This window comes from Manacus vitellinus, unplaced genomic scaffold, assembly GCF_001715985.3.
Source record: "Manacus vitellinus isolate BGI_N305 unplaced genomic scaffold, ASM171598v3 scaffold_7_pilon, whole genome shotgun sequence".
NCBI classification, from domain to species: domain Eukaryota; kingdom Metazoa; phylum Chordata; class Aves; order Passeriformes; family Pipridae; genus Manacus; species Manacus vitellinus.
In genome coordinates this window covers 22,662,474-22,732,385 of record NW_021940813.1, presented here as the reverse complement: position 1 = coordinate 22,732,385, position 69,912 = coordinate 22,662,474, and the positions used below count along the sequence as shown (strand labels likewise).

The 69,912-nt window shown below is 41.4% G+C and overlaps 5 protein-coding genes and 1 pseudogene across 8 annotated transcripts in view; 1 reads left to right on the top strand and 5 right to left on the bottom strand.

Moving 5' to 3' along the window:
* Positions 1-8,047, top strand: part of PCID2 (PCI domain containing 2) — a 13,072-nt gene extending 5,025 nt beyond the window's left edge. Inside the window, exons 7-14 of the mRNA XM_018084248.2 lie at positions 1,409-1,512; positions 2,250-2,325; positions 2,447-2,588; positions 3,670-3,770; positions 5,840-5,913; positions 6,078-6,203; positions 6,366-6,489; positions 7,455-8,047. Of these exons, the coding sequence (XP_017939737.1) occupies positions 1,409-1,512; positions 2,250-2,325; positions 2,447-2,588; positions 3,670-3,770; positions 5,840-5,913; positions 6,078-6,203; positions 6,366-6,489; positions 7,455-7,544 (837 nt within the window). The 3' untranslated portion in view covers positions 7,545-8,047. The remainder of the gene's footprint in view (positions 1-1,408; positions 1,513-2,249; positions 2,326-2,446; positions 2,589-3,669; positions 3,771-5,839; positions 5,914-6,077; positions 6,204-6,365; positions 6,490-7,454) is intronic.
* Positions 8,048-8,282: 235 nt separating this feature from the next.
* PROZ (protein Z, vitamin K dependent plasma glycoprotein) lies at positions 8,283-19,691 on the bottom strand. The gene is made up of 8 exons (XM_008926230.4): positions 19,534-19,691; positions 17,756-17,919; positions 16,042-16,066; positions 13,039-13,152; positions 11,525-11,656; positions 10,194-10,279; positions 9,991-10,114; positions 8,283-9,475 (listed from the first exon to the last, which is right to left on the bottom strand). Exons 1-8 carry the CDS (start codon positions 19,598-19,600, stop codon positions 8,964-8,966), a joined length of 1,224 nt encoding a protein of 407 aa, XP_008924478.2. The 5' UTR covers positions 19,601-19,691; the 3' UTR covers positions 8,283-8,963.
* Positions 19,692-23,541: 3,850 nt separating this feature from the next.
* On the bottom strand, positions 23,542-28,965 carry LOC108641575 (annotated as a pseudogene).
* A 3,231-nt stretch (positions 28,966-32,196) lies between these two features.
* F10 (coagulation factor X) lies at positions 32,197-43,390 on the bottom strand. Its single transcript, XM_018084280.2, has 8 exons — positions 43,258-43,390; positions 41,025-41,185; positions 39,622-39,646; positions 37,010-37,123; positions 36,110-36,250; positions 35,260-35,510; positions 34,322-34,439; positions 32,197-33,525 (listed from the first exon to the last, which is right to left on the bottom strand). The coding sequence occupies exons 1-8, from the start codon at positions 43,325-43,327 to the stop codon at positions 32,984-32,986; spliced, it is 1,422 nt and encodes a 473-aa protein (XP_017939769.1). The 5' UTR covers positions 43,328-43,390; the 3' UTR covers positions 32,197-32,983.
* An 861-nt stretch (positions 43,391-44,251) lies between these two features.
* Positions 44,252-53,894, bottom strand: F7 (coagulation factor VII). The gene is made up of 8 exons (XM_018084281.2): positions 53,756-53,894; positions 51,389-51,549; positions 50,805-50,829; positions 50,600-50,713; positions 49,516-49,656; positions 47,064-47,170; positions 46,428-46,548; positions 44,252-46,235 (listed from the first exon to the last, which is right to left on the bottom strand). The coding sequence occupies exons 1-8, from the start codon at positions 53,823-53,825 to the stop codon at positions 45,697-45,699; spliced, it is 1,278 nt and encodes a 425-aa protein (XP_017939770.1). The 5' UTR covers positions 53,826-53,894; the 3' UTR covers positions 44,252-45,696.
* Positions 53,895-61,499: 7,605 nt separating this feature from the next.
* Positions 61,500-69,912, bottom strand: part of MCF2L (MCF.2 cell line derived transforming sequence like) — a 150,301-nt gene continuing 141,888 nt past the window's right edge. For 2 of the 4 annotated variants that reach the window (XM_018084156.2, XM_018084158.2), the window contains exons 27-33: positions 69,652-69,738; positions 68,758-68,817; positions 68,333-68,407; positions 64,897-65,024; positions 64,163-64,275; positions 63,929-64,032; positions 61,500-63,810 (exon numbers count right to left, since the gene is read on the bottom strand). In XM_018084156.2, the coding sequence (XP_017939645.1) occupies positions 63,716-63,810; positions 63,929-64,032; positions 64,163-64,275; positions 64,897-65,024; positions 68,333-68,407; positions 68,758-68,817; positions 69,652-69,738 (662 nt within the window). In that variant the 3' untranslated portion in view covers positions 61,500-63,715. The remainder of the gene's footprint in view (positions 63,811-63,928; positions 64,033-64,162; positions 64,276-64,896; positions 65,025-68,332; positions 68,408-68,757; positions 68,818-69,651; positions 69,739-69,912) is intronic. The other 2 variants (XM_008926229.3, XM_018084160.2) reach the window with 1 other exon arrangement.

Genomic DNA, 69,912 nt, shown 5'->3' with positions numbered 1-69,912 from the left:
TCTCTCATTTGCAGCTTGAACTAGAGGGGTTCTGAGGACCTGCATGCAACTCCTAGCAATTGCTTAGAACTCATGAAGGGATTGAATATTTTCTTTATTGAGTAGCATATGTCACAACTCACTGTTTCCACGTGTTATCCTTGGGATTTGGTGGAAATCTTTATAAGGGTGCAGGTATCACAGATAGCTGAGCTAATCTAACCATTCACCACATCTGAAGAGGGGAGTTTCTGCTCCTTTCCCCTTTTCTAGCTGTGTGCACTGCTTTTGATACTCATTGGAGCCCTTTCTGAGCTATACAACTGCTGACATGCAAATAATCCCCAAATTTACATTATTTTTCTTGTGCTGGTGAATTGAAGTAGCTTGGGTAGAGATCTATTGAGAACTGCTAGGCCAAGGTAAGTGGCAGAGTTGTGATTTGCTCCTAGTCACTTTACCTGAAGAGGTGAAGCTAAAGTTCAAGTTAGGTTAGAGTTTTTGTGATAATATCCACTCAGCACTCTTGTGCTCTTGTCACTCTTACCCACGAAACCACGCATGTGGCATGCTTGCACAGAGAATATTTTTTGTGTGTGTGACTGCTCTGTAACAAGTCTCAGTTCTCAGTCTGAATGAGACAAATCCATATATCTGAGATGCATGAGAAAGGGGAATGTTGAACCAGTCATACTGGAAGTATTTGGACTCTGTCTTCTAACTGTAGTATATTCAAAGGATGTGAATGCAGAGAAGACTTCTGTAGCAGAGGATGCATTTCCATTTCGTTATGTTTCAGCTAGTGAGAGTGCAAGCACCATAGTAAAACTTTTAAAAAAGTAATAAATACCTACTTGCTATGTTTTTTCTGTTGAAGTTCTGCATTAGTCAGTGCACGGATCTTTCCCATGTGTTGACAACTGAATTCTCTTTTTTTTCTCTTGCTGCTGTAACATAGGTTTTATGTTTCTTCTGGAAGTCTCAGGTCTCAGCATTGTGCATTACTACTGGAAAATTTTGCATATGGTTTAGAAATAAAGTCTAGTCTTCATGGCTGTGGAGAGAAACTGAATAAGGAATTCTAAAACTCAAACTCCGTAATTTTTTTCCAGACTCTTGGTCTTTGTAAACTTGAGTTGAAGTTTTAATGCTCCACTTCAGGTATTGAACCTGAATTTAGGTTTCTGAGATTTACGTATTTTCAAAGGACTGTCCTCCTGTGTATTAGATTTGGTACATGTTCAGGAGCCTCTCCAAGTGTTTCCTTTTATTCCGTGAGCCTGATTGCCTTCTAGATTTGGGAGATAGCAGGCATGACAAATCTATTGCTATAATACTTTATAAAATGCTGTATTAAGGAACTAAATTGTTTGCAACCCAGCAAACCAGGATGTAGAATTACATATTGTTTCTTGCTGTGTAATTCTAGGCAGATCAACAGCTTGTGAAGAAAGGGAAAAGCAAGGTTGGTGACATGTTGGAAAAAGCAGCAGAACTACTGATGAGCTGTTTTCGAGTCTGTGCCAGTGACACGTAAGTGAAAGACCCTCTATAGAACTTGCACTACGAAATTGTTAAGAGCTTTATGAACTTTACTTTAGCTTTTCCCACTTACTAAGGCCATGTATGGGTAAGAATAAAGACTTCTGAGTCTTGTTTCCTGTAATTTTTAGTCTGTTCTCTCTGACTATTGACTAGAAATAGAGAGCCCTCGCTTCAGGCTGCATTCCCAGCAGATGTCGTTGGGAGGGACTGATTATGTCCCTGTTTCTCAGAAAAGGTGATTAGTGCTTTTGTGCCCTGTTCAATTGTGAAATTTGCTCCATTAGGCTTAGATGGAAAAGCCTAATGAAAGATGAAAACTTTGGTCTCCAGTCTTTGCAGTTTTAACACTTCTGAAGTGGAAAAATGCTTTTTTTCCCAATCTTTCATCTCAAATATTATAAGTCACTGCTGTACTAGTGTATGTGTTACCTGCAGACTAGAGTGAGAGCCCTCATGCAGATGGATAGTACTTTGCATGACACCTTTTCATGGCATTGAGAAAAAATGTAGCAGAGGTATTTATATGGAAACACATGTTCTGTTTTGACAATGCTGGTATGCCTATAAAGAGTTTAAGGAATTTGGCAGTGACTTTTATTTTCAGACACCTATGTTTACCCTAAAAATCCATAAAATATCTATTAAGTGAATTTACTATAAAGACAAAATAGTTATTTTCTTAAAGGGTTCCGTACTAGTAGATTTTTTCTTTTTGCTTTTGACAGACGAGCGGGCATTGAAGACTCCAAAAAGTGGGGCATGTTGTTTCTTGTTAATCAGCTGTTTAAAATTTATTTTAAGGTAGGGTTCAAGTCTGGTAAGCTGTTTTCTGTATTTCATATTCTAAGTCAAACCCACCCTTTTTTATATGATGCTGTTTATCTACACTCTCTAAGTAAAATGCAATTTTTTTTTTTAACAGATCAACAAACTCCATCTATGTAAGCCCTTAATTAGAGCAATTGACAGCTCAAATCTGAAGGATGAATATAGTATGGCACAGCGAGTTACGTACAAATATTATGTTGGACGCAAAGCCATGTTTGACAGTGACTTTAAGCAAGGTACTGTGTGCCAGAAAGACACATTGAAAGTCTTTCTGCTTGGTGTGAAATCTGATGTTGTATGTGACTCAAAACATGAGTTGAAGATGCAGTTGTGTTCGCATGGATTAAAGGAAAGTCATGCTGAAAGGCCCACAGACAGACTCAGAACAGAGATGAGATTATGTGACACTTCTAATTGTAGTATATGTCCAGTTTTAAAATATTTGCATGAGGTTCAGTGAGGTTCCCTGTAGTCTTATGTGTTATGTGTGTGCATTACAAAATGTATGACCATCCAGAAGAATAGGTTTGTAAAAGGTTTCACAAAGGAGACTTTGCAGCTCTTTTGTCCTCTTCATGTTGCTGTGTGCCATGTAGGAAATCTTCAGCAAACTGTAATGTAGATATTAATTGCTCGGTGCATTGATTTTGGAAGATGTAGAAACTGCTTTTCATAGATTTCTAGTAGATTTCACTAATAGAAATGCTTCTAGAGGTAAGGTGTACAACTTCATCATTAACTGAAGCCCCTGACCAAAATCTATTCTGGAGCTGGTTTTGTTACTCTTAACACTGTCTTCTGCCTGTCAGGCTTGTCATTTTTATCTGTTATTGGAAATTGCTGAGAGATTTTCATGTTGTTATGCTGTGTGGTCTTGCTGGCACATTTCTGCAGCTCAGCAGATGTGTGCATTGCATGCAGCTTTCATCCACTGAAGAACCTAATCTGAATTTAGAAAATAGAGTGCTGTATCATCAGCGCTTCTTGAGATTCTCTGCTCCTGTAATAGGAGCACAATAATATTACAGAAATGAGCTGAAAATTCCAATATTGCTTGTAACTGTTATGTCTGATATCCAGACCTTGGCAAGTTTTCTTTGACTTTATGAAGGAGAACTTACTTTTCTGGTAATACTCTGTATTTTGTGTGAATCTCCAATTTTTTTTCATGTATTTTGATTGGTGTGATTATTTTTTATGTAATTTCAGATGTCATGTTCAAGCTAGAGGTGGAAATTGAGCACAGAATTTGAGTTACAGTTTTAATCTGTTTTTGTTGTTGACTCATGTTACTGGTGCTTGCATTTGTGTCTGCAGCTGAAGAGTATCTGTCATTTGCCTTTGAGCACTGTCACCGATCAAGCCAGAAGAATAAAAGAATGATTTTGATCTACCTGCTGCCAGTAAAAATGTTGTTGGTGAGTAGATGTTATTTAAGGGGAGGAGGGGGACACACACACAGATAGTAAACCTGATGCTCAGTATTGTTCTTGGTTTTCCCTTACTGGAATTCAGAGGCTGTGTTTTACCCCTGTAAGAGCCAGCACATGCACACTTTGTTGTTTGAGGACAAAAAAGTTGAGCTGTCATTTATAGCAAAACAGGAAAGGGGAAATGGAGGGGTGGAAACACAGCCAAACAAACAAACAAATCCCTCCCCGGCCCACCTTAACAAAACCAACCTGTTCCTCCTTTCCCCCTACCTTCCTCCCACCCCTCCTGAAGGTGCAGTCTGATGATACTTCTGTAAGAAAGATATCTTTGAGTTCTTTGGAGAAGCACTTAACAGTGTAACTTCTGTCAGGTAGCAGTGTGCATCTCTGGTGATCAGCTGCACAGACGAGCCAGGGAATGTGTGAATTCACTAGGATAAATTGATCTTCTTTCACCTAGTGGAAGAAAGGAGGATGTGCAAACAGATGGCTGAGGACTGTTGAGAGCCACAGCCACAGCCTGTCTTTGAGTTTTCTATTTGCACTTTGTATATTTGCCCATGTCAGAAGGGTCATGAGGTAGAGCATTTTGGTTTTGGAAAAATCACTGAAGATTGGTTAGTATCTGATAATTTTGTATTTCTGTTAAAAGAATGAAACACATCTGTTTCTTGTTCCTGTCCTTTCCCATGTGCTGTGTTAATATTTGTCTATCCCTGAATTAGTGCAATTATGCTAACAATTAATTCAGTGTAACTGAGGGGACAAGAATTAGACTTTAGAGTTTCCTCTTCCCAACCCTGTTACGAAAGTTACCCATGGATAATGTTATCACCTGCCTCTGTTGAGTTGCCACAATCTATTTGTGACCACTCTCCCTTTTCCATTCAATGCTCCCTGTCCAGTCCCTTGCTGTGTCCAGTGGGTAAAGGGGAAGCATAATGGGTATGATAATTGGCTTCTCTTTTCTGTTTTTTATTTATTGACTTTGTTATTGGTTACTTTCAGATCAATCAATGGTAGGGTTGATAAAGGAAAACTAACAGTCCTCCTAAAAACTGTCACAGTCCTGACTGGGTGCCTTAAACTGGTGGGTTTGGTAGTGTCTAGAATTACTGTGGCTTTTCTGGAGCAGTTCTAATGTACAAGAGCCACTAAAGAAACTAGATAAAAGTCACTGGTTTTACAGTTACTTTTTTTAAATCAGAGCCTAAACATTAACACTAACCTTAAACTGTGCTAAAATAGTTTGGATGTTGTTTTTTTTTTAATTCCTAGCAGCTCTCAAGTAAACATGCAGCCGAGTTCTGCTCTCAGCTAATCCTCCATCCAGGAAAGGAGTTACCAACAGCATAGCATGATGTAACTAAATTTAAAGTCTGACCAAGTCAATGTGCAATCTGATCTTTGTTGTGCATGGGGAAAAACCAAAGTTTCCTTTTGATAGTGTAGATGGTTCAGTCTTACCTGATTCAGCAATGAGAATTAATTTTGTTTCTTTAAATTTAACATTTCCTCTCTCTCTCTTTTTTTTTTTTTTGGAAGGGGGAAAGGAGGTTGGTGGTGGTGCTTGTTTTTTGAGGGGACATTTTTATTTCCACATGGAGGCAGAGAGAATAAAATCTCTGCTACAGACTGAGCTGGCATTTGACAGTGCTACAGCACTGTTTGTATTCCCTTAGGAATGCTTGGTATTTCCACAGTTCTTCTGTTTGCAGATTAGATCATACAGTCATGACATAAAATTTGAATCTGCATAGGCCTCATGGCATGGGATCTTGATTTTACAAATTTGATAGCTGTTTCCTAACAGTAAGTATGAAGGCTCCCTAAATCATGGGAAATCAGTAGTTATTGTGAGTTGAGTTACAAAGTGTTTGACAGGGACAAAGAGATTGTCTTACAAATACTTTTATTTGCTTCTTATTCTGTAGCAAAAAAAAGTGGCTAAACATTTGTCTTTTTCTCTTCACAAATTTCTTGTAGCTTATTAGATTCTATTTAAAATGCATTTGACTTTACCCTGGAAAACTTGGAAACCGTTTATTTTTCAGGGCCATATGCCAACAGTTCAGCTCTTAAAAAAGTATGACCTTATGCAGTTTGCTGAAGTAACAAAGTCTGTGAGGTATGATGCCTGTTTTGTTGCTTTGTGTTCACAAAGTATTAAGTAAAAGGTATTTATTTGGGATCATTGAGGAAGGCAGGGGATGCATATTCCTACCAAGTCAGAGAATTTCTTTTCTCATTTGGGTGAGACCTTCTTATTTTTTAATTTATTCATCCTTGCAGTGAAGGCAATCTTCTTCTACTGAATGATGCTCTGACAAAGCATGAGACCTTCTTTATTCGATGTGGAATCTTTCTTATCCTTGAGAAGCTGAAAATCATCACATACAGAAATCTCTTTAAGAAAGTGTAAGCATAACAAAACCTGTATTTGGTTATATATGCTCCTTAGTTCCCTCTGAGAGACCTGATTTCCTCTTGAATTGAATTTATTGTAGAAAGGCTATTTTTCTAAGAACCAGAATTTTTAAGTATTTCTCAATAACACATTTGTTCTGTTGTGTCTTTCAGATATTTACTACTCAAAACCCATCAGCTATCTCTAGATGCCTTTCTGATTGCCCTGAAGTTCATGCAAGTAGAGGATGTTGATATTGATGAAGTCCAGTGCATTTTAGCTAACCTTATATACATGGTATGTGCTGACCACTTGTTGTGTGGTCCTTCCAGACATGAGGCAGTAAAAAATATTGGACAGAGAATAAAAGTTTATTACAAAAACCACATCAGTAATCCCACATTTTCTTGTGTAAAACAGTTGATTCACTTGTGCTCAAAGTCAAATGTTTTCATTTACCCTGAGGACTTCCTCTAGTTCCTGCCTTTTTTTTTGCAGGAATCAGTTAAAATTGAATTTTACATTACAAATCTGGTACTGCCATTTTTTCTATATATGCATAAATATTGATTTAAAAATACAAACATTTTAACTGGGACCAAAAAGGATTTGTTCTGCATTTGAAGTAGGAGACTCTTGACCTTCTAACATTAGAAAAAAATAAAGTCAGATTTCTTTGGGTTTGTTCCACATTTTGTCTTTTACTCTAAGGGGATTTCAACTACTCATGAACAGATAAAGGCTTGAAATGTAAAGATTTCTATTAAATCAGAGGTTTTGGAGCAGCACTGTGATTTCAGCAAGAAAATGAAACAGATTATGTGATGTGGTGTAGGTCACTGGAAGATTTCTTTCAGTGTTGCAGCACAATGTTTGAAAAGGAAGTACTATGTAATTTACTTTATTAGGTGTGGAATACTAATTGATTAAAATCCTCATTTTAAAGTGAACAAAGAGTAAATTTAGAAACACTTCTGTAAAGCTGTGTCTCTTCAAGATAATGTAAGCAGACCAATAGGGGGCCCTGGCAAGAGGCCCTCAAACTGAGAGGGTAGGTAGTACCCAAACACAGGGATGGTTCCAACTTTCTGCTTACTCTCCGAGTTGACATAAATTGGACCCTTATAGATATTAAGTTCAGTAGTGCAGCAGTGATTGAGCATACACACACTGCTGTGGTTAGGTTATAGGTATTTGCCTAGGTTACAGGCCTTGTGTTACCAGCTGCCCGTACTAATGCTCCCTTTTTCTCCTTCTGCCAGGGTCACATTAAAGGCTACATATCCCACCAGCATCAGAAGCTTGTGGTCAGTAAGCAGAACCCATTTCCTCCACTGTCAACGGTGTGTTGAGTATTGCATCTTATCCATGCAAGTGCTTCCCAGGTACTCGGCTTGTCCAGTGGAACTGCTCCTAATCACCCCAAGGACACTGTAAATTGCCTGGTTCATGTCCAGAACTGGAATACCAGGAACTGTTTGTGGCTCCTTTCCCAGAAGGACCAAGACTGCCAGTGTTACAAAGTGCGTTGGAATGAAATGCTGACTTTTAAATAATAATTTCCACAGGCTTTCTAGATAATTCCAAGTATTTCCTGAAGAAATAAAGCAAAGCATTCCAAATTACTCACAAATTACTTAAAAGTTTTTATAAAGTACTTTGTGTTACTATTTTTGCATTTATCTTTCAGAGAGAAGTGTCAGCCTTTGTTACTCGTGTTCATCCATTCTTCAGAATGGAAATAATGTTTTCTTACATGGTTTCCATTTTTTTTAAGTCTCTTTGATTATCTTGCTGGTATTAAATATTCTCTTCAAGCTTTCTCTAGAAACTAGAGAAGTGCTTGACACCAAAAGCTTTACTGTGTCAGTAATACTTACAGGTTCAAGTAAATGTGGGCAATTTGTCTGTAGGTGCCCACAGATGGGTTTGGTTTTTTTTTAGTTCTGGTGATATTTGTTTTATTTCTATAATGGTGAACAAAAGATGATGTAGCCAACTTACCCATAGTCTGTTTTATTTTGCTTCTGGGGAAAACACTACCACCGTATCCAGTATTTTAAGTGTTATTACCTTGGGGGGTTGGCTGGTTTGCTTATTTGGGTTTGGTACAATGTAACTTTGTCCAAACTGATGAGATGGTAGTTTGGGGGTTTTAAAATTATTTTAAAAGGAAATTAAACTTTTTCTTTTCCTATCTTTTACAGTTGGGTTTTATTTTATCCTCTGACATGAACATCGTTCATAAGGGAAAACACAGGTACCATGTATGAGGGGAAGCACTTTTAAACATGATGAAAGTGTCAAGACCTTACACAGTCATTAACACAGACATGTAAAGGAAGTTCCCCTGGTCTTTGTAAGTTTTACTTGTATGAATCTTGAAATAAGAGTATGAATTTGCTGAAGTAAACCTCAGGGTACCAAGAATTGAAAAGACTCATTTCCTTCTAGCGCTATTTAAAATCCCAGAAAAACATCAAAGTGTTTGGAGTTTTAGGATGAACAGTTCTAAGAAATTTAAAGTTAAATCAGTTTTTCATAAAATAACTAGGTTTACTGCATCATGACTTCCACAGTACTGTGTGTCAGCAGAAGAAGGAAAGACAAACAGGCTTTTCTGTGTAACTTGGAGTTAAATACGTGCCATCATTGCAACTTCCATTGCTGTGAATTGTGATACAGTCAAATGGGTGTACTGGCTGCATCCATATGTTTCCTTGCCATGATTGGTAGGCGTTTGGTGCTTGAGAGTTGGTTGTGTTTGTGTCTTATTTCATTTTTTGTTTAACCCATATCATATACCTTGCGGTGTTGGTGAATAGAAGTGTTTCCCAGTCAGTGTCTTCTAGTGGCCAAGATCCCAGGATACCAGTCAGAAACCAAGTGCCCTTATACTCGGTAGCTAAAAAGCTTCCTCCAGCCAGTCGTTTGTCTACGGCCTTCTGGAGGTGCCCACAAAACTGCCTGTTTGTGAGGCTGATGTTGAGTATTTGTTTGCAGTCCTCAGCAGGAAGGTACAAAACCTGCAGCTCATCAACTTTAAGTTCATCACCTTCTATGCTCCAGCCACTAACTGTACCAGCCAATTTTGGAATTAAAACGTGTTCTGCGAAGTCTCTTTCAGGGGCACATACAGGAAGCTGGTAGTTGTTGCACTCAACATGCCCTTGAAGCTGTAGCACTGCAATGTTGTTCTCACCAGTGTCTTCATCATACCGGATGTGTATGTGCTTCTCACTAACTTGCATTATCTTCTCAGTTCCACTTGTTCCATTAGGCCCTGTGAAGCAATGGCATTTCAACTGCTCTTAGGAATAGTTTATCAGAGACCTGTAAGCTGCATGCAAGACTGCCTGGTCGTGCTGAGGAACACGTGCGGCAGAGAAACTCAGAACTGCTGCAGTAAAGGGAAAGTAGGAATAATACCTTGATGGCTTTTTAATGCTGCGTAGAAGCATGCATAATTTCAGCAATAAGGACAAAAACCCAACACTGAAGTGAATTTTGGCATGAAACAAAAGCCACCTCTAAATCCACCATGTTTAGCTTATCGCTATATGCTGAGTTCTGCATTATGTCCAAGAGGCGGTTGTCTCTGCTTGGCTTGTAAAGGAGGTATGGGGCAGCTGTAGTTCTAGCTCAGATACTTGACTGAGGTGCTTAAATGAAATGACAGCATATTTGTTTCCTTTTACAATATTTTTATGCAGCAGCAAGTTTAGTAAGCTTTTTTTAAATTTAGCTTGTCAATACTAAAATGTGCTGCAACAAGAGAAGATGTGTTGGGTCACTTACCAGCACCAACCCTGATTTCAAAATGGTTGTGCAGAAGAGCACACTCTGCTGTGGTCAATATGAAGTTACTTTTTAGCAGCACTCCTCCACAGAAGCCTTTCCCTTCTGAGTTTAGCAGTAGCACCTAAGAAAATGCAAAAAGGCAATAGATAGCACTGTCCATGTGAGATTGAGTGATGGGTTTCATGAATTGCTAGAAATACCTGCCAGGGAAATCGCTCGTCATGTTTCTTCCTGGTTTCACTTATCAGATTATCACTGTCTTGAAGTCTGCCACATGCACATTCATCTAGCAAATGAATTAAAAAAAATTCAAAATCTCGTACTGTACCATTTCAAGATAGCTAATACCTGCAAATGCCTTATTGCTTCCACCTTGACTTTTGGATTTTGTTTTTGAACAAAGGAAAAGGAGAATGACAGATTTCTCAGCTGATGAGAATTGGAATAATTTGCTTGGCATTTGTAGTCATAACAGTTTAGCAAGGGGCTGAACATTTTGGGTCATTGTAGTGACTGGATTTCACTGTGTCTGTAACTAAGGAAATGACGCTTCCTCTCCAGCCAAGCATCAGCACAGTTTGCTTTTTCAGTTTTATATCCTGTATTCGAATTGTGCCAAATACCTGATAGCTGTGGCCCAGTCCAGATAAGGTAAATCCGAGGTTTTCTTTGTTAAAGCTGTCACTCTAGGAATGTGCATGCCTTTCTGTTATGGTTCAAACAACACGAGTGCTCTACAACTGGATCACCCAGTTATGTGCATTTGTCACTTTCAGTTCACCTTGTGGTTTGCTTTTGGGTCACACAGACTGGATTGTGTTCTGGTGAAGCTAAACCAGAAGACACCCTCCAGGAGCACACATAGCATACTCTCGTAGCTAATCGGTGCTTAGTCCACAGGATTGAACTAAAGCTAGTTTGATGTAAAGCCCACCTGAAGTGTGCACTGAGTGTGAGCATCAGGCTTTCATCACCAAAAGAGTGGCTCTACAGCTGAACTCCTATTTGGCTGCCCCACTTGCTAATACAGACATGGGTCTAAATATACTTCTGTGTTTTTAGTAGGCCTACTTCATAAGGGGATGATATTGAATGAGATACCTAGTATGAGACTGAAAAGGTGAAAAGGGCTACTGCTTTAAACTAATTAATATGGCAGCAAATGTTACCCTTCATTTATCAGATCATCAGATGCCTGATGGGAATCAATTGAACCTCATTCCCAAACAAACCGGTGTTCAGTGGACTTACTCTTTACGAAACCTAGGAGTGGAAAACCTGGTCTGGTGAGTGATATGTAAGATGATGCCAGTTCTCTCTGCAGACTCATATTTAAATGTTTAGATCAAATATCACTTCTTTTACTGTTACTTTGGCATCTTAGGTGGTCCCTAGATTTCTCCTTTTTCTACCCACTAATATTGTCATTGCTTGAGTCTCAGAGCAGGTTGATCACATCTGGGTATCAGGTGGTGGCCTGCCCATCCCAGCCCTGAACAGGTTCCTCCTGTACTTCCATGCTCACACCTACCTAATGCGATGCACTGTTTTGTGTCCTGCCCAAGCTCATAGCCATCAGCACAGGAACAGCGGTAGGAATTAATTCCTGGGTAGCAGAAGTGGTGACATCCTTCCTTTGCTTCATGGTGACATTCATTTTTAGCTAAACAGAACAAGTGGAGGAAAAACATTGGGAACAGTTCACCCGGAGTATTCTTTCATAGCCTGAGTCCTCTTTACATTTTATTTTTATTCACTTTGTGTGGAGACAGGTAGGGACTCCAGCTTGGTAGTATTTCCCAACACATTATTTTTCCCTTGTTAAGCAGAAATTTGAGAGAGCGAGTGCGACATCCACAGACTCATTGCAAACTGTGTTCCCCCAGCATCTCACTGAACTGATTCTCTGCACTTCTTGAGTTCTGGGGAGCATTAGCCCTGGACCTTCCATGTCAACCCGTGGAAGGATGCCATGGTTTTTTTAAACAAAACACAGTATCTGCAGGGAGAGGAACTGTTGCACATGCTAAGAAGGCAACTATCGCCTGAGGAAGAAGGCAGCCAAGGTTTCTGTTTTTCAGAAAGAACAAATGCATAGCTCTTATTTTGCACACTCGTTCTAAGAAACTTTAAATTATCAGCTGCCAAAGATAAGAAAAAAAGAAAGGAAGTATAAACTTAGAAACATGTTCAGTCAACTTTCCATAGCTGAACAAACACTTGAAGCTCTAGCACAAAGCAATAGGTGTTTGATCTAGCTCATATGTGGAGAAGTAGCAAAAAACCTTATATAACATGGCTCCTTAAGGCTCACACTGAACAGATCCAGTTCCCAGCACTGGTCCAAACTGTGTCACCTTCTGTCCTCTCCCAGAAGCTGGTCACAGTCACACCCCTTATACAGAAAATGACCCTGCCTTGCTGCAGCCAGGGCGTCTCCCACCCCAGGGGACCTCTGAACCAGCAGAAATACTGATGTAAGGGCTGGAAAGTAGAACCTGGCAGATGTAAAAGTGTAGGATATGGCCCAGGGTGTTTCATGTGCCAGAAAGCATCTGTTTTGCTTTATGCCTTTCAGTTCCACTGGAAACGGTTTGTCTTCTGGAGTCCCTCTGTCCCAAGGGACCAGCTTGTGGGTGTGAGTGGCCTCAGAGGCACTGGGCTGCCTGGGCAGCCAGCCACTCCAGCACTGCAGCCCTGGTTCTTCAGGCCACTTGCCACCTGGGACCACAGCAGGGCAAGCAGCCATGTAGCACAGGTGGCAGTGGCAGGGCTGCCTTTACAGCCCACCCATGAGGTGGTTTTGCTTCAGCCCTTTTGCTGCATCTCCAGAGAAGGGAGACTCGGGGCAGGGACAGACTGCATAGCCTTGGGATGCTGTAATGTTTTGTAGTTGGGCAGCACATATCACTCCTGCTTTACCAAGAACTGTGTTTTAACCAAAAACATGATGTTTTTGTATAATGGGACACCTGTGTATGGTTTCATGGGAACCCCCTCTGAAAGGAGAAGATAAGGCTTCTCTAGAAGGGGGCGATGCCTTACCGAAAGCACAGTTCTCTCCCTCGTAGCCCTCAGCACAAGTGCAGGTGTAGCCACGAATGCTGTCCTCACACACGCCATTGTTCTGGCAGGGGCTCGAGGAGCACCTCCTGCCCTCTGAAGAAATGGATAGGGTTGAATCACCACCACCACTGACCCCGAATTACATAGCCCCCTTCCCAACACACGAGCTTCTCATTCTACTGGAATGATTAAACTGTAAGCACCCAGCAAAATAAAAAGGTAACAACAGAGAAATGTTGTGAAAGCGGTTTGCAAGGAAATGGGCTAAGTCTCACCAATCTGCTCCTCAGGGATAACTTTAGCCCAAATCTACTTCCAGAGGCACTCTTGCAGCCCGTGTCAGAGAGGCTGGAAGGTGCCCAGAGGCAGAGTCTGGTTCTGGAGGACAGATGCTCTGCTTCAGGGAAAAGGACTGAGTTACAATTCCATGTGTTGTTTAAAAATGTAGTATGAGACTGGTGTTTTAGGTCTCCCATGTTAGGTTGATATGCACTGGATAGAAAAAGTTGGCATCAAAATTCTATAACAAGCATACAGCAAGCAACATCAAAATAGGAGGAAACCTCTTGTATATCTGTACAATTATTATACAGCAGGTCACACACTAGCAAGTTTAGTCTTTCTGATGAACCAAATGCTGAAACCAGAGGATGTCCCGTTCACTACGAGTGAAGCACTGGGCAAAGCTGCCAGTTTCCCTTCAAGCTGCCTACTGGAAAGATTCCAAAAGAGTTTGGAAACATGCTCCAAAGAAAAACTGCTTATTGTAGATATAAGCTATCAGTGAGCGAGCCAGAAAAGCCTAAACTTTCTAAAATTTAACACTTCATTCGAGAGGTTAGCCTCAGTCAGTGGGCTGCCCTAGTGTGACATCAGGGACAGAAAGATGAAAACTCTACCTATTACTGCGAAAAAAAGCACCAATCACCATCTTCTCAGGCTATGGGCATGCATATCTTTGAGTGTTAAATGTACTAAAATACTGGCTGAAAGAGCTGTCACCTTCAGCCTGTCTGCAGCCAGATGCCACCAGCATACCCCAGCACAATTTAGGCCTCCTGGGAGGGTTTTTTGGGTGGGTTAGGTGGGTCTCGTCTCCACAGCTGAGCAGGCAGAGATGAGGAGTGAGGACTTCCAGGAGCAGTCATGGGTAGCTGGAGCTAGGGAAAGGGTTATGCCTGCAGCCTGAAGCAGTTAGATGGTTTCAAGCCTCTGAAATGCATGCTGGGGATACAGTAAATCTAGCACCTAGCTTTATTAAAGGAGGAAAGAGGAGACACAGGTAATTATAGAGAAATCAGCATGATTTCTGTTACTGGAATGCTACTGGGATGATTAAACTGTAAGCACCCAGCAAAATAAAAAGGTGGTAAGTAACAACCAACGTACATTTTTCAAGATCAAATAATCCAAACCATTTAAATCTAATCATATTATAGGATAAGGAATCTAGGGGGAATCAGAGAACATCATAGAATAGAAATGTCTCAGATGACACTGTCATTAAGTGAGTTAAGAAAACACACACTGCTATAAGGCATGGACAAAACTGTTAAAAAAGTAATGTTTTAAGAGAGATTGTCAATGGCTAAGTTTATACTGTTAATAAAAGAGGGTCAGGGACAAGTATGACCTCAGTTGAAGTGCCCTGACATCCAGCAAGACGCTGCTACATCAGCTTTGACTTGAAGGACAAAAGTGGAACAGTACAAAACAGAGTGAAAAGGTGACCCAGCAGTTGGGTGTGTGCTCAGCCTTTCTCCCCAGCACTCCTATTCACAATGCAGATTTACCCACTGTACTCTGGACTTTGGGGGAAAAGCAAAACAGATACCAGAAGTCTAGAAAACAAGATTATTGGAAGACAGGATGGAAGAATGTGTTTGCTTAGTAAGGAGGAGGAGAGAAGCCACTCTTCAAAGGCAACACTCTTTAAAATGTTAGAGAAGACATCACAAAGAAGGAAGCACACACTGCTGTTCTGTAGGAAGAAGACAGAACATATGGCTTTTAATTACAGCAAGGAAGTCATTCCTCAGGCTGAAGCCAGTAATGTGTCCTGATTGTGGCTAAGCTTGTTTGCATGGACCATTCTGAACTGGCTGCCCTTCTCTTTTTCTAGAGAAGAGGGGAAGCCTGCATGACATGCTTAGTACAAACATGCAATGACTGAAGTTAGAAGTTAATCCCACCCTCACAGAAGTAATAACATGCCAGATATTTAGCATCATTCTTCATAAAATTTATATAGCACTGATGGGATTCTTCTATGTAATGATTCCCTGGACTCAATGTTTTAGTGGCTTCTGCAGAAAATTAATACCGACTGCTGGTTTTGCCACTCCTTATCTACTGTCTAAACCTAAGATTAGAAATTAATAAAAGCTAAGTTAAAAGCAAGAGAAAAGCTTGGAATGAGCCATGCAGAAAAGAGAGGGAATATGGCATAGTCACCATAAGCTGGTGCCACAGGCTCCTTGTTCAGGAGGCATCTAGTTACATCAGACCCTCAGCTTCTGCAGATTTGTTTCTTGCCTCAACAGCTGCCAGGGGATGATGCAGCGCCAGCATCCAGAGTTTGTAGGTAGCCCACTAGCTTTTAACACCTATTTATCTCACTCAGGCTTAGTTGCTAGGTCTGGGAGATATTGCTGGTAAAGCTGTGCTGCTCTGTTGTATCAGTAAAACAGATATTCTCATAGCCCAGGTTAATTCAGAACAGTTTTAAGTTCAGGAAAAGAAGTAGCCTATTTACTATGATAACACTGGCTCACTTCAACTTTTATCCTTTTTTTGCAGCCTAAAATTTTTTCCTATTTACTACTCTTTTTAAAACATCAAGACTTTTCCATGACAAATAGTGACTGGATGTTCCTTGTAGAATAAACTGCTAAAAACTCTTAGAAAACCAGCACTGGATAAGATCATACTGTTCACAATGTAACAGTACTATGAAGGAGAAAAATCAAGGGGCCAGCTTACCATAGTAGATGTCCCAAAACATTTTCTGGGGGGAAAAAAAAGAAAAGAAAATTAGATTTTAATTCTTAAATAATGTCATAACCCATAAATATTTTGATAAAAGAAAAACATGCTATGAGAGAATATATACTGCAGTTTGATGTTTGCACAGTTGCACAATTACAAATTCTGCCCTACTAGCAAAATATGCATGAGATGGGAGGGGGTTTGTCTCCTGCTTATTTTATTGTTTCTTAATAAGCTATAAAGAAAAATAAACACTTCACAGGCCAGAGAGGAACAGCTGAATCCTTTAGCAGCTTCCTGGAAAAACTGGCTGGCTATTGTCTCCCTGGCATGCAGCAGCCTGGGAAGTGACCCCATCCTGTCCCATACTGCTTGGCCCCCAGGAGGTGCTGCTGGAGGCAGAAGGGTCAGCACAGAGCAGAGCTGCAGGTTGTCAACACTAGTCACCATCACGTGCCCTGCATTTCCCTTGGTACTGCAGCTGACTCTAATGCTGCTTTTTCCAAAGGGATACCACTCCCTACCATTCCCTTCCTCAAAGCACCATGGCTATGCATGGGCAGCCCTACAGCTGTTTCCTTTGCTTGCCCTGAAAACAAAATCTCCATCGAGATTCCCATTAAAGAGCACAGCATCCATTTGTACATGTCAGGAGGGCTTCTTGTACAAGGGATCTGCAGCTATTGAGCAAGTGAACCTCTTTCTATAGGTGTAACTACTTGCTGGTGCATTGCTTCCCTCCATCCCTATCACAGAATCACAGAATTGCATTGGAAGGGACCTTAAAGATCATCTAGTTCCCCCTGCCATGGGCAGGGACAACTTCTACTAGACCAGGTTTCTCAAAGCCCCATCCAGCCTGGCTGAACACCCCCAGGGATGGAGCATCCACAACTTTTCTGGGCAATGCGTTCCAGTGCCTCACCACCCTCACGGTACAGAATTTCTTCCTAATATCCAATTTAAATCTACCCTCTTGCAGTTTAAAACCTTGCCCCTTTCCTACCACTGCATATTCTCCAACAATGGGTGGTTCTTAATTCTCCCAGTCCCTGTTTCTGACTTCTGTGACTTGGGTCGTGTGGCTGGAGCACTTGCCATTGAACACTGGGGTAAAAATGTCATTAAGTACCTCAGCCTTCCCCATGTCCCAGTAACTAGTTCTCCTATTTCCTTCTGAAGAGGGCCCATATTTTTCCCAGTCTTCTTTTTATCACCAACATACCTATAGAAACTTTTCTTGTTGCCCTTGACATCCCTGGTCAGGTTTAATTCACTCAGGGCTTTCGCTTTCCTGATTCCTGACTGCTCACAGTTTCTCTGCATTCCTCCCAAGCAGCTACCTGTCCTTGCTTCCACCCTCTATAGGCTTTCTTCCTGTGTTTGAGTTTGTCCAGAAGCTCCCTGTTCATCCATGCAGGAAGTATTTCTGTGTGTGGTCAGGATGGGACAACAACCATATGATTTCACAACATAAGGCGCAGGACGCCTAACTTTCAGGAGGGGACTTGAAAAATGTCAGAGCTGACCTTTTCAATTCCATTTTGACCATGGAAGACAACTGCTTTCTACCTACTGAAGTGGGAAGTGCAAAGATTTTACATGGAGAGAAACCCAAACAAATGAAGCAGTCTGTGAAGCCGTGTTTAGTAAGAAAAAGATCAAGGCGGCAATTTTTATTATGCACACAGGAAAACAAAATACTTACAAGCATTTCATCATTTTCAAATACTTCTCTTGCTTCTTCATGTGTACATCTCTCTTCAAGGCATTCCCTTTCCAAGCTGCCTTGGAGGATCTCCTCCAGAAGGTGGGAACTGGCACGCCTCTGTCTCTTGATAACATTGTTTGCCTCGTCAGCTGATATAAACACTGGAACATTGTATGACAAAATGTAAGGGTTTTTCTTGATGTAAGTACTTAGATTCATTTCCTTGAATATTTTTATCTCCTTTTCTAAAAGAGAATTAATTTTGGCTCATCCATGGTTTCAGCCATGAACTTACATAACTAAAGAGCTCTACTTTCTTAGCCCAAATTCAGCAGAGAAGTTGTGACCTTTTACTTTTAGGAAATGCCTGAAAGCAGAGAGATGAAATGCTCCCAAGCAGAGAGAATTTGAGGCCCTTCCTGACACATTTTTTTACTGCATGAGACACACAGAGCAGCAATGCTGTAGCGCAGCCAGGCAAAGGGGAAACATTAACATAAAGGCAGAGACTATTTTGTGAGACTGCATAGGGCTTTCAAACTCATCAGTAGAAGTGAATATTAGTTGTGTTAGCTTATGATGGTGGATCCAAACTGACACTCTTCAGCCTTAGTTCATGGCAATTTATTTGCTGAGAAGCAAAGCCGTGACATGGCTGAGTTCTCAATTTATTTTCTCTTAAGGAGAATAAATAAAAGCTACCCCTCAGCAATGCTCGTGTTGAAGAGGGCTATATAACATACGACCCTTTATGTGGGAGATACCATAATCTTTTTTATTTGAGTAAAGAGGAGGAGGGCTCAAAGACATGAGAGTTATCAGATCTTAAAACTCCTCTTTGCAATGATATATGCAACAAAAACTGCTTGCCTGCTGGGCAGCTGGCAAAGTGCTGGAGACTGTTGCCCCCACATTAGGCAGTATGTGGCTGTGTGTGTCTGCAGGTGTTTGTCAATTCTTCTGTACTTGGAAAGTAAACGTGTTGGGTCAGGGAATGCTTGGGTTGTTTTGTTTGTTTCGTTTATACAGCATTTGGAGGGCCAACACCGCCAGGTTAAAATAATTAATGATCACAGAATTGGAAAAAGTGAGAGCAGTAACAAAATTATTCTGAAACTGCATACAGATGTTTATCTTTTTGAAGGTTATCCCATAAGCAATTGGCTTGCACATGATATTAAAGAAAGAAAAAGCTTCATGACCATGATTTATATTTTAAAAAGTTATCTGACCCCCAACATATATTTCTGCTGTGCAGTGGCTCTGCCACATCCAGCACAGCTGGCAGTGCACTTCTACTGCTGCCAGAGGTGTTTTGACCTTCTTAAGAGGTCACTATCTTTTTCTTCCTTGCCCGACTCCTCGTTATTTTTGACAAAACATGAAGGATTAATACAAGTTTCTTCAAGCTATAACAAGAATGCATATCAGCCTCTTTAATACAATTCTCTTGTATTTATGTCAGCAACAACTAGAAATATAAAACAGTTTTCTTTAATATCTGGGGTACTTAAAAATTGTAAGAAAAGACAAAATATTACCCTGGCATAAATGATGGTACTTTAAAATTACATTGCCTCAGTAACCTACTGCAGTTTTCACTTAGGTGCATGAAATAAACAGGAGAAATATAAGGAAAATTATGAAGAGACATTCTTCAGGGATGTTTCCCCGTGCTGCAAAGTAGACATGATACAAAGTACAAAATTACTGGTGTTTTTAGAGGATTGGTAACACAAATTAGAATTAAAGGCACAACAAAACAAAGGCCATACCTGTTTGCTCTGTCTGACGGAAAAGGGCAGAGAGAAGGAACAATATTATCCAAGAGCACCTTGTCATTGTTACCCTCTGAGCCTAATGGCGCCTGCCTGCATTTCTGCAGCTCTTGGGCAAAACAGCTACAGGAGAGATGAAGTTTAAAGTCCAGCTGCTCATGAGAAAACAAAAGCTCTAAGGGCAAATCCTGGCTGTAATGTCAACACATGAAAAAAAAAATATCAAAAACCAAACAAAAACCAACCCCCTGCTTAGTGGTGCAACAGTGCCCCTTCTCTTAGTGCCCTGGTTGACAGTGTAGACCTGTGCCAGCGTGGCTGAGAGCTGCTCCAAGATCTGGGTATTCCTCCTATGCCCCAGCCTTCACTTACCATAACACAGCGTGGGTGGAGATGAACAATATGAACATTTCTTTGTACCATATCAAAGCACGAGCTGGACAATGACCACAGGGAGCAAGTTTATGACATGGCTTTTTCATACACTGTCCCTATAAAACATTTGCCAAGGCTTAGCCACAATGGGCAAATCCCACCAGCTTCTGGAACAACCCAGCACCCAAGCATGGTATTTTCCCCCTAGGGATGCATCTGAGTGGATATGGCATTTTTCTTTTTCACTGTTAGGTTTGTAATGCCCAGCCATGAAGCATGTGAAACTTGTTTCCTAATGTCAGGATCCCAGTCCCACAGAGACAAACACACAGAGTCTGTGAAAGGAGGTGTAAATACAGAGAGGACCAAAGCACTTCGTGGGCTGCTGAGCTATGCATCCAGTGGCTGGGGCGACCCTTCTTCCCAACCCTGGACAAGAGGAAGGATAAACCCATTGGTGTACAATGCAATGGTACTGCAGGGAGTCTTTTGGCTCCCAGCACAGGCAGGCTTCTGGGAAGAACAGGAAATGATTTCTACACTCAGAGCAACAGCTGTTGAGACAGAGAGTGGTTTTTTTTAGTCATAGAGACCATTGTGTGTTTTCATGTCATAAATCCCCAGCTAGTATCTGAGTATGCAGTTCCTTTAACAGAGTATAACTCATCTGAGCATCCATGGGTAAATCCCCAAATAAAACTTCACTTCCCATCAATTTCAACTTTTAAAACAAGATTCAGTGAGTACTGAGGCAGGTGAGGGAAGCAGACCACATGCCTCACCAAGGCCAGTCCCTGGCTGATGTTACAGCTCACATCACAGAATCTAATGCCTTCAGCAAATAATCAACCTCAGTTTTAAAACTGCATTGTGTCCTGTACAATTTCCACAGGGCTGTTGCTCCAGAAGTTCACTTGGAGTTAAAACTCTTCTAATATCAAGCTTGATTTTATTCACAGTCAGTTCATAACCTTACGTATTTGTTTTTTCCTCCTTGATATTTCTGCAGAACTACTTAGTACAGCCTTCCATCCTCTTTGGTTAACTGTGTGTCGAGTTTTCTTTAGTAAATGGACCCTGCATTGTCTCCTCACTCCTCTGAGGCCACCAAGCCCCATCGTACCTGTCCCAACCAGAAGTTTCTTGGCTAGAGAAAGGGAGGGCCGTTGCCAGTGGTCACATCTGGTGGGTGCTGGGAGGCTCAGCCAGTACCTCCTGTGCCCAGGAGCTGCTGTGGAGGCTCAGCTCAGCTCAGCTCAGCTCAGCTCAGCTCAGCTCACCTCACCTCACCTCACCTCACCTCACCTCACCTCACCCCACCCTTCTTGCCTTTTGCACATCAGTGGTTGTGTTGCTTCTCCAAACTCTTCTGTCTGTCCATCCCCATGGAAGCACCTGCCAGTGACCTGTGACTACTTGCCTTTACCTACTCACTGGTAATAAAATCATCCTGTGCATATGCAGTACAGCAAGTTTGGCTCCCTTTGGCTTGAAAAATATGTCACCACTTGATGTCAGCACAGGACTTTCTAAAACACAAGTTTTAGAAACTGTTTACATTTTGCAAACCAATTAAGGAATTATTTAAATATAAGTTAATTATTCAAATTGGGTTAATATTAACAACACAGAGCTTCAGAAGTTGTATTCTTACCAGATCTTAGAATGGTCATTTTTTTTCTGACTGTATGTATTTTTTTAAAAAAGTATCCCTTGACTGAGAAGCTTCGGAATAGAACACAGTGTACTCAGTACATATGGCACTGACTTTGCTTTTTCTGTATTGGTATCAATGCAACAGGCTTTATATTTTAATTTTTGTATGACTGTGGAGGGTTTTAAAAGGGCAGTCCTTTCTGCACATCTTTCCTTATGAAGTGTTACTGGGATTTCTTCTTCCATTCCTTTAATTATCACAGTGAGCACATGGTGATGTGTTTCATTAAGGAGACTCACACCCTATTTCCTGTAGCCTTGCTTAAGGATTGCCCCCAGCTTAGAGGGTTGCTGCTTCCAGGATGAAGCCTGCAGACAGTGTCAGATATGAAATTAGCAGTTCCTCAGGATGGAGTAACTGAGGGAGTTGTTCCTGCTCTAGCAACCAGTTCCCATGGAAGTAATTTCCTGCCCAGTGCAGTAAGCCAGGGAAAGTGGGTTTGCAGGCCAGCTGCCCAGGCAGTGATGGGGACCTGCCAATGCCACCTACCTCATGCTACAGGACTCTGGCTGGCCATCAGCCCTGCTGCAGCATGAGAGGTCAAGGGCAGCTGTCCTGAGTAACTGGTCACATGATTTTTGGAAATGTATACCTCAGCTAGTGAAAGGGGACAGCTATTATTTACCAGAAAACATCACCTCTGCACTAAGCAAATAACGAAAGCTGAAGGCTGAGCTTGCAGCCACATTTCTCCCTCCTTCCGAGGGGCATGCAGGCACAGCAGCTAATTGTGTGTTGTGGATACTGAAGATGGTTCAAGGAGAACTGGACTGTGGTGCTGGTGTTAGTAACCACCAATTCACTGGAAGTGGAGCGATAGCAGGGGCCCCTCCAAGCCCCTCTGCTCTGAGCCATCTGTGCTGCTGGTAGACCTGGTGACTTTCTTGCCTCTGCCTCCTCTCCTTCCCCATTTTGCTTGTGGCACAGTCCTCAGCACCCTACTGGCTTCCTCTGTGCTCTGTCCTTGCTCCAGGTTATTCAGAGTCCTGACCAGCAGGGTGAGGAGGTAAGAGCAGGTGTGACTGTAGCCCCGCTGCAGCCCACCCTGGGCAACACCTGTCCATCCCATATGGCACAGGGCAGCAGACAAAATGTTGCTGAACTCCACGCCCCATTACACCTTTTGCTAAATCTCCCATGGCTACAGCAAGCCACCTCCTTGTCCTCCACATTGTCCTTTTCCACACAGGTCACTCATTTCCTGCCTGACAAACTGAAGAGGTAAACTGCCCTGTGCCCTGAGTGTTGACAGATCCCCAAAGCACCATCTTTTCTCTTAAGGAAAAGGAGGGGATGAGGACTGACTGCCTACTGCCTAGCTGGTCTCTCCCCACAGGGAAAGGCCATGGAGAAGCTGCAGGTAAATCACAGCAATTGTTGTCAGCTCCAGAGAGATGGAGAGGGCAGAGGCCAGGTTTTATCATGGCTTAACTCAGTAATTCCTCTGTCAGAGGGCTGATCTTTGGGGCAAATATGTTGTGGAGATTGAGACAATTCTTTGCATAGACAATATGGAAGTGGAAGCAGCAGATTCAGGAACAAGAGAGAGCTTTTTCAAATTAGAGAAGAAATGCTCCCTTGCAGACAACTGTTTAGAACAACAAAATGGGAGCACATCCCTCAGCCCTGACTAGACACCAGACTATCCAAAAGAGGTGACTGTGGTCATGTGTAGTCTCAATCAAGAGCTAGCCATGAGTGACATGAGCTAATCCCATTTCCCTTCTCCTCATGTGAAGCGTGGTTATCAGCATGCATGCTTATAGGTAGCACAGGTCTTTGTGTGCAGAGAAGCTGCAAAAATGTCAGATGCACTTTCTCCAGCCAGCAGAAAGGAAACACATACTCTGCAAAGGGTTAATGCTTAGTACAGTTAAAATGGGTTATGATTCAGCTAAACACCTGGACTGCCATCAGCCAGGTCTGTTCACCACCTGCAGACAAAAACCAAAAGTTTTTCTTGCCAAATCCAACATGCATCAGCACTTCTAAAAGCAGGAGGAACGTGCAACTGTTTCAAAAGAGCATCAGTGCTGTCTTTGTGGTTTGGTTAGAGATTGCAGGAAAACCTGAAATGAAGGAGTAAACAGGGGGAAGGAATGTAATCCCAGAGAGCTCTGATTCTCTCCTATGGATGCTGCATTCACAACAAGGCCGTGAGCATAGCCACAAGGATGTGCAAGTCTCCTGACATCCTGGCAGTGAAAACAAAAGACTCCTTGTAACTACTCCAACATTTGCCACACCTGTAGCAGTGTTCAAGGCCAGGCTGGATGGGACTTTCAACAACCTGGTCTAGTGGAAAGTGTCCCTAACCATGGCAGGTGGTGCTGTACTAGGTCATCTTTGAATGTCCATTCAAACCCAAACCCTTCTATGATTCTATGATCTGTGTAGGTGCAAGCTCTGACATTCTCTATTTCTGTGCATATGTTGTTAAAAATAAGAATTGTTGTTAATATTTCATTTATTAAAATACATCCTTTCTTTACAACCTTCGTGTTTCTTTACCCCCTTCCCCCCACTTTAATTTTAATATCTTTTTTCCTACCAAAAGCACAACCAATAAAACTGACCAGAAGATGGCAGAGCACATGCACAGACGACACTGTAGCACTTCAGCTCCTAGCTGATAGTTTAAAGGATGGATAAGGGGGGTTAGTAAGGTGTTTGATTTTGCTCTGAGATGAGGAATATCCTGATCCCTTGTGAAAGATGAAGAAAAATCACTTTGGAGTCTGCACCATTTGGATAAGTATTTGTTATTTTTTCTCTAATTTTCTCTGATAACATCTCCCCATTGCCCTATGCTGAACTTAAGGATAAAAATGGTTCTCAGCAAAACCTAAGCAGTGGATTTTTCAGGCAAACTCCTGTAACACTGACACAGTCTGAAGTGGGTAATGAAGAGAAGCGTTTGGACTCTACCTGGAATTCAGACCTGAGGGAAGTCCTGATCTGACCTCAGCAGCACCAGTGGAAAGTCTGCACCTGACAACTTCCACCCATGGCCTAAACAGATGTAAGTGGGTGGTGGAAGTGGCTTCTGCCATAAACTTGACTCTCAAACCATGGGAGACATGGACTCTGTGGACGTGTGCAACTGTCACACTGCTGGACTGCTTTTGGGGGCTGACTACTCCATTTATGATAGGGGAAAGAAATCTGTCCATATTGAAAAAAGATGGCAAAAAAGCCTATTCAAGTTCCAAAGTCCATCTTCCAAGATGATCCAGGCCTTTTATACTTGGTTATGAATAAACCAGGAGTGCTGAAGAGCTTGGGCAAGTGGTAATGCAGGGCTGTGTGGGAGGAGAGATGGATAGCAATGACGGAATAGGTCAGCAAGTGCAAGCCCTGGGCAGTGGCCTCCCTGTAGTCCCTGGGACACATCTGAGCATGGCCACAGTTCATATATTAGATTTGGCTCTCTCAATATATATTTTAGGGCTGAACTATAATCTGAGGCTTCAGTGGAGATCCTATGGGAATTCAAGAAGGGGTAAATGCCTTGGATAAAAGAAGGAACCAACGTTCCTTGCACTTCGTATAGGTATTGTACTGTACAAATAAAATAGACCAGTCCTATATCCTGAAGCTGTAGCACTTTATACCCATTTTGGAGGAGTTTTAAAGGGCTGCCAAAATGCCAAGCAAGTAGAAAATCAGAACTTTGCAATTAGAATAATGCTCTTAATGAAAACTTTGATATAAAGTTTTGGGCTTCATTACAATATTGCCAATGGCACTCATGATACACAACCAAAAGCCTCAACACAGAAAAGAAGAATTTTACCCCTCTCATTTGTAGAGCAGTATAGTCAGACTTAAACAGTAATTAGATATTTATTGTCTTTTAAAACTTCAACATTCTGCATACAAAAGTTTACCAGTTTACATATATATTTGATCTTTCTTGATTTGTATAAATTTCTCTTTGGGAATTAAGTGGACAAACAATTGGAATTTAGACAACCACAATTTTTGCTTTACTCTTGTAGGCTGAGTACAATTTTTATGACTCAGAACACCATTTTTGAGTGCCTAGAACTTGTGATAAACTACTTTTTAATAAACGACAGTAATAAATAATGTATTTGTCGTTTCAGGTATGGAACAGTATCAGAATAGTATCTACATGCTGTCAAAACAGTTATTGCTAATATCTGAATGAGGCATCTGGAATTCTTCAGGGATTGGCCAACACAGGAAATTGCATAAATGTGTAATGTTAGACCAATTTAACCACATCAGTTCAACCTTACCTGCCAGCATACCTTCCCCATTTTATATTTGGCTTCTAACATATATAAGCTACACTAGGCCAAGCTATGCTTAAAGAAACTGTCCATTCTACAAATTTAAACATGTATTTCACGGTTAGTCAAGAGGCAACAGACACTGTTAGTCAAAAGGCATCTTGCATATGGAGGCATGAACACAGGACACTTCCTTTTTTTTGTAGTAAAGGGAAAAGTGAGAAGTACTTACCAAGAAGAAGTCTTTAGACTGGTTAATTCAATGAGCTCCAGAAAGTATAAAATACTCATTCAGAATTGTCCCCCTGCAAAACCATTCATTATACTCATCTACTAGTAAAACAGCTGGCAAAGAGAGAGAAGAAAACTAAAGCACAAAAACCTGAATAGCTAAATGAGATTCAAATAGTTTTCTTAAAGTAGACATTTTCATATGTATTTTCTGTCAAAAAGGCAATCTTCATTCAGAGGGGTTGAGAGTTACACTGAGATGTAGCTGCCACAATGGGAAACTTGTCAAGGCAGATCTTTATCCTGGCTCAAAGCAAAGTTCGTGCATTCAGTTATTTTACCAACAGTTTCTGGTTGCTATTTTTAAAACAAAATTTAGCTGATATTGTAATAACGTTGTTCCTGCTTGGGTTTTTTACTTCACTTTAGTCTTGGCCACAACAGGAACTCAGACTACTCTTCTGATACGGTCATGCTGCTATCTGCATGATTGGGTGACTGAGAGGGAAGGGGCTCACCAAGCTCTGCATCCCATACCTGCAACCCTACTTCTCTCCTACCCTCCCCCTCTCAGCACTTGCTTGATGCTGAAATGGAGACACAGGGTTATTTATGGTAGGAGACCTGTGCAGTAACATAGTACTCAGGAGAGTGGAATAGCCCATCCAAAACCTTGATACCAGGGAAGTCTGTCTCAGACTGGGCTAGGCACCCTTGGGGAGCAGGCATGGACAAGCACAGTGAAGACTAAATGGATGCCAGTCCTGGTGAACAGGGTCAGGCTCCTTACCTGCCATGGGGACATCCTGGGTAAACTGCCAGCCTCTCTGGTGACCTCCAGATGGCTGCTTGGGGCCTCTGTGGTTTCCTCATTTTCAGGATGAGCATCTTGATTTGCTGTGATTCCTGTGACTTCTGTCAACTGGTTTCATGATTTCTTAATCTCATGTGGGAACTTGACTGCAAAGGCAAAACCAAAATGTTTATACTTGATGTTTGGATGGTATTGGGACTTTGAAGCATGTGTCACGTGCTGAGAGTAAGGTGTTCTTGTCCATAACACTGAGTACACAGCTATGAAGGCTCAGCTGCTGTTACCAGCCTCCACCTGAGCTCAGAGCTATCTTTCTTGCTGATTTAAGCCAAAATTTAGGAGATGAAGGACTATGGTCTTTCACCTCTCTGGGGGATATGGTGCCTGTGCAGTTCCTGGGGCACCAAGCCAAATGACATGCAATGGACAGTAACCTCCAGCACAGCAGAAGGACAGACAGTTGCTGTTGAAAGCAATTTCTGTCACTGAAGTGCCATTCAACAGAGCTTGTCTGACAGAGCCCTTGGTACAGGGGACAGTTTCATGGTCAGAAAACTAAATCTAGCTTCCAGTACACCTTGTGTTGGTTTTCATCCCAAGAAATTATTCAAACCTGCTGGAGCATGGGTTTTGGAGTCAAAACCAGCCTTCAGAGTTACAGATAGGTACCTACACTGGAGGAACAGGGTTTACAGGGAAACAGGTCACTTTCAGGGAATCAGCTGTTCATGAAAATGAGAAAACCTTGTTTAATAGTTCAAGAAAACTCCTCAACAGCAACCTTTTGCGATCTAATTAGATATGCAGGTGTTCTTGTCAGGGCTGGCTCTGCTAGATTTTTCAAGACATTAACAAAACCTTTGCAAATGCAAAAGGATCAGAATGGCTGAAAATAATTTTCCACCTCTAAAATGTACCTGTTTTGAGTAAGTGGGCAAATGCATTCAGCATTTTCAAAGTATTTAAAAGTTACCTATCTTCCATTATTGGTATAATTATTTTCAGGTACCTGCTGTTATTAAATCTTTTGTAATTGAAAAATAAAGTCTTCCATGTCTGGAATCATCAACTCATGACAATAACTTGGGATTAAATTACAAAAGGCATTATAACAAATATCACCAGACAGACAGAAGAATAGACTGAGACTAATAACTGTTAATGTTCAATTTGAATAGAGGCAAAACTGATGGATTTAAATTCAATGTCAGTATTTATTAATGTGTTTAGGTTACTGTATGTAACTACAGAAAACCCGTTATTAGAAGAAAAGAGAAAGGTGGTGATATGTGATATGAAAGGTGATGAAACAGGTGATATTTGAGGAGAAACAAGTGAGATACAACTGCAGTCACATTATGTTACTACCACTGAAATGATGAGTCCTTGCAAACTATATATTGTAAAGGAAGAAGTTTCTTGGGTTCCTATTCATTTGTGTCTGTAGATGTTCAGCACAACTCAGGCCTGGAAAATAGACATCAGTTTTCACCAACCAAAAATCTAACTTATTGCATTCTAACAAAATCCTCCAAAGCATGAAGGATCTGTTTCAGTCTGTGGGAGAAGAGGAATCTGGGTCCATTGTAATCCCTTGTTTCTCCTATGGCTTTGCCCCTGCTGGGACACGGGTTCTTGCAGTCACCTGCGAGAATGCACCTACTTGCATAGAACAGTTACCTGAGCTATTTTTGCTGCCACACATCCCTCACAGTTGAACAATTTGATATTACTTAAATTACGACCTTTAGCTAAGATCTTATTAAATTTGTTATCAACACCTCAAGCAATGTGAAAGGTCTGAACAATTAACATTATTTTTTATGCTACAACAGCACCGCAACACACCAGCACTTCCCAAACGTGGTGCAGATGTGATGTGTGTCCCATAGAATGAACTTTAATTCTGGCTTCCTACCTACAGAAACACAGGTTTTGTCATTGTCCAGGGCATAGCCAGCAGCACATTAACACATGACTCCTTCATCTTCAGTTTCGCAGAACTGCTCACAGTTCCCGAGTTGACCTTTCATGCACTTGGTATGACTGCAAAGGAGTCAAATGTATAGATTCATGGTGACTTCATAAAAACACAAGTAGTTCATAAAAGCTCGCTTGCAAACATGCATCAAACACCCCACCACTTTGGGAAATATGGTGCAATTCCTGCCAAAGTCCTCAATAACCATAGCAGTTGTAACTACAATTATTTTAAAAATAGTAAGCCGTCAACATTAGGCAGACCAGCATCATTCTACATCTTATGCTGTGTTTCCCAGCTATAACTGACAGCTCTTTGAGGGCAAATCGAGGCATAATCTGTAATTTCCAGAACAGCCATCGTACTAAGGGAAAGATGAACACAAGTGTGGATAAGAGGCAAAAATTAACAACTAAAGCATCAGTAATAAATGAAGTATTGTACTCTTGGTAGATCCTTGCAGTACTCCTTTTCCATCTGTATATAGTGCACGCTACTTACCTTAGCTCAGGTACTGCAAGACCACAGGCAGAATATGAGAGCTCTTCCTGGCTCTAACAGTGTGAGAGCAAGTAAACTGGTCCTAACAGATGCTGTCTAACCTGTTCCTACAGATTCACAATGAGATTCCACAGCTCACCCACGCAGCTTAATCTACTCCTTAATTAGCCTTACAATGTCTAGAAAGTGTTTCCTAATATCTAATCTGAGTGTCCCTTAGAGTGATGGGATCTCATTATTTCTTGTCCTCCTGAAAATGGAGAAGATGTCTTATTTTTATTACGTATTTTATAAATTTCTGTGGTTGTGTGTTGTGAGACCAAAGGTGAAATATTGGTTTTGTGTTTACATAATTGGCTCCTATTTACGTAGAATCACTGTTCCGGTTTCACAAGATTGCCTGAACTCTCATCTCAATTTATGGTCATTCTTCCAGTCTGGAATGAGCTAAATGCAGTGAGCAAACACTCTCTTCTGTCTTGCATGTCACTGTGGAAAATATCAGCATCAGAGGTCCTCAGGCTCACCTCTGTGGAGCTCTGCACTCCATATAATCTTTCAGTCAAGTAGTGCAGTTTCTCAACCAAATTTGCACCAAACTTACAGTAGTTTCATCCAGAACAGTGTTTGTCTTTCTGCTGCAATAAAAGCGTTATATAAAACGGTGTTAGAAGCCTCCCTTAATGGAGAGATCTGAGGTGTACTGAATCTTTTGCAGTTGCCCAGCCTGTTATCCTGTCCTTGGAGGAAACTGATGTGATTTGTCCCTTAGAAGAATTCAATGTGATTTTTTTTCCTGACTAGTGCAACTCAGTTTCTTTTCTCCTTGGTGGACTCAAGTAATTTGGTACTTTAAGGAAGAAAGACTTTCTTCTCCATTGGGCACAGACTAACATTCTTGGGCTTTTTTCCATTATCTCTGTACTTAGATCAGCTATTGATTTTCACATCATGTTTATCTTAATGTGCTTACTCCTTAGCTTTCTAGTTTTATGCCAAGATGGTTACAGTTCTTTATACAGATCTAGGTATTTCTGTGCTTCCTTCTGGAGGTCGTGAAAGAGCTCACAGTTTTAATCAATCCTCCTGCCCTTTCTTGACCTTGAGATAGTTAAGACACTGCCTTAAACACTTTGGGGTTTTATAGGGTTTTTAGAAGTAGCCTCTCTTTTAAAAATACATTAATACATTTATTTTCTTTTTCTTTTTTTTAATATATATATTCTCATTAATGAGCTCTGTCATTTTTACAGTTACTTTTATTAAAGTCATCTTCCATCTTTGTATTGCCAGCTACTTCTAGTTTATAGATTAAAATTAAATGCAAACAAGTGCACTCAAAATTGCTTTTTACATGTTCGTATGTATGTTGAAAATTTTCCATTAAACATTCTGAAGACAGTCAGGACAACCCATGTCCCATTAAGTACCTCTCCCACGTCACCTTTGGAATGTCAAAATCTACCTCTAACTCACAGCACTTGTAATGGAGATGACTCAGGTGTTTGTTCCATTGTCTCCAACCAGACCTCTGTAATACCCAAATGACTTTTACAGCAAAATTAAACATGGCAGGCATCATGTCTGCAGTATGATTCATAAACTGGATGAAAAGAGAAGCACCTCAGGGTCCAACTTGAAAGACAGATGGGATGCTTCATCAAGTGGAGATGTGATGATTGTTAGACAACCACAATGAGTGATGGGGTAGGGTTCTTGTTCCCCCCTCATTGTTACATCTTGTGGGGTTCATTTTGTCACCTTATAAATGGATATGAAGGATTATTTAATTATCACATCTCTTGAGAACATGAAGAATGGTCCATTGTTTGTGTTGTGCATTTGAAAGCCCTGCTTATCAACCTACTGACCCCGTATTTCACACTGACACTGTTCTTTCAGTCCAAAATGGTATTCCCCATGAGCCTTACACCTGGATATCATTACACTGCAGCTGACAAATGGGAGCAAGGAGGGCAAGACAGCAAAGCTGCCCAATTTTCACTCATGTCCCCTAGTCCACAAAGCACAAATAAAGACAAATAATTACACAAACATGGACTTTTGTCACTCTCTTGCCTTTTCTGTGTCTGCTCTCACTTGGCTCAACAAGAACATACATACCCACACCAGCTACTGCTACCATTGCCAGAGGGAGGTCCTGCCTTCAGCTGCCTCAACACCTCATACAGCCCAGTCTGCATTTTGCTTCAGTCCTCAAGCTCCAACGAAGTACAAGAAAGCCCTTAGCAGGAGTATGTAAATAGAATTTTGGTAGCATCTAGGCCTGAGGTTTTCTTTTGAAGAAGCAAATTTCACCCTGGAGCACAGGGGTAGGCTCCAGTGGGACAAGGGAGAGGAATAGAAATGCAGTGGACAGAAGAACCCAGGGAACAAACATTGGTGAGTAAACATTGAAGTTAGCCCACTGAGGGGTTATGCAGGTCAAGACCATCAAGATGGGGTAACTGACCTGCTCACTAACCTTCCTGCCCACAATCACTGCTGACTGCAGAAATACCTCACTGCTTTGCAGAGTTGTATTTCCAGTTTGTCAGCCTGGTTTGCTTACAGCACCAGCTATACAAAACCAGCCAGTACCAGCTCAAACCCTAAGAGATAAGTGGCAGGGGTCTGGTGAAGTTCAGTATTCCTCAGAGAACAGGGGAACATCACAGATTGGAGGAGCCTTGGAAAGGCCATCAGGATGGTTAGGGTGTAGAGCACATGATGAACTGTAACAGGCTGAGAGGTCTGGGTTTGTTAAAAAAAAAAAAGGAGCGAAGAAGAAAGAGTGTTTTATTTCAAATGCTGGTGTACATCAATATTGTACCTGACAGAAACACCCAGAAAAATAGATTTCCAATCCTCAGCCATACACAATCCACAACACAATACAGCAAACAATGAACATGCACATAAATTTTTTTCTGATGAGCAGCAATGTTTACATTAAGGTGAACTACAATCCATATAAAGCAAACCGCTATTTTAATTAGTTGCTGTGACCTGAGTAGGCCATTCTGTGGAACATATGGTTATTATTCAATCATACATTGAATATTTATTTGTGTCTCAGCTTTTGCCATGCAAGCTCCCTTGCTCCCTTACTCTTCTGAATACATCCAAAGGGACAATCTAAATAGCTCCAGTAATAACAAACTCCCTGTTGAGCCAGATGGTTGCAATACGAGGATTAATTGAAGTCCTGTCCTGCCCACTTTCATCATGGCTAGTGATTGTTTAGAATATGTTTACGAGCCTCTGGTGGAAGCACTTGAGTCAACAGACAAGAATCAAAATGGCAATATAAAAATACCTAAAGCAAACAAAAGACCCCACTGAGCAACCATTTTGTTTGGGGAAATTCCGCCATTCAACAAATTCAAAACACTACTCACAATCCACACATATGTGATTTAAAGCCAGGGATAATACAAATAGAAGCAGCACCATAACTTTAAGGAATCAGCTCTCAAAATAAATTTAGGAGATGTGGAAAAAAAAAAGTTTCTGTTACAAAATCTGCACCTAGGAAGCTGTCAGAAGGATCAGGAGACACACCACCACTACAAATTCAAGGCCATTTTTACCCAACGCAAGAACCTGGACAATTTGGTATAGACACCATATTTGCCTTTCTTTGCACATCCTTCTCCCCAGCTAACAATTCCAGTAACAAAATAAGTATCCTTATATCTGGTTACATGGGGGCCTCCACTGTCTCCTTGACAAGCATCTTTTTGCTCTGTGTCATAACCAGCACAGAACATGTTCTCTGTTATTGCAAAGTTAGTCGACTGCTTGCAAGTGTTCCTATTAACATAGGGGACTTCAAGCACTTTCAGTTTTTTGGATAGTCGTCCACCTTCAAATTCACGCCCAAAGCCACTAACCATCCCAGATCTTTGGTTCATCAGAACTTCATTAGCAAAGTCTGCTTTGGGAAGGCACGCTGCGATAATGTACTCCGAAAATGTGATAGGTTCCTTCAGCTTTATTAAGGCTATGTCATTATCATAAGTCGCAGCAACATATTTAGGGTGAACAACTATTTTTTCCACAGTATGCATCGTTTCAGACTGTTCTTTCTTCTCTCTGTCCACTTCACCTGTACAACATTATTAAAAGAGTCATTAATGTGGAGATAGTATAAGAAATTAAGAACAACCTTGATAGAGGAAGAGACTAGTATACCCATTCCTAACACTTAGCCTAAGCATTTATACAATACAAGTAAATGTAGGCAATATTTATTAGCAGCAACTGGATCAGTTTTGGTCCTGAGTTTTGGTCTACAGAGATTTTTGTACCAGTTTACGTAAAGGCACAAACCAAGCCAGCTAAACTAATGGAATCTCTTAAAGGAGCTTGAGCCTGACTTAGAGACGAGAACATGGTCTGGGTCAAGACTAAAACAGTGAAAAGATAAAGTTGTGTTGATCTAGTGTCCCAGCTCAGAAGTGAAGCAACCATAACCTGAGTTTGTTCCTTTGCCCTCTATTGAATGTGTCATAGATTTCCTGAGTGTTCCTGCAGGAACAAATGTGGATGATTCAGATGTGTCAGAAATGACAAGCTTTCTGAAAAAGCACTGCTCTGCTGAAAACATTGATAGCCATCAATGTTTATAAAACATTTATAAAACATTTGTTTTTAATCACTTCCAACTAGTTGGCAAAGAAGAAAGGGATGCACCATTATAATTTTCCACATCTGCTGTCCTTGTTGTTAAAAAGGAGGACTCCCACAGTAACAAGAAATTAGAAAAAGCAAAATAACAACAAAAATGTAACAAACCGTAACACATAAAATAATGAGTACATCTCGCACGACATTTAGAGCACAGAAGGTGAAGCTGCAACACATGCTCAAACATTGCAGAAGTAAAATAAATAACCCCTTACCAACAACAACTTTGATTTCTTTAGATTGGTTCATGCAATGAGCTGCAGTAAGTATAGAATTTTCATTCAGAATAGTTCCACCACAAAACTCTTCTCCCTCCTCATTTAGCAGCACAGCCTGTGAAATAAAAAAGGTAAGTGCAAAATTAAGAAGTGCAATTTAATGTGAATGAGCTATAAACAGGTAACTGATTTCTCTGCACACCACACATTTGCTTCTTACTGCAACACCTATGGGGCCCTCCAGGTCTCTCTTAATACTATATTCATGGGTGAAGAGGCTACAGATCAGCTTGTACTGCTGCAGAGTCTCGACTGTCTTTATGTGAAGTACGTTTGGATTCCATGTTACCGCGCTCACAGTACTTAGTACTGTCTTTTAGACACTGACTGACTGACTGACTGTGCAGCCCCCAAATCACCCCATCCCTTGGACTCAACACCCCCAAGAATTCCTGTCCAAATTCTGTTCCTGTTTGTCTCCCCCTTACTATTCCCAAATACATTTTGGAATGTATTTGGAATTCATTTTGGCTGGCCCAAACTCAAAAGTAAAACACAGAAGTGTATTTCCAAAGTAAAACACTCGCTTTATCTGACATGTTCTTGGGTGTGTTCCCTGAGTGGATGCTCTCAAACAGAACCAGACTGTAACATGCAAAAATGGCCTGGCAGACCACCATGACTCAAAAGCCCTGTGTGGGAATAGGTTAGGCAGCTCCATCTAAAATGTCACAAAGCCTTTCATTTTGACACTTTAAGGCCTCAAGTTGCAGAACAGCACATCTAAGTGCCCAGTTCACACAATTCAGCTACATCTCACTACCACTGGCAGTACACGGGGAACATTCAGAAGGCAGCCAGAGGAAAGAAGTCACTGCACACCTTCCCTCAGAAAAACACTCTGCTCACATGCAGGGCACACACCCCAGACTTACCTGCCACGGACATTCACCGAGACGGCATTCATCCCCACCTACTATCCTGGTATCAACATATGGATTTTTGCTGCTTGTTCTGTTTACAGTCTGGGGGGTTGGGCTTTCTGTAGTAATAACAATGTCGTCCTCTGAGCTTGTTTCGTTTGTGGGAGGGCCTTCTTGATCACTCATTACACTGCTATAATCAACAGGTAAAAGAACCGACCTTTTCTTTCTTCTCACAAAAACTTTTCCACAGGGGTATTTTACTGTGAAGAGAAGAATGTCAAAATTGGAGATGGACACAAACCCCACAAGAGAAAACTCCTTGGAAACACCAAGGAAAATGAGTGAAATAATATGGTTCACAGCAGCAATGTGTTATTAGTTATAAAGGATATTAAAACCAATATCACGAGCCCATGTTTGACCCCTCTGTCCAGGACTACCAAAATAAAACAAAAATGAACAAATGTTAATAGTACCAATGATAATTATCTAACATCGTCAGTTTCTAGCAAAGTAGTAAGTTTTTGCAAGCAGATATTTTATATGGCATGTAAGTGTTTAAGTAAGTGAGTTATTACTGCAATCACTTTTCTCCTGTCAACAGCAGAATTTACTGTGGTAATTCTGTGAAACACACCTTACAAAGGGTTCTAAAACAGCCAGATATCGATCAAGTCCATCACATCACCTCACAAATGGAAGGCTTTGGAAATAAAAAACAGTTGGACTCACTGTTAAATCTATCTCATGTAGAATATTGATGTTTCAAAAGACATTCTTCAACTCTGAACCAAGACATCCCTTGACTGTGAAAAAAGTCTCACCATAATTGTTATTGGTTTATCATGTGGCTTCATACCTGTTGAAACACAGTGTTTGCCATCCTCTGCTAGGACATACCCATCTGCACAGGAACACAATACATCCTTCTGTCCATCTTTTTTGATGCTGCAGAAATGCTCACAGTCACCATTGTTTATTTTGCAGAACTTTGGTATGACTAGGAAAGAGATGGTTGGAGAAAAACTGTAAATAAACACTGACTTCACAGAAGATCTCAAACTTCTCCAAAACAAAATGCACACTTAAAAGGGATCTGTCTCTACATCTGCAAAATATCTGAAGTACATCTTAGGAATAACATGAGTGGTGAACACCAGCTTGTGCCTTACAAGGCAGCCACATCCACCATACAAAACGTACTTGCCAAGTCCAAGTGGGCCCAGTGGCCATGTCATGGTGAGCTTAGAAAAGCAGAGACAAGCTGTCAGGGGAAAAATGAATAAAATACTAATAGAGAAGATACTAGTAAACCCTCACACGATTCCTCCCTCCTGCCCTAAAAATCTCAACTCCTCATCACTCCCCTCAGTCTCAGGCCTGAACATCAGTTCTGCACCCTCCACTCTTACTGCTGGGCTGCTGATACACCCTCCACCTCCATTGGTGGGATATTGTCAGGGAAGCAGCTGTATGCCACAGAAGTGAGCCTCAGGAAGGATTTTTATGCAAAATATGCTTCCTTGCAAACCTGAAAAAGTCTCTGCATTGTCTGCTGAAATCTGTTTTCTTAGTTTTTTTCTGGTGTGAGCTAAGCAGGGAGGCTGTACTTCTGAGCTTGGAATAAAGGTTTTTTGACATGAGTTATAAGAATCATATGCTTCTTAGTTTTATCCACATGTTCTGGGGATTCCAGTTCATGCAGACAGGTTCCATCATAATTAGTTCACTGCCACAGTTCTCCAAAGCAGAAACTTACCGAATTCACAGTTCTTGCCTTGATAACCATCCAAGCATGTGCAAGTGTAGGAACCAATTCCATCTTTACAATGGCCACCATAGTGACAAGGATTTGGGCTGCACTGGTCCCCATCTACAAAAACAAACCAAACACCAAATTGTTCTAAGAGTGCAAGTATTTCCAGTGAACTCTGAAGGGGTGTCAGTTTTAAGAAGTCACCTTTTATCCTTCCTTTTAAAATACAGGTCCTGTGAGTTGCCACATTCCAGATGGAACAAACCATCTAACTGCAGTCTAACTGCAATCATTCCAAACCTGCAATGATTCATACACATATCCTCACTTTTGCAATCTGTTTTTGGTGGGTACTGTATGACAGTGCATACACAAGCTTTTTTTTGTAGAAAGATAAAGTAATACATTGTAGTCAAGAGCATATATAACTTACAGTGAAGCCTGTAAAAGCAGATGGGACATTTCTACATTGCAACTACTGCCTAAAAAGCCTAAACTTTTATTTCCTTAAGGTCAACTTATCCCTTCTGAACATCTTTTGCCTGTAGAGCTCTCCATTTAAGACACAGCCACCAGCATATTAATCAGAAGATAATAAAACCTCAACACTTCACAAAGCCCTGCAAAATCCATGTTTTGTGCTGCTTAGAAGCACCAAAATTTTCCCATTGTATCTGGTGAGGCGTGAGCTTGAGCCTCAAAATATCAGCTCTTACCTCACACTGCCCACATCTGCGCTGGCATCTCCCACATTTGAAAGGTAGTTCTGCAGCCTTTCTTCCTTTCCATGACCTAGACAATACTGGCTGACCTGACTCCAGGGCCCCAGCCACAATTATGTCACAAATTCAGTTACCTGGAGGACAGGGAGGCTGCACTGTGTTTGGAGACACATTCCATGGAGCAGCCCTTTCTCCCATCCCCACAAAGGTATCTCACTCCTGCACTGGTGCTCACTGACACGGTCTTTTCCATTTAGTGTTCCCTCGCGACATGTGTTCCCTGGGCTGCACTGTTTGATAAGAAAAGCAGGATATTCAGAAGAGAGACACTTCCTTAATATCCTTGCTTTAGATTTGTTCTTTGAATTTCTGTGTTTTACCACCTGTTCTGCCCCCCCTTTGGAGCAGCTGAAACATCAGTGCCCATTGAGGAGACAATATGCAAGAAACTACTCATCCTAAGGATCCAGCTTGCTGCCTGCATGGTGTTTCTGGACTGTGACCTCAGCTGCTACAGCTCTACTTGCCACAGGGAACAACTGATGGGCTTTGCAGACTGTGCAGACTGCACTCACACATCACCATCCCTTCTGTACCTGCATGTGCCCAAAACCAACAGATCTCCAAATGCTCCAGCCACAGCGGCATTGAAAACTGATGTCCATCCTCAAAAGAGGGAAGGCAAGACCAATATTAACCAAAAGAAAGACAGACTCAAGGCCTGCATCACAGATTCTAGTTACTGTGTCCTCTGAAGTGCCAGAGTAGTGAGTTTTATGTCAATGTTGCACAAATTCCCCTACTAAAAAAGGAAGCTAGAACAAATTGTTCTAGTAACTTGGCTGAGGGTAGCTGTGGTTTTCAATACTTCTGAACACCCATAAAGCATTTGTGAACTGTGGTTTAAAATGTATGAAATTGGCATTTCCGCTAAGAGCTCTGGCACTGATGTTCTGCTGCTTGTATTCTCATGAGAAAATGGTTTGCAATATTCCAATCCAGTTTACTGCAACACTGACGCAAGCTTTCCTTGAAATTTCAGCCTGTAGGTTGTAGAGTTCTTCCCCTGCTTAAAGGATTGTGAAAGTCTGCATCTTCTTTGTGGTAACTGTTTTCAATTCTCTGCAGATTCCAAAGGACAAAGTTGAGCTGTCTTTGGTCAATATTTTTGAAGTACTCCTCCTAAATGCAAGCTGGACACATACTTTCTGTAGAACATGTTACAAAGCACTAATACATTAAAAATCTGTCCTTGCATAGTGCTTACAAACACTAGATAATACGTACAACTCACACCTTTAGAAAAAAACTGAAAAGATTGTTAGGTAGTATTTGTTGATCTACTGGCATAACTTCGTTGAATTCCAAACCGTTCTGTAGAAAACACATCCCACAAAATGCTCTATAATATAGGAATCAATACCACTCTGGTATGGAAGGTGACAGGAAACAGGTAAGTAACTGTGAGATACAGTTTCACAACTTAATGTTAGTTATGGCATTTAAGCGACACTCTCATCTGTAACTCTTTGTATCCTGAATTTTCCCATCTGGGGCTGCCTCTCAGGAGGAAAACTGTTTGGCAGAGCCACACAGACAGTTTCTACTTGTGATTGTCCTTGGTGTGCAAAGAGCCACTATTTTTTTTGAGAGGACAAAGATCAGCTCAGCAACTGGAGGCAGCTGAAACCTGTCTGCAAATGAAATGACTGGGTTCAAGCAAAAGCACTCAGTATATCAGATTCTTTTTTCAGAGGAAACACGATGTGAGGGTGTGCTGGAGTGAAAAGAGATGAAGCAAGGGAGCAGGAAGGGGTTACTTAAGAGGTGCATCCTTTCAATCCTTGCAGTGAGGAAGTTTAATCCACTAAACAAACACAAAGTGTTTCTTACCTACATAGATGTTCCAGAATTCCTCCTAAAGGTAGGTGTGGAAAATGGAGAATAAAAGAAAACAGAAAGAGTTGAATGAGAATTACTAAATTCCTCAGAAAAATATTAGACCTTTCATACACAGGATATTTGCAGCTAACAATTGTTAAAAGAAATATTTAAGTGATAGGTACATATCTTGCAGCCTGCTATTGCCATTTAATAACTTAAAACCATATTGCCCAGCTGTACAGAAACAAGTCTCATGCATTTTTCAGAAATGTCTGGAAGTCCTTAGAGATACCACAGTGTGACTCAGGATAAGCCACTTCATTTCTTGCATAACTGTGTCTTTCTATCAGTTTTGACTGAATTTACTTATTTTCCCATAATGCCAAATTTTCAGTCTCCATCCCCACCCCATACTCTCATCAATCACAACCTCATAAATCCTGACATTTAAAAATATTTTGTCTGATTTGTGTTCTCCTTTCCCTCTGCACTGAGGAATCCAGGTATGCTGTCTGTCCAAGACAGTCCTTTCCAGTGACATCTGGTCACCAGGTAGAACAGGCTGTGCTGGTTCTGCCATAGTAAGTCAACATTTATGCTCTGAAGTACACTGGCAATGCACCCATGACATCTCAGTGCCACTCCAAGAACATTCTGGCCATCAAGTAATACTAAAGGGAAATGAATCTGGCCGTAACTCCAGTTCCAGGGTTGTTCTTAACAGCCACATAGCTACAGTTGATGTTCCCTATTCTCCTCCACTACTAAGTCACTTCAAGTTTTAAAATACCACCTATTCTACTGACTCCAGTCTCCACAGCTGCCCCATTGCTTTAACTTTCCCTTGAGCTTGGGAACAGATCACATTTCTGTCTTAAGCAAGCCATTGGAGTAAGGTAGGTGACACAAAAGTCACAGATACAAACTTCATTCCAGTTAACAGTAAGGTATTTAAGAACTGTCCACAGTATACATTCTCTCAATTCAGATAAAGATGATAAGCACTTCAAAACTGCTTAAGTTCAGTTAAATTCCCCCATGAAGTTCCATGTCAGCATTTGCTTTCTCAGACTTCCAATGGATTGTCTCGACCATAGTCATGGCACTCAGCTATGCCACCCAGATAGGGTGAACATATTTCCAACACTGATAGGTAGCATCAAAGCCTTTAAAGGTCAAATGCCTCTCAGTGGCAATTAAACAGATCAGAACAAGTAAAAGGATGGAGGCTTTAAGATGGGCTGGCAGACATTTATGCCTTAGCAATTCCAACCACAATCAACCACTATTTTTTCTTTGTGTTAAGGGATTGTGAATAACTTGTGAGTTTTGATGCCCAGCTCAAAAGACTTGAATGGTAATTTTTAAACATGAAATGTACAGATCTATGTTTCATATTATTTCATCCTTACAGTTTTCTCATTGTCTTCAAAAGCTTCTCTTGCTTCTTCTTTTGAGCAGCGCTCCTCAACGCATTCTCTTTCAATATTCCCTTTCTTCAGCTCCTCTAAGAAAGAGTTAGCACGTTTTGTTCTTTCCAAGAACTTGTCGGCATTTTCTTTCTTGATGAATACTAGATAAAAGAGAAAAATGATACAGATGGGTAACATTTGGTGGTGGTAAAGAGTCATTAGAAATAAGTGAGGTAGAAACAAAACCAAAACAGACCCTTTCACCCCTCTACCAGTACATAACGTTACCTGTAAAGTTAGTCCTCACACAGGCTGATACATTCCAGGATCTCAGAGCAATCTCTCTCTGAGAATCAGTAGCCCCAGGACAAAATGTAGGTCCCCAAAATTCTCTCCTACTCCAGGGAGATTGCATTCCTCAATTTTGTTTTAAAGTTGACCATCAGGCAACATAACTGCCTGATCTAGGGGCTTGTGATGCAGAAACTAAATGCCACACAAACTCAAGACAAAGCAGTGTATCTAGTAACAGACCGGAAGAGCCCATGTATGAGTTCTATTGCCCTTCACCACCCTAAATCCTACTGTGCTGCACTGGGATCCTCTGCCCTCTTAACAGCACCTCTCAAGTGCCTGTAGAAATGTTCCTGCTTTACTGATATGTGTACTGATAAGGCAGCTGCCTTCTAAGATTTAACAAAGGCAGAAGTAAATGAACATCAGCTTTAGGAGGAAAGTACAGCCTGAAGTCGGTTTGCTGAGTTGTTTTTATTTCTTAAAAGCTTGGTGTGACAGAAGCCTAAGACCTGCTGCTTTCAAGTTAAAGATGCAGGTAGCTGTTGATTTAAGCTGGAGAGTCAGAGGTGTTGGACTCATCTCAGGCATGTGGCTATGTGAGCAATAGCATTATTCTCCAGTGACTTGTGCACATATTACCAGGCAGGAAAAACAAAACCAACACTGGATGAAATAAGTGGCCAATTACTCTGTAAAAAGCATATGTTCTAGGCAAGTGTGAAGAGTTTGGAAGTTGGCTTTTAATCAAGTTCTACCATCTGGAATTTACACCAAAAAAATACTTTCCAACCACAGTGTGGAAGACTGTGCTACAGATGGGACTCAAGGACAATGCCTTATGCTCAGTGCACAGCTTGCACGTACGTTCAGGAGCACCCTTCTTGCAGCTTAATTCAATAATAAATAAATTGCTGATAGTAATCATATACCCTAATATCCTCCAAGTGAACGGAGAGGTGACTTACTCTGCTTTCATTGAAATTGGTGGATCAGCCAAACGGAGACAAATTCCGTTTGTGCTATTTATATTAAGCAATCCCATCCTTAATTTCAAGCCCTGCTTACTTTAAAACAGTTCCTCTCAAGGAAGGCTTGCAGAAAGTGCTTGTAACTTGCAGCTCAGTGACTGTTAGTTCATTCACCTGCTATCTTATTTGCCCTTAAATCCCTCTCTGCAGTAACAGGGAAGTGACAGGACACAGCTGGTGGGGTTATCGCCTCTATATTCCTTTGCTTTCACACTACCCACATAAGAGGATGTTTTTGTAAACTTGAACTAGCTTATCAGTCTTCTGAGGTTGGTCGTTCTCTTTCCCAAGCTTTCTATCGTGCTTCCTTCTTCAGAGACACCAAGGAGCAACAGGCACTGGATAACTGAAGCAGGATGTTCCAGAAATATGCTAAAGACTTGTTTTAAATTGTAAGTGGCCTGAGTCACCGAAGGCAGAGTTAACAACTTTTGAAAGGCCACTTCTTGATGCTGCCCTGGACTTTGGCATTGAGCATGGTGGTGGCACAAACAGAGGAGTCACCTCCACGGCCAAGCACACCCAACCAAGGCTTGGCCAGGCTTCCCTTCACATACGTGAGCACCTCAGGGTGTGAGGGCAGCTGTGCTCCAGTTGCAAACGGTGGGGAGGGACAGCAATCCCACTTTCCGGGGGAAAAAAAGGGAAGACGAAGCATCCCAGGAAAGTCCCCGGGGACGGCAGCGGGACTTAGCATCCCTGGGGTCTGGCCCCCCGAGATGCCCACAGCAGCTCCCTGTCCCCGAAGCGCACCTCCCGGCGGCTGCCGGCGCTCTCCCGGTGAGCGCCCCCGGCCCGCAGCATCGACCTTTCACCGTCTCTCGGCCCGGTAGCTCCTCCCCATCCCCGAAGACTGTTCCGAAGAGAGATTCCCCCATCCCAAAAAAATGAGAAAGGTGCCGCCTTACCGCCTTCCTGAGCGCGGAGCTGGCCCGGCAGCGCGGCGCAGAGCAGGAGGAGCAGCAGGCGGCCGGCCATGGCAGCGCGGAGCGCCCCGCTGATGGCCCCCGGGGACGGGGCACGGGAGGGACTGACGGGACGGGACGGGACGGGACGGGACGGCGGGAGCCGAAGTTTTCACCCCCTAGGGCGGGGTGACACTGAAGCGGCGGTGCTTCTCCCGGCCCAGAAATAGCGGAAGCCTTCTCCCGGCCCAGAAATAGCGGAAGCGCCGGGGCAGGGGGAAAGCCGCGGCGGGATTTCTCACTCGGGGGGATGAGACTTTTCTTTCTTTTCCGTTTTTTCTTTATTTTTTCAAAGCCCAAGGCCGCAGCCTTTTTTTTTTCTCTCTCTCTCTCTCTCTTTTTTTTTTTTTTTTTTATTTTTTTTTTATCTTTTATTTTGGAGGAGGAGAAGTGACTCGCCACTTCAATAAGCTGGTGCCGCCCTGGCCCGGCTCTGGGCTAAGCCGGGATCTTACCTCAAAACAGCCCAGCACCCTTGGCAGCTCCCACCCGCGTGTCCCACATCCCAACCCCGTAAGCCGATGGTTCCGCACTTTGGATCAGTGACCTCGGCATGGTGCTCGCTGGGAGCTGGCCTCAGTCTCCCCTATCTTGTGGGGGAGTTCATAGTGCGCTGTGGAGCCCCTGTCTTTGGTACTTCCAGAGCCAGCTGCCAGGTCTCCTTCATCTTCTTGGCTTGCTTAAACAGGCTGTTATATTAAAAATATATCTAAACCCCAGCTTGTTCTGAAAAAGTCACTGTGCAGCTATATTATTACTACTGACTTCTTTCAGCGTTTTACCTGTTTTTCTGCAAGATGATGATTTGTTCATAAATGTTAGTATTTACATTGGAATATTACAGAGGAGAAATCTCTTTATGGACCACGGAAAACTCAAACTGTTTTATCTTCAAGGGTCTTCAGGGATGATTTTGCACTCATCTAAATGACTTTATTTACTGGCCACTACTCCTAGTCACTTTCCTCCCTGGGATGGGACTTCTTTTCGGAGTAAGGATATGTTTGCATACTGTAAGAGCTCTTGTTTCTCAGCTCTCTGAAATTTGCTGCTTTTCCCAGTTCAGTTCACTATTTAAATGAACAGTATACCATTCTTCTGTGTCAGTAAAACAGGTTATAGGATGTTTAGTATTGCATGGTTTATGTGCCAGATGATATCAATGTTTTTCCCTAATAATAGAGTAATATCAACTGTAATTGTCCTACTCTCTGATAAGGTTTTGTGATTGAGTTGATATTCCACATTATTTAAATGATCTTGGGTATAAGTTTTGCATAAGATTGCTAAACCGTTTTCTAATCTCCTAATAATTTTTATCTCCCTTACCTTTTCATGGTTTTCATGCTTAGATTAGAAGGTATATTTTCAAATTTTATAATTGATAGTGTTTTCAGAGTGTTTCAAGTTCTACCATTTATGCCTTAAGATTTTAGTGAATGGTATTTGGTCAGCGTTTTTCATATGGTCAGACAATTATTTTATTCTGACTTTAGATCTCAGTATAGAGAATACAGTTTAGATTATACTGGACGACAAACAAAACAAATGTTCCCTTTCATTTGTGCTCTATTTATCAACAAGAGCAAGGCAAAGATAAGATTAAATCAATGGTATTCTTCACCACCCATAAATATAGGGTTAAATATTGCATTTTATAGCCCTACAGCAATAATACTTGATGCAAGAAGACTGAAATAAACTTTTCATAGCAAACCTGTAAATGTGGAATCAACCTTTTTCCAGCTTTCTTGTTCTGGAGAATGTCTAAGGTTCCTATCCCTCAAAGCTCGTTGCCACTGCAACTGTTGGAGAAAGCTACTTTAACACAATCTAAAAGAAACATTTTTTCTACTTTTTCTGCTATTTCATAATTATATTACAGGATCCGTATCATAGGAAGTTGTGAAAGCCAGACACATGAATGTGTTCAAAGGAGATTGCATACAATTACAGACAGCAGGTTCATTCATGACTGTTCAGTCTAATGCAACTTCTGACTCAGGAAGTCTGTACTTCACTGATTACCAGAAGCTGAGAGGATAGCTGGAGGAAGGATTATGATGTATAGCTGACAGTCTTTCTCTCAGCGTCTAGCTGTGTCCTTCAGCAGAAATGGATGCAAAACGAGAGGGACTTTGAGTTTGATTTGTTACGGTTCTTCTGTGCCTGCTTGATAAGATACAAGTTTACTAACAATATCGATAAGGAATGTATTTTGTGTATTCAAGTAGGCATTGGGCTTGCTTCGAATCATTAATAGTGGTGTGGGTATCAGGGGTACCACATATCTAAGATAATGAAGGAATGCTTCCACAGGAAAATGGCACAGAGTGATTGGGGGACAATAGCACACTCTGGAAATGCTCTGGCTCAACATCTTTAGTCCATGTGCTTCTTCAACCAGTTGATGTATTTGGACACCCTTGTGTAAACCCCATAGTTGCCTTCAACAGCACAGCCCTTTCCCCAGCTGACAATCCCAGTCAGAAACCAAGTGTTCTTGTATTTTGTAGCATGAGGACCACCACTGTCTCCCTTGCAGGCGTCCTTAGCTCCAGACAGGTCTCCTGCACAGAACATGTTCTCTGTGATATTTAAATTGGTCTCCTTTTCACATTCCTGTGTCTTTACGCGTGGCAAATCAACTCTCATCAGAACAGAAGAGGTGGCACCTCCATCTAATAGACGTCCCCATCCACTTACTGTGGAGAACTTGATAGAGGACAATTCATACACAGCAAACCGTTTCTCAGGCAAACATATTGGCACCACATAGTCAGTGAGATTCATCGGTGTTTCCAGACTCAAAAGGGCAATATCGTTATTGACTTGTCCAGTCGTGTATCCTTCATGAATGATCATCCTGGAAACTCCACTTTCTTGCTCAGTTTTCTCATCTTCATTTATTTTGTGTTCACCTGGAAAAAGTTATTAATCACAGGTCATATCAGGGAGCTCCTTGATTCCTTGTAAGTTTAAGGAGATAGAGTGCTTCTAGTCTGACACCTATGAAGGACAATTCCCTTATACTACCAAAGCCTTTAACTCTGGTTTTATCAGGATGAGAAGTTGCCACCACTTTGACAAGATGAGGAGAGGAGAATACATACCCAACCTCACACGAAGCTGGTTAAGGTGGATATAGTCCAAACAGTGAGCTGCAGTGACCACCCATTCCGGGGAAAGCAGGGTACCGCCACACTTTTCTTTATTATCATGCAATATAAGGGCCTGCCAACATAAAGCAAATTTATGTCTTACATAAAATGTGCTTGATCTGAATCTCAGTAGTGATGGGTTTCATATTGGTTTTTTCTGACACTGTATGCAACTGTGTATGAGAATACTGTGCTGACTTTATTGAGAATTTATGAGAGGGAGTCTTCCTAAATTGACATTGTCTCCATCTTGTAGTATGGACCTTGCCTATTATGGCCAAGAGTGTAACCCTGCAAGCTGCAACTATAATTCTTGCCAGCAGTAACGTTAAGGACTAAGGTATCAGAGGACAGAGGTGGCTGTGTTACTACTCTACTCCAATGAAACCAGGCACTCCAAAACAAAGCTAAAATGCTTGACTGAAACAGGTATATCTGCTAGCTATGGACGAAGAGGGAATTCACTTATCCAGACATCGTACTTTTAATTAATTTTTAACATAACAGATTTAAAACAATGAATTTAAGATAGCACTTTTGTAAGGAAGTTAAAAAAATAAAAGCAATGAAAAATTTTTGAAGACTCACTTGCCATGGACATTCACCTGGAGGACAGACTAAACCACCTACTATTCTCCCTTGTGCAGTTGAATTTTTTTTTGCCAGCACTGGTATTTTTCCACATGGGTATTTCACTGGAAAAAAAAATTTAAAAAGAAAATAACAACAGAGGGCAGCAAGTGTGATTTTATTGTACTGAATTCACAGCAAAATTTCAGTGAAACTGTTAGTTTTGAGAACCCATACCCAGACTATAAATCAGTGTTTCAACTAAGGTAAAGCAGCTCAGCAAGTAAGTAGTCTTTTTGTTTGGAAGCAGCCAGAAATGCTCTAAGAAATAGAGTGCAGGCCTATACATTATCACTGACACATATTCACTTACTACAGGACTTTGCAAACACTATATCTGCTTAAGATATATCTCAAGAGTATGAGGTAGGCTGCAGGCTGGAGTGAAGAAGTGACTCTGTAGTCTACACATTTTCAGTGACCCCGCTGACTTTAATTCAGTTGTACCAAGTGCCCAGCATCCATGGTATGGTCAGAGAGAGGCTTAAGCATGGGGTGGGCAGCTTGCCATCCCTTGTTTGGACAGACCCAAAGATGTCCTGAGAGCAGACACTGTGTCTTCTGTATGCCTCTCACAGACTGTACCTAGTTTGCTTGTGTCCAGAGAATCCTTGATTCTTCTGGACTTCACATCTCAGTCAATCTAAGGTCTGTTTTCACTCTGAGCAAGAATGTGAAGACTAGCAGTAAGAGAATCAAATCTTGACTGAACGTGTGACTGAGCTGCAGTGCAGAGGAAGCCTTGGTGTTTTCAGTACATCTTCCACCCAACTGAATTTTCCTTTAAAGAAGGTCTACCATTGGGGTTTTTTGTGTGCCATATGTCTGTGATGTAACAAAACACCATCCCTTCTGTCTGGCAGTCACACTGTGATAATGCTGTGAAGAGGAGTGCTCTCTTTCTACCACTTTGGGAGCCAGGGCTTCAGCTATATGAAGACAGCATCAGCCTTTTACAGGTACAGGCAAGGTATGGAGAAACAGGAGTAGCTTTTTGATGGCAGCTGGGGAAGGATCAGAACAGATGTAACACAGACCCATAGACTCTAACTTTGTATGCAGGACAGCAGTGCAAAAGGGCCAATGTCCCAAAAGAAGAAGGACCACTGTGAGAGATGACAAAAGGACTGGCAGCCTGGCAGTTGCACAGTTTTCTCTACTTGCAACACGTGGTCAGCTTTATGGCTGTTTTGGTCCCCAAGAAGCAAGCAGCAATAAATACATCGTCCTCAGAGGGGAAGACACACTGAAAAGCCTGTGGGGAATATTGAATTCTTTGTTCTCAGCTTTTAACAAAAGCACCTTCCCCACCATGTGGTATTGCACGATCTGTTAATAAGGGATAAGCAGATTAGTAGACATTTTTTTCTAATGAAATTGCTGTTGTTGACAGCTATGTTGTCATCAGCTCTCTGCATGAGTGCTCCATTGAGGTGTGTTTGTAGGGGGGCATCACCCCTCAGAATTACTTAGCATGCTCCCTACAGCTCTATCTATTATGTTGTTATGTTCATTTCCCCAGGGGTCTCTTTTTTCCCCTCTAATAAAGTAATTCAACTAGGCATCTGCAATAGAGTCAGATGCCAGCTTATGTATTGGAAAAATAATTAACTTGCACTACCCTAGTCCCAGTTGAAACTGACCTTGTCAGGTGAGAGAAATATCTAGCCACAGTGTCTATAGTAATACCAAAAATGTATTATTCCTACTAAATAGGAAAAGAAGAAAAAGAAGAAAAGGGAAGGAAGGAAGGAAGGAAGGAAGGAAGGAAGGAAGGAAGGAAGGAAGGAAGAAAAAGAAAATAACTGGGTTTTTTTTGTTTTTAGTAGACCTCTTCCTCTCTTGACCCTTGCACTGAAATAAATATAGTGATAAAATCCAGCCACAATTTCAGATTGAGAGACAACAGTAAAACAATGCTGCCCATGAGATATAGCTTACACTGTGGGTGTAAGCTAAAACAAAGAAGGACTTGCGAGGCTCAGAGCCCCTCCATTTACCAGAAACCCCTCAGCCTGACTCCAAATCCCTGACCACTTGCTGCCATGAGCTTGTCTCCACTGCTCGGTTCTTCTCTACTTGACTAGTGGTGAGCATGCTCTCAAAGGAGGAGACAGGTTCATCTCTCTCCTAACTCTGAGCAGATAGGATGTTCAAACTTGAATCTCCCATCTCCCAGAGGAGTGAAAAGAGAGGTTCAGAAGGCTCCCTGCTTGGTGTGCACACTGACAGCTGCTTTACTGGGATGCCTAACTTGCACCAGAAGCCTAAATGTACTATTTGGGACTCTGCCTGTGAAGAAGAGGTGGGGAGCTGATATCTAAGGGTTATACCTTGTGCCTCCTGATGTGCACATGTTGAAAACCTTTCTTCCAGAGCTGGCTTAGACGTAGCATCAGGCTAGTCTTACCTTGGGGGATGCAGGACACGCTGTCACTCGCTAAAGTGTAATCATCTGCACAGAAGCACACTCGTTTTCCGGACTGCTCATCAGCACAGAACTGTTCACAGCCACCATTGTCAAAAATGCACTTGAGTTTGTCAGCCACAGCTAAAGTCAGACAAAGAGCATTTAGGTTTCAAGACAGATTTTTGTGCTTAACATGAATCAATTGCATTTGAAATGTTGACAGAGAAGCAAGGCAGCAAAGTAGATTTCTGTGATTTATGTAGACTGACTGCATCAGAAGCATCTTCCATTGTGAAAAGCTAGGTAAGCCTGGATCTCCAGGAATTAGGGAATAAAAGGCTATGCTTAAGAAACATACACCTAAAATTAAATCAGTCTGCATTTATACAGTAGCTGAGCTGTCTAAAGTACGAAGGTGTTGCAATTGTGTGTTAGCCATCGTAATAGATGACTGAAAAATTATAACTATATTGTATTTATCCATTTAGCAGAAGGATGCTCTGGGATTACTGTTGAGGCTGCCTGGTTAGACTTAATGAGTGTCTAGCCCTTGCTTGGACTCTGGGTGTTCTGAAGGTATAACACTCAGTGTGAGGTGTCCACTGAAACCAGTGGAAATATGTATATTAACTTCATTAACCACTGGACCCATCCCTTCAGGCTTTGTACCATGCATATGCAGTGTAGTTCTTATTCACATAATACATCAAGCTTCTAAGTCAAAGTAACTTCAGAAGTTGGGTAAGAAAAAAATTCCTCCTTTTCTCTCAGATGGTACACAAAAGGCAATTTTTATTTTCTTTTACAAAGTCATTATAGGGCAGTAACTATATTGCTGCCTTTCAGTGCCTGACTGCTAGGTGGTTAATTCCATCAGGCGACACCACAAGCACTATGAACAGTAGCTGTCATAGCTAGAATGATGCAGAATCACAGAATCATAGAATATCCTGAGTTGGAAGGGACCCCGGAGGATCATCAAGTCCAACTCCTGAATGATAATGATTGTTACTACTTATCTCAGTGCCTTGAATTTGAATAAATAATGGCATTTTTATTTCGTTATGTTATGCCACAAGCTGACCTTTTTCACAGCTCTTGCCCTCGTATTCAACAGGACAGCGACAAACGTAATCCTGAAACTGGTCATCACAAATCCCGCCATTCTGACAGGGGTTGGAGTCACACTGGTTAGGGTCTGTAAAATATTCAGTGTCAGTCCACCTCATGCAAAGAGCTGCAGCAGTGGAAGAGTTTCACAGCTGTTAGAACATCCTGAATAATCATACCGGAATAGATGTGCCAGAACTCATTCTAGAAGAAAAAGATGCGAGATTCAATTAAAGAAAAATTAACTCAAGTTATGTCTTACTGCTCTTGTCACACAGGAGGGGTTACAGAAAGCCAGACTGATGCCCCTTCTGCCTTTATAATTCGTGACAGTTAATATCCATGAAATACCCTACATAATTTTCTAGATTGTACGTTATTTTCATATACCAGTAGCAAAGGGGACTCAATTACAGACACAAATGGGTTACCCATAAGTAACCTCTGTATAGTTGAGGTGGGATTGTCTGAAGAATATATTGCACAATACAACAATTTAAAGTATTGTCAGGGCACGAATTTGGGGTTTGGGGAGATGACTCTGAGAGCATTCCCTAGATGGATACTGCCAAGGATGGCCTATGCAGTGTGCCTGTAACTCACTGTTGATGTGTGTCTACCTATAGATACAAGACAAAGATGCAAATAGCAGAACACTAACTGCTTTTTCTGCTCTCATGGTTTAGAATGTCAAAGCAAACCCTTGAGTAGGGGAAGTCCTTATGACAATGAGTGCTCACTCATCCAGGCCCATTTTACTTACTGTCCTTGCATCATCCCGGTAAATCTCTCTTGCTTCCTCATAGGAACACTTTTCTTCCATGCATTCTCTCTCTAGTGACCCCAGTTTTATCTCTTCAAAGAAGCTGTTGGCTCGTCTTTGCCTTTGCAAAATGCTGCTTGCCTCTTCCTGCTTTAGAAAGACTGAAAAACAGTGGCATGTTCTGTTTGTCATACAGCTGTGCTTGCCAGACAGAGAAGATCTGGGGACAATTTCCTCTGGAAGCTTTTCTGCTTTCCAAGGTTTTTTATCTGAGACACTTTAGAAAAGAGATGGGCAAATGTGAAGGAGCCTCCTTTCTGTTTTGCCTTACAGATAAAGTGACAACACATGAATTTTACAGAGCCCAGAGCTTAGGAGAAGGTGGCATGTTACAACAGTGTTGTATGTATGTGTGTTGCATGTACGCCAGTGGCTCCTAAGGTACTGTTGTACGTCACACGCATCTTGACATTTGCAGTAGTTTCTTTGAATTGTAGCAGCTACGAAGCCTGTGTCACTTTATCTAGTACCAATGTACATGGCAAAACCTTATTTTTCTGTACATGCTACAGTCATTTGGTGACAGGTGGACCACAGTCATCCCTTCAGCCACAGTCACATGTTATTTCACACTCCTTCACTTGTTGGACCTGAAGAAGGAACTTATCCCACCACTAGTAAACCACAATTTAAAAATCACTGCTTTAATATATTATCTTTAGTTTTTTGTGGAAAAGCCTACGTTAAGGTACATAGGAAAGCTGGACAGTGCTGATTACTTTTCCTAGTGGAGCCTGTAGATGGCTCCTAGCTTCTGTCAGCACTATAGACCACAGCCGCAGAGGGGTCTTCTCCTTGTGTGGCTATGCCATGCTTTGGGAAGACATTGAGTACACAGGTTTGATAGCAGGCATCAGCAGAGCTCATTTCCTAGAGCTACATCAACTTGCAACTGACAGAAACGTGCACTGAAAGCACACTTCACCATGCTGACCTGTTCCTCAGCCTTAGGATATAAGCACACCACACAGCTATGCCCAGTATAATTCAGGATAAGGAATGAGAATTCTCAGTGCTACGGTGTACTTTTTCTCCATGTACTACAAGAACAAGTCTTGAAATTATCAATTTTTCTTTTTCCTTTATGTCAGTAGGGGAGCTTCTGGAGTTTCATGACAACAACTTAAATTTCAGCACTTAAACTATTTCACGTGTGATTGTGGGTAGATTTGGGGATCAAGCTTGATGTGTGTCACCTGCCTTTCCCCAGGACATTCTCCACTACATGACCCCTGAAAGAATAGGAGTTACATTCTACCTTCTGGAAGGGCCCTGAGGGATGCTGAAGGACAAGACTCATGTGTGTCCCCATCAACATACACACAAACATAAATGCTGAGAGGGTTTATTCCAGTCTGGTGAGGCATCTTCATAAATGTGTCTAATCAGAATATTTGCTGAATTACATGCAAAATAGTGGTAATTTTTCTCTATATTTCAAAGTTACTTGAAGGGATAAAGTATTGTGTGGTGTGCACTGAATGTATCCTAGGGTGCTTAATAAATATTTGATCGTTATAGGAATGTCATCTGGATCTTTCTGCCGTGATTTCAAAGTCAGGCTGTATGCACTTAATATGGCTTTCCTTGAGGGCTTTTAATTAACCTTATGCTGCAGATACATGGCACATGTATCACTGCATGGACATAGACTCTAATGGAAGAGCGAACCTGGGTGTATGGCTGGGAACATTCACCTGTTCTTATTTTGGTATTCTCCACTTATTTGCATTGGAACACGTTTAGCTTTGCTACATATTTTTCTGCCTTTCCTCACTGCAACACAGGAGACCCAGTCAATGGCTAACTGGGAATCTGAAAGCACTGGATCTACTTTATTACTATGGGAGCTGATTTTAAGACACATACTGGAGCCACTGAAGCCACCACCTCTTCTCTGCCTTCTACTGCTGCTGAAATAGGGTGGATCCTCACCTCCTTAATTACTCATCAGCTGAATGACAGGCTATTGATGCTTTGCTTTGAGAAATGTCCCAGTTCAATACGATAAAACAATAAATCACAGTTCCTTTCTTCATGCAGTGGGCAGACAGCTGGTGGTTTGCCCGCTATCTGTGCATCGAGATAATACATTCATTTAGCAATCTAGAGGTGCTTTTCCTTAATTGGCAGAAAATGTGCATGGAACCATCACACTGAGAGCAAACAAGAACTTTAGAATACCACAGGCACAGCCGGAGACAGGAAAAACAAGCAACTCAAAACTTGCAATGGAAATTATGTCTCGGTAACGGGAAAGCAGTCCGTTGCCAGTAAACAGAATTACAGCCATATCCTGCAACGTACCTGCATCCAGAGAAAGAGGGATCAGCAGCAGAAAGCAGAGAAACAAAGCCACACACTGCCTGGAAATCATGATGAACCCTATGAGCCAGTGTCCTGGTAGTGTATTGACATTTCAGCAAGGACTGTTTGGACAAACAGCTCAACTTCAAATGCTTGGAGCCAGAGGAGGGGCCGGCGAGTTGTGGAAACAGCAAAAGATCCATGACAGCCTGGAGAGCTGAGCCAAAGGATTTGCATGTGCCCTTTTCACATAAGCAGGGAGCTTGGTTTTGAAGCGTGCTCTCCTGACCTGTGCAAAGGCTATGCTGATTACACAGACTGCTACCCCTGGGCCTTCATTTTCCATCTAACACACCTTTTTCATGACAAACAGAAATGCTGGGACCCTGCATCCATAGGACAGACATTAACTTGGCCCTGTAGCCTCACATGCAGAGAGCAGTGATGTGATATTTATCTTGCATGGGCAGTCAAGATACAGCCTTTCAGTGCTTTGGAGTATGATGGAACCACTGCCATCTGTCTTTTCCCATTTCTCTATCACCAGCTGAAACTCTGTGCTTGTGCCAGAACTTGCTTGGAGACACTAATTAACCAGCAAGAGACATCCTACGCTGTTTCTCTCCATCTTTACTGCCAGACCCATGTAGCCTGCACAAGCTGGAGTAGCTGGAAGAGGTGCCGAGCTGATCCACGTTGTACTTTATTACTAACAACAGGGCTTTCAGGAGCTACTCTGCAGACAGTGTTTTATCTGGAACATAAGCAGTCCTCTGATTTAATGGAAATCAATTAATGGCATCAGACTGGAGAGCCGACAACATTCTTGGGGAAATATTTACTTAAGATAGCAGCAAGGTAAAGAGCATGTTTGTCTATGAGAAGTGAAGCGTTGCCTAAAGGCAATGTGTTTTCCAGGCTGTTCTGCCCTTCCTGTGTGGAAAGGAAAGAGGGTCACCCCTGCATCTGAATGCTACAGCAAAGGAAAGCAACAGCTGGATTTTCACTTTGCTCCAACATTCAGCATAACTTCCTGCAGAAGTCATGACTGCTTAGGAAAGTCAGGCTCCTGGCTATTTGCATGCAGTCGTGTTGTTTAGTGGTGGTGCACATAGCTGGATGTTCTGTTCTGCTTCAGAACCACTTTCCCAAGAGGCAGCATCCGGGCACTTCTCTGGATCACAGCCTGGCTAATTCCCAGCAGTCCTGTTCCTGGGACAGCTGGAAACAGATGGGCAGTGCTGTCCCAGGCAGAGGAAAGAGGCCAGTTACTGGAATACAAAAGAAGCTACAGCAGCCCTATGCTGCTTTTTGGGAACCCTCTCCATGCCTCAGAGCCTGCCAACACAATCCTTGTTAACTTGGCTGTGGCAAGTGAGTTGAAAATAGGAAGTGTGCGTTCAGCTTAGCAAGACCAAACCTAAGCTTGCTGGAGCTGTTTGAAAGTTTCTTCTTGTCTCATCTTCTTGGGGAAAGACCTGGCCCATCTAGTTGAATGAGTCACACAGATCAGAGCATGAAGCTCTGCCTTCCGTACCTGAGGCCAGCCTGGGTCTGCACTTATGCCCTCCACTCCCTGCATTTCCTTAGGCTGGGTGGGTATCTCCCTGCTGGGGTGGGTGAGGTGGCTGCCACTCCACAGTGGCATTGCAGCATCTCTGCACCATAGTACTCCCTTGCTTTCTTCATAATGTGCAGATCCTGTACATCCTTTAGGACTGATGCAGTATTTTCATTCTGTCTTCCTTCCTCTCTTGGCATCCCTTAAACATGAAAGATTTTGCTTTTATTTCTTGGGAACACTCAGTTATTATTTTTAGAGCCCAGGAAGGAGACCAAGTGCTGGGAACAAGAGTCAATTCACATGGGGACCATCCTTCTTCCAAAAACAATTCATGCAAGTAGGCTCCATCAGGGATGAACCTGAGGAGGGTCACCACGGATTCAGCACTCCCAGGACTATGTTACAGATCAAGAAGTTCACACTCAGGGATCTCATCACAAAGGTGTTTCCTACTAACTTCAGCTGGACCAGTTCTTTGCTTAAAGAGCTATGTTTTTAAAGAGCCCTCTTTCCTTTTACTGTCTTAGACCCCAAGGTTCCTGGTTTCAGCTGACAGAGTTAATTTTCTTCTTGGTAGCTGGTACAGTGCTGGGTATTGGATTCAGTATGAGGATAATGTTGATAACACACTGATGTTTTGGCTGTTGCTTACCCTGTCAGAGACTTTTCAGTTTGCCATGCTCTGCCAGTGAGCAGGTGCACAAGAAGCTGTGAGGGAGCATGGTCAGGACAGGTGATCCAAACTGGCCAAAGGGATATTCCATACCATAGGATGTCATGTTTGGTAGACAAACTGGGGAAGTTGGCTGGAAGGGGACAGTTGCTGCCTGGGAATGGGTTGGGCATCGGTCAGTGGATGATGAGCAATTGTATTGTGCATCACTTGCTTCTCTTGGGTTTCTCTCTCTCTCTCTCTTTGTGTCTCCTTTTTATACTGTTATTATTATTATATTAGTATTATTAATATTATTGTATTTTGTTTTAATTATTAAATTGTTCCTATTTCAACCCACAAATTTTACTTTGGTTTTTTGTCCCGATTCTCCTCCTCATCCCATAGGGAGGTGAGCAGTGAGTGAGCAGTTGCCTGGTACTTAGTTGCAGGCTGGGGTTAAACCACAACAGCCCCCTTGGTGCCCAATATGGGGCCTGGAAAGTTAACAACTGATCCAACCAGAGCATATTAAATTAAGTTCATTATAAGCTTTCATTGCATTGGTTTAATAGTGACTGGTCCCAATGTTGGTTTATTTGCCATCAGAGTGGTTGTGCTTGTTCTCAGGGTTGTGTTATGCAATACCTTACTTGCAGCCTTTCCTTGCTGTTTTGGTGTTCATCACCTGTGGGGCCTGGGCTATGGCTGTAATTTTGTTGTACTTCACAGTATTGGCTTACAGTCTGATAGAATTGCTAGTTGTGAAACTAGTCTGATGTGTTCTCAGCATTGGCATGAGCTCTGTATTTCGGGAGCCATCTATTGGGGATTATTAAAAATTACACCTTTACCCTTTTTTCCTTGTGGAACCAATCTATTGAGGAGACTCCTCCCTCCCTCGGTGCCTGCCTGCCTACCTGTCTTCCATCTTCAGAAGCCCTTCAGACTGATTAAAGTAGCATTTGAAAATTTTAAATGTTTTTAGTATCCTTTGAATACCCTTAAAACCAGCCTGGCCCCAAACCCCATGACAGGCACTGCTACTCAAAGGAGGAAGAGAGGGATTCAAATCCCAGCAACAGGCTCTGAAGCTGCTGACATTCTGTTAACAAGCACTGGGGCTACTCACACTCCAGTTTGATTTCACTTGGAGGGGTGTCCAGTACAGCTGAAGCTGACTGACCAGGGGGTGTAAGCACAGGCTTACCATCTGCCATGGACACATCCAGACTGCACTGGAATAGGTTGAAGCTCTGGAACATCTGCAATGTATCGATAATATCGTCATGTGGGATGATACAGCAGAAGAAGTTTTTGAGAAAGGGAAGAAAATAGTTAAATCCTTCTGAAAGGCAGTTTTGCCATAAAACAAAGTAAAGGTCAAGGGATGTGCACAGGAAATTCAGTTTTAGGGAATACAATGGCAAGATGGGTGTTGCCACATCCCAATGGATGTGACCAACAAAATAACAGCAATGTCTCCACTAGCTAGCTAGAAACAAACACAGCTTTCCTAGGTGTTGCAGGTTTCTGGAGAATGCACATCCCAAATTGCAGTCTTATTGTCATCTCTCTCTATCAAGTGACCAGGAAGAAGAATGATTTCAAATGGTTTCACCCTAAGTAACAACAAGCCTTTGAAAAAATCTAGGAGGAGATAGTTCACACAGTAGCCTTCAGTTCAGTGCAAACAGGGCAAGATGTAAAGAATGTGCTTTACACCGCAGCCAGGAAGAACAGTCCTATTGGAGCCTCTGGCAGGAAGCACAGGGGAAACTCAAGGTTGACACTAGAGGATCCAAAGCCTGCTATACTCCAGCTGATAAAGAGACACTGGCAGCTTATGAAGATGTCAGAGCCGCTTTGGCAGTGATTGCTTCTGAAGCACACAGCTCCTCCGGGCACCCCAGTTGCTCATGCTGGGTTGAATGTTCAAAGGGAGGGTCCCCCCTTCCCATCATGCAACTGATGTTTGTGCAGCAGTGATGGAATCAGAACTCGGTTCACCGTGCAACAATCCAAATACCACATGCCATCTTTCCTGCTCTGAAAGACTGTTATGACAGATGGGGACCAAAGTCATGAACTAAATGAACTCAGTGGACTTTTATAAGTATGGTCTATAGACTAAGAGAATGGTATCTGCGTGTACAACTATCAAAAGATGGGAAAAGTGATGGGGTATTTGATAGTGTGGGACTTGGAATGATGTACGTGGTATAGAATATAAAGGGCTAAATACTGTTCTGGTTTCGGCTGGGGCAGAGTTCATTTTCTTCTTAGTGGCTGCTACAATGCTGGGTTTTTTGAATTCATTATGAGGATAATGTTGATAACACGCTGATGTTTTGGCTTTTGCTAAGTAGTGCTTATCAACTAAGTCAGGGACTTTTCAGTGTCTCACACTCTGCCAGTGAGGACCTGCACAAGAAGCTGTGAGGGAGCATGGCCAGGACAGGTGACTCAAACTGGCCAAAGGGATATTCCACACCACAGAATGGCATGCCCATTATATAAATTGAGGAGTTACCTGGAAGGGGCCAATTGCTGATCAGTGATGGAGGGGGGGCATCGATCTGCAGGTGCTGAGTAATTGCATTGTGCAGCACTTATCCTTTCTTGGCTTTTCTCTCTCTGTTACTATTATTATTGTTGTTGTTGTTGTATATCATTATCATTAGTATTACTATATTTTACTTTGTTCCAACTATTGAAGTGTTCTTATCTCAACCCACAAGTCCTACTTTTCTGTTCCTGATTCTCCTCCCCAGCCCACTGGGTGAGCAGCTGCATAGTGGTTAGCTGCTGGCTAGGGCTAAACCATGACACCACCCAGAGGAGCAAACATCAGTTTGCTTTTCTTTCCCAGAAGTGTTTTCTTCCCCTAAGTGTTACTTTGTTTTCCTTCCTGTGTGGTCCTGCTGTAGTTCATGAAAATTGCCCTGGTGTCCTGCTCTATAAATCTTGCCAGTGCAGGCTTTAGCCTTGGCTTATGTTTCCTGAGGAATTTCAAGAAAAATAATCTGCTATTCAATTAAAAGTGAATATATATTAATGAAAACATGCACCCCTGCTGCTCATGGGTGCTACTAGAATCAGTCTGGGGACAGCTGCTCAGAAAATATTATGATATTTTTAGTGTATGTGTTTGATGTGCCAAAGTTGCTCTATTTAAAAAAATAAACAGTTAAAAAAATTAAACATGAAAAATATTACAATGTGAAATAAAAAAATCTAAAGCAAAAACATTAGCCTGGAAGACATGATGAACTGATATCTTAGAACATGTCCTTTATTTTTGCTTTGTTTCCTACTCACATTTTTAGAAGAAAACCACAATTTTTCTATTTTTAGTTTCATATTTTGGGTTGGAGAGAAGATGTATGGAAGCTATTTGGAACTGGGCAACTTGATCTGATCCAACAAGTCACTGGTCATTTAAGCATGAGTTTTCTAGTCAGCACTCAGGAACAATTAAAAAAAAAATCAATAAATTCCATTTTGAAGAGGCTGTAAGAGAACATTTGAGTAAGTTGACAAGGCTGTGTCTAGGTAAGAATGCCTTTGGAATGAGCTGCTTCAGAAATTCACAGAAAATTAAATTTAAATCTCCAATAATAATAATAGTTTGCCATTATTCATTCATCAGAGTAACTAAAAGCAAGCCAAGCCTGTGATGAAGTCAATAATTTCATTTCTGTTGTAGTAATCTATAAATATATAAGTACCAAGCTGCTAAACTTTAAAGCAAATTATTTGGGATTTAGACCTCAAAAAACGAACTAGTTCTTTCCAGGAGAAAATTACTTGCCTGCTTGATGGAGTTCTGTATCTCCATACAGCAATTATTCTCAAAAAGAGGAAATAGAAATTGAGATATAATATTTTTGATTTTTTTTTTTTGCGACCAGCTCTAAATACAAATGCTTCACATTGTAGTTTTTAGTTTTGATGTTCTTTCTTTTCTTTTGTTGTTTGAAGGGAATATTTGAAGATACCTAGTGAATAAAGGAAGAAAAAAGATAAAGACAGCGTGCCACAAAGTTCATCTGTTTCATGCCCCCTATCTCAGTTGGCAATGAGAGACATTAACTCTGCTACAGAGGTTTTCATGACTGTGTCCTGAGACCATCACAGCTGCAACAGCACCACTGGCAAATCTAGTCTAGTAGTCTTTTAAATGCAGCTGGGGACCTTGCTGTCTCATCAATGGATATGGAACGAATAAACATTCATCTCCTTTCAAATGAAAGCTTGGAGAGGCTGCTTCAACATCTAAACATCTTATTTTGGTAATACAGTCTCTAGACTCAGTTTACACAAGGTCTTAAGGGACAACAGAACGCAGCTCTTTTATTCCTACATCCTTAATTGAGGGAATTGAGTTTGGGTAGCTTCCTTGTTCCAGGCAGATCTGGTGCTCGCCCATACACATCTAGGGACACTGCTAATTCTGGGCACTTGTGTGGACACTCCAGACTTAGTGCAGTTCATAACATCATCTGACATATGACAGAGAAGGGTAATTGGAGTCCCTGTCATTTTGAGGTAAGTGATGTGAGCTATGGTCCAACATTGTCGGGTTTGTTCAATGACAACATCTGTGCAGTACAGAGAAAAGGGTTTGTGTTCCAACTAGCAAGCTTCTTCTGTGCCTATGAAAGACTGTGCTCAAACTTTGAGCCAGTGATCTAAGAAATCAATTATTATTAGGTTTTTATATAGAAAACTCTTTATTTTCCACTAAGGTAAATCTGGGCTGGAAGTCCTTCATTCTTTTTCTCTAACAAGTATGATATGGCTCTACTAAAAAAGGTTGGACCTCCTTTTACTCAGAAAAGTAGGACTACATGCTATAGAGGGAGCTGTTATGTTAACAAGAGTAAACAAAAAGCAATCAAACCCTAGTAACACCTTAACTGGATTATGTAACGTGCATGGCCACCCACTCAGCCCAAATCACTCCAGTCAGTGTGAAATTCACCTTCTACCATGGTATGATGGTCCTTAAAGTCATTAATCAGTGGATGTGCGAACATGTTCCTCTTCAGATGCTGCAAAAGTGAACATGGTGTCTTGTTTCTCACCCAGCTGAAGCCAGATGTGGACCTCCAACTTGTTCTTCTAAGACCATAGGATCAAGAGGAGCATGCCTACAGGAGAAGGCGAACCATGGGATACACAGCTTTTTTCAGGAAAACCCAAGGGCCATGTGCCTTCTTTCATTAAGGGGTGTATGGGAAAAAGGGAGTCAATCCAATTACCTGGTAAGAGCTTTCATTTTTTATCCCCAACCTGCTTTAATTCCCCAGTGCCAGGTAAGTGAGACCAGAGCACAAGGGTGAAATGGTGTTTCTCCGAGATGGTCCCAGAATGAACAGGCAGAGGACTGGAACACACAGACCCTGACAAGCAACAGCTGGACAGCCCTAGTTTTTCATTCCAAATCCTCCAGCCTCTCTCTGTTTTTATGATACCCATAAGAAGCTTTCAAGACTGTGAGACAAAATAAACCCCAGAGAATGTCTATATAAAGGCATTCAGCAAGAAGTGCTGAAATTTATTCAAATTAATTACAGTAGAGACCTCTGACTTTGAACTTCTAATTCACAACAGCAGTAAAAAAGGAAATGGTGAAATCGGTTGTATTAAAGTGCAGTGATGTGGAGAAAACCATTGAAATAACACAAATGAGGCTGCAGTGAGAAATGAAACAACAGTCTCATCCTAGCAACGACAGCAATATATAAGCAAATTATGTTACAGATAATTTACAAAATAATTTACATAAATGAAGATAAGCTGAATCTCATGTTGCCATTTAATTGTTAAATATCAGACTAAATATTCCTGGTCGGCACAGTATTATATGGGATAATTAAAAAAAAGATCAGAGGATTTCTGCATTGAAAAATTTGGCTGAAGTAAAACTCTGATCAGCCTTTATATTGCAGTATTGAAAGAAACCTAAGTATTTATGAATTGTAAAGTGACACATTCAGCAGCATGAAGACTATAAATACATCTTTTACATTGATATCTACACACATATACATATCTACACACACACAAATATATACACACAAGCACATACATGCACATACATATGTGCATAAATATATGCATGTGTTTATATATATACGTTTCAATTTGTACTGACCATGGTCAGCTGCATTTTGATTGTGTCTGGGGTGGGGTTGCTTTCACAACCCAGGCGTAAAATCATTCTTAGGAGTGTTTGTCATTTACCTTTCCTAAGCTGCAGCCTCTAAAACATAAAATTTTGGCATAAAGATAGACTTCAGGGCTCAGCCATCAGAGGGTCTGATGATTACCAGCAGTTCTCATTGACATAATCTCCTGTGCTTAGCACTTCTGAAAAATTATGCTCTTAGCGCCCACTTTATTTTTAAATAATATGATACACGAATCAGTTAAAAACCTGTTTTCATATAAGCAAAAACATTTGAGAGATAGACAGAAATGAACACGGTATTCTACACATGCACACAGTTTTGTACTGTTTTTAAGGATGATGTGCAAAAAATGTCTGACAACATGAAAACTTACAATGTTGGCTTACATCATATCTTGAAAAGTGGCAAGTTTAGCATCATCTTTCCTTTAAAAAAAATTAAAATATTGATCTGTAGCATAAATCTGACTATTCTCTAAGATTTTTTTTCTCCTGTGCTCCCCTTTTATAGAAAAATTATGTCACTGGGTTTTTTTGCTCTTTCAATGAATCTGGAACAAACACCATGTAGACTGAAAATACACTGGATTTCCAGCCTTCACAGGTTTGACTGAAGGAAGGCTCTTGACCCACAGTGCAGCCACAATAGTTTCCCCTGTCTGTAACTGCACGTTAATTGTGAGAGCTGAAAGTAACCATGCAATTACCATTTATTAAAAAATCATTTAGTGAATAAGAACATTTGTGCATCATTGTGCACCTATGTAAGGAAAAAGATACTACTAAATTGCCAAGGCTATCTAAACACAGTGATCTTGGTAAAGAATTTGGTTGTGAGACCAAAATACCTCAGAAAAGAGCTGTTCCATTGCACACATCATTAAAAGGTTGGAAAGGATAAAATAATAGTTTCTTTTGATGCTGTTGTGGTCAGTGAATTGGTCATATCTGCATCCCAGTCTCTAGGGAGCAGATAAATACCCTGAAGACCCAGGATAAAAGGGTGAACCAAACCTCCTCCATCGTTGCTGTAAGAGTCCCATTCACCGCATTGACTGAGGTATGTCCCTGGAGAAAAGGGGTTTTGGGGACAAGAAATTGTAAACTTGGATTTATTTTCCTCATACTTATCCTGTAGAGTGATTGCTGTGTTATTAGTTTACAATGAGCATTGAGCACTGAACACATTTTGTTTGCTCACATTCAGATTCTGGCTGTTACAAAATTAAATTTCAGTTCTGCAGAAACCTGATTGTGTATCAAGAAGAAAATGCGTTTTATGCTAACAGCTCGGCAGCTTCAGACTTTAGAGCATAAACCTCTACAAAACCCTACTTCAAATCATTTAACTTTTATTTACAACTTCACATTCCATGCACTTTTCATTGCGATCTTCTGTGAGAACCTGTAAAAGTCACCACTAAAAATACTCAGAGCTGGCAACACAGAATTGGTGGTTCTCTGATGGAGTCCAATGTCCATAATGCTGTAGCAAATGACAGTCTCTGAATTCACCTTCCATAGAAGTGGAATGAAAACTTCATATTAGCCCTTAATGTCGGAGAAGCTGGTACTGCTGACATTGCAGCTATCACTGCAACTTGATGATGTGCTCAAAGTGCTGGAGGCAGTGCCTGATTCTGGAATGAAAGGAAAAAAAAAAACCCACAAGAAAATATTATATAGTGGTTGTTTTTCATTACTTTCTTTGATAATAGGAATCTCCAGAGACACAATAATCTCATTTAAAATACCTACCAGAGCTGCTCAAAGACTGAGCTGATTTTGAATTGCCTATGAGCATCAGCACATTGTTTGCTGGGATCCAACCTTCTCTACCAGTGCTCAGGTTCTTTACATACCTAAAAAATATATATAAATAAAATTAGGAGTCCGATTGCTTCATTTGATGCCCTTGAAAGTTTTGCCCTAAACATCTGCCTTCCAAACACAGTTCTGCGTATAAAAATTTCCAAACACAGATCTGCGTACCAAAGTCCATCCTCCCCTTCACGAATCAGTTGAACTAGATCTCCACTTTTCACTGTAAATTCTTCAGAAACTCCTTTCTCATAATCAGTCACAACTGTATATTTACCAGGAGTCTAAATGCACACAGAGGAAAAACAAACAAATTATTTCTATTGAGTACTTTAAGGTACGTTGCAGCTTTTGTTATGAAATTATAGTACTTTTCCCTTCTTTCTCATGCACCTACAGGCTGAAGAAGTTGTAAATATACATACTGAGGTAGTAAAACTCTGATTGATTACATGCAAATTCAGTACATGAATTCTCACACCTTGAAAAACATTCAGTGAAATGCTTCCATTATAACAATTAATTCATATGTCTACAGAAAATACAATCAAAAGAAAAAAACTCCAACAATACCAAGCTGGCAAACTGCTGACATGATGTACATGTGGAAACCTGTTGACATGGCAGCTGATCATGTCATCACTTGACTGCTGTAGCATGGCATAAGCAGACACAACTCACTGGTCTGTAGGTACGTAAAGGCACAGATGGACCTTCCGAATTTACAAACACAGGGCCGATTCAGGAGAAGGGGATCTTCTCCACTGCCCTAGGAATTTTGCCCAGCTGAGCATTTCAAGGCAGACACTTTCCTTCCAGCAAGCTTCAAAAGCATTCCTGTACATTGCCACACACAATGCATTGGTATCACTTGCTTAGCTCAATAGCAAAGCATTTCTGGTTACCAGCTTCATCTCGCCTCCTCCTCCTCCTCCTTCTTCCTCCGCATCTGATGAATTCAGTGGTTCTTCAGCACTAGACCAGCCGTCATTTTCTTCAGATGCATCAAGAGAATGGGATGGTTTGGCCCAACCTTGTGGAATAAACAGCTGACTGTTAGCTTAGGAGCAGTGAGCCACCGAATGGGAGGAACGTTCTTCCCAATGATAAGCTCTTAAAGCAATCAACATGAACAGGAGAAAAACTGTACAGACGAAAGTTATTACAGTCACTGGGTGAAATTCATTGCTGGCAAAAGCTGGCCTGCTTCCATCAGAGTAAATGGAGCTGTAGCAATGCACAGCTGTGAATTCGGCCCTTTGGATTTATATAAAGGGAAACGAACGGAGAGAATGCAAATTCCTGACTAAAAAGTAAATACATATAAATATTTGTACAATAAATATATATTATACAAAGATGAATGGTGGATAGATACTCTTTTTCTCGGGAGGAGATAGAAGACAGAAAGGTACACTTTTTGGGAAGAGGTTGACACAAAGGGATGTCACCCAAAGCAACCTAAACAGCCTGCTGGAATAAGGGATGAATGGGGAATGCCTCCTTCAAACTGTTAAGCACTTAGAGCTGTCAAGAAATTCAACACAAGCTACAAGCACTGTGTACTTCACCTGATCAGGCAGCTCATTATTTGAGGGTGTTCAGGCTGACACAAGGATACTTAAGCACACTGAGTTATCTTGGTGTTAAGTCACTGCACCAGACACTACAAGAACAATCTCCCGCCTGTCATTTATTCCTTATTCTCTCTCATGGTGAAGCATTTCATTTATTTATAAAGCTGAATCATATCCAGAGTGCACAAAATCCTTTTCCAAATAAAAGTACGGTAACTTTTTAGTGGGATGCTTTATATTGATGTCAGCAGCTGTCAATAAATGTGTCGAGTTTATAATGAAAAAAAAAGTCATAATAAAAGAGACAAATATTTGTAAGTAAGATTTTGCTTCAAGCCAAATAGTAACAACAATGAAACTCAATGAAAAGAATGAAAGGAAGAACAAACCTCCCACTTTTATGTAGCTATTAGTTAAGTTGAGAAAGCACCAGCATTTTTGTGCTTCACTGCTTCCAAGGCTGGTCATGCCAGTGCCTGAGGAAAAAACTGAATACCAGAGTAAAGCCAAAGAAATCTAAGAATCACAGAATCAAATCACACCCAGAGCACACCAAACAGAGTGGGGTTTTTACCTCTCCTGTGCTGCTGGATGACCTGCACAAGATTAGAAGTACTGACCCATTTGGCCCTGTCCAGGGTTAAGAATAAACTTCCATCTGTGAAGAAACTGAGTAATAAATTCCTGATGTATTCCATGAAAATTTCCTTGGATACTTACATCATCTAGCTGGCTTGTTGGACACAGATGAAACCCTTTCCTTTATTTCCAAGTTAAGAACAAAGGAACAAAACCCCCCCCGATTTCTCAAAATTGTTCCTAGCTCTCATTAGAAACAGAACCAATGAGTTGCAAAAAAAGAAAGGGAAATCACTAAAGTTCTCTGCCTGTAGCCTCATACTGGCCTGCTGATCTGGTAAATTTTGTGTAACAGCTCTTGTTCCTCAGCCTTTTCTTTCCTTATATTTTGTTGATGTGCTAAGAGCAGACAGGCCTGATCTTGCCATAGTAACAATACTACTCCTCCTCATACAAGATGGCACTGGGAAGGTCACTATGGGCACTGAAATTATGCATGCACATTCAATGTGTATGTGTGTATTCTGCATGGTGTGACTAAATCAGAGCTCTCTCTAAAGGCAGGAAAGGTAAGAAAATGATAGGCAGTCTTGAGAAAAGACAAGGTTATGCAGAAATGAGTTTAGATAAGATTGGTGCCAGGAAAACTATTTAACGCTTCTCTTCAGAAACGGTCTCAAGTTTCTTCACAGAGCTATGACCTGCCTACAACGTGTGATTCTGACACTAAATCATTTTCCTTGAGCTCACTGCATACAAATCAGAGCAATACAGCAGTGAAAGGAAATGAGTGGGGGCAACGCACTGTGCACTGGGAAGTTGTGATCATCATGTGGTGCAGTTTCACCCCAAAATGCCTGGGTCAGCTGCTTATCCCTCTTTGAACTGGTGAAGGAGAAGAGATGAAGTGTCAGAAAAAAGATCAGAAGGTGCAAGACAAAGGGGAGTTAGTGGATGTTTTAAACTAATTTAGTTGGTTTAGCAGTTTCATAAAGTGCGAGGCGCTGGGACAGAACAGCAAATCAGACAACCCTGTTCCAAGGACTCAATAATTTTACTGTAAGTTAGCAAAGATCAAGGACTCTTCCTTGGAAAATTCCAGCATCTATGGAAAGGGCCATAAAACACCCTTTTCCTGCAGAGAGCACTTCTGGGCCCTCAGGATTTCCACGGTACCTGGAGATCTCAGAGTTTTGACTGCTACCTGCAGAAAATCAATGTTGCAACTTTCATATCCACCCCTGCGGTGTTTCTGCATGTGTCCAGCCTAGGATTACATTGTTTGCTGCTCAGACAAGGTGACTGGTGTTGCATAGTTTCTGTGGCACAGCAGCTGAACCTGCATTTCCACAGGTAAAACAAAGACTTTGGAAATCTGGAAAGGAGGTTGATGGTAGAGGCTGAAACAACTTCACCTTTAGATGAATATTTTCTAAAGGAGATGGTGGTGGAAAGAGACAGGAAGAGAAGGACTGCTCTTCTTGTCCTGTCTAGTGAATTAACCCTAGGGATTTGTACTGAAACCTTCACCAACAGCCTTACTGGTTAGAAATGGGTAGTTTAATTGAAATGCATTTCTATTCTCTGCTTAGCTGTGAGCTAGGAGAATAGGAGGCAAACTGCTGCAAGGGGTTCGAGTTAAGTCATCTGGGGTTCACAGGGTGGTGAGAATTGCCCACTACCACTCAAAGAAAGATGCAACAGGGCAGTGACTACTGTAAGAAATGCAGATCTAAAATGGAAATTCCACATGACAGTGATCTGGATACATGAGTGTCAGATTTTTTTTCTTTTTTTAAAAGTTAAATCCTTTCCACAAGGGGCGCAGTGACAGAAGGATGCTAACACATGGAAAACCATGTGTCTCACAGCAACTGGACACCCTTCTAAGTCATTAAACATCCAGCTTCTGGTTATTTCTTCAGCAGTAGACCTCTTTCCCACTGTCTTCCCCTAAAAACTAGTTAGCCATATGCTACTTTATTTGATACCAAGTTAAAACTTCAACTGGTTTTGCTATCAAAAACAATGTATACAGAACCTGAAAGATCCACTTGGAAGAACAACTGATATCAATACTGCTGCACACAACAGCACCCTACAGGTATCCCCAGCACTCTGATGTAACATATTACATGAGGGATGTGTGGATATTTGTGGAGTACAAGATGTGGTATCACTGTACCTCTTAAACCAAAAGGAGTTGGGTCACTCACTACTTCATGTCGCTTAGCTTTTTTGTCAGGACTGGTAGGAGAAGCTGCAGGAGGATGAATAGGCAAAAAAAACAGAAGAGAGATATTGAAGAACTGGAAAAAAAGAGAATAGGTGGATTGCATGCTAAATACCTTTGAGTTTACACTGGAAAACAAGTGGATTTCTGTAATCTAATTTTAGTTGTCATTGTTCCATTGTAGAAGAACAAATTAATTATTTACAAGTAGTTATTTGAAAATAAATTGACAAATTTATGCTACAGTAATAGATGAAAATATATGTAAACTTTTCTAAATGAACGAGACATCAACTGAATACAATTAACTTCAATTTTAGACAAACATTACCAAATTATGCAATCATTTTTATAGAAATCTAGTGCTACAGCAATACCTGGTCCTGTAAGAAGGATCATTGGCAATGTCTGGCTTTTAGCAGAAGGAGATGGAGTTTCTGTCAAGGCAAGCATGGGATATTAGTGCTCACCTCATTAGCATTAGATATACAACCCTAGAGTCTCTCCAGAAAGAACTCAAAGGTAATCAGGTTTCAAAAGGCATTCTGGAAAGATGTTTTTGGGGAAAAAATATCATGCTCTTGAACAAGTGCCATCATCTTAATGCAATTCATACTGTTCAAAGACAGCTGTTCAAAGCAAGAAGTGACTGTACCAGTGTGATTACTTGGCAGGAGGAAGCAAGAAAGGTCTTAGACTCCTATTGCCTGTTTTAGAAAAAAAGAAGTAAAGACCATTTCTAGAAGAATAGAGAAATTTGTATTTATTTTTCTATCCAGGAAAACAACATTGTCAGCCACATTCTGCCGTAGTTATGCTTTGGGAGTTTTGTTAGAATGGATGCCAATACAGAAATACTCTATAAAACCTTGATTCCTTTTTGCCAAGTACAAGTGCATTTGGGGCAGATCCACTGAAGCTAGAAGCAGGCCAGGTGTCTGATCAGATGACAACTTTCTTCCTCTAGTTTTTCTACAGGAATGAGGCACTCCTTCTTTGGCCTTGACAGTGAGATTGGAGACATTGGAAACTGCACTCCTTCCCTTGCATCTCCAACAGCCCCACTTTTCCCAGCTGCATCTCCCCCTCCCACTCTGCAGCTGCTTTCTCTTGAAATCTCCCTGTCAGCAGCACTGACTTAGGAACCTAGCTTGACCTTAGAAGAACAAGCTAGTGTGTACACTGAAAACCTATCACACTACACACACATACAAGGTGATACTTCAATTACAGCCTTACACAGAAGACAGTCTAGCTTTTTTTAAAATTACCTTTCTGACTTTTCAGGTTAGTAAAGCCCTGCAGTGTAAAGCGCTTTTTTGACAGTACAGAGCATTCTGAGGTAGAGCTACTGTTGTCTACAAAGGAAGAAAGAGACACAGAAAGAAAAGATAGAAGGCCATGAAAAGATCAAGGCAAAAAGTCTTTTGCAGCCCTGCCAGGGAACTTGCATGTTAGGATGAGAAAGGACAAGTGAAAGTCCAGGTACAACATGCGCGGCCAGTTGTTCTTGCTGTGCAGGACCTTGTACT

What these genes read in the sequence shown, in the direction of transcription:
- PROZ (XM_008926230.4), bottom strand. Translation starts at nt 19,600, where the DNA reads ATGACAAGGTGCTCTTGGATAATATTGTTCCTTCTCTCTGCCCTTTTC. An exon ending in GGGAGAGAACTGTGCTTTCG is followed by an intron (nt 11,657 to 13,038) that starts GTAAGGCATCGC and finishes TGTTCTGTTTAG; the next exon opens with CTAAAAATGAATGTCACCAT. An exon ending in TGAAATCAGGGTTGGTGCTG is followed by an intron (nt 9,476 to 9,990) that starts GTAAGTGACCCA and finishes ATTGCTTCACAG; the next exon opens with GGCCTAATGGAACAAGTGGA.
- F10 (XM_018084280.2), bottom strand. Translation starts at nt 43,327, where the DNA reads ATGGCCGGCCGCCTGCTGCTCCTCCTGCTCTGCGCCGCGCTGCCGGGC. An exon ending in TTGAAGACAATGAGAAAACT is followed by an intron (nt 39,647 to 41,024) that starts GTAAGGATGAAA and finishes ACCTACCTTTAG; the next exon opens with GAGGAATTCTGGAACATCTA. An exon ending in TCGGTGAATGTCCGTGGCAG is followed by an intron (nt 34,440 to 35,259) that starts GTAAGTCTGGGG and finishes TTTATTTCACAG; the next exon opens with GCTGTGCTGCTAAATGAGGA.
- F7 (XM_018084281.2), bottom strand. Translation starts at nt 53,825, where the DNA reads ATGATTTCCAGGCAGTGTGTGGCTTTGTTTCTCTGCTTTCTGCTGCTG. An exon ending in GTTCTGGCACATCTATTCCG is followed by an intron (nt 50,714 to 50,804) that starts GTATGATTATTC and finishes AATATTTTACAG; the next exon opens with ACCCTAACCAGTGTGACTCC. An exon ending in CCAGCTTCGTGTGAGGTTGG is followed by an intron (nt 46,236 to 46,427) that starts GTATGTATTCTC and finishes AACTTTTTCCAG; the next exon opens with GTGAACACAAAATAAATGAA.